Here is a 57,447-nt window from a genome sequence, read left to right on the forward strand (position 1 = left end):
CCTTAATTTGTGCGAAAAACCATGTGAGTTTAAAAAATGCGTTGAGCTGTATATTTGTTGGTAAGGATTTTTATGAAGTTTCGGAATCCAATATAGATATGTTAATTCAAATCCCTTTTGGTTGTTTGGAATATTAAAAATATTCAAACTGACATATGATTTTGAGAAATTCTTTTTTAGAAAGGGAATAATGAGTATAAGTTGGATTGAGAAAACAGTTCGTAATCTCCATAAATTTCATAACTGGAATGATCTTGAAGTATGGGATTAAACCACGTCAGTCAAAACAACTTTCGCTGAAAGGTCGATTTTTACAAACGAAGCCATTACAAATATAAAGACTATAGTATTTGATAACCTATTTTTTTTACTGGAAGATAGCTAAAAAAAACCCGAAGAAATTCACGTTTTAAGTCAATCACCTACTATTTGAACATTATATAAAAAAAAATTAGGTGTAAGTTAATTAGACATTATCGATAATTCCTTTAATGTTCAGTACTTTAAAGGACTTATCGACATATCTAAACGAATTTCTTGATTAAATTTACGGATGATGTTTTGAATAATTTTAACCATGTCACTGAGATACCGAGTGCCTTTAGGTTAATTATTTTTTTTAATTATAGCACCACGGTAATTGAGTGATACCTGGAGAAATGCTTTTGTGAACTAATTTAAAATACGTTTCGACACATTTTGGAAAATATATTGAAACTAAAAAGACACAAACAAAATACAATCATTCGATGTATTTTGCAATTTTATTTTTTTTGTAATATTTATGATTAATAAAATATTTTGAAGTACTAAGTTCCTTCCCTTTTTGAAAGTACTTTCTATGAAATATATGGAGATAGCGAACAATATTCAAGCTCAGAAGTCCTCCAATCAATACAAAATAAGAGCAGAGCAAACAAGGACTTCCAAAAAATTAGAGGTGGAATCAGGTGCCATGGTGAAGTAAGAAACCCCTGTCGACCTCATTTTAAGCTAATTAAAACTTCGGTCAGCTAAGGATACTTACTCCCCTTTGGCATCTGATAAAACCCTAACTTTTGTCTGACTTTTGAATATATTAAAATTCTGTGTTTATTTTTTTGCTCCCCCCCCCCCCCCCCGGCCTGCTCCCTTTTGCTTTAGGCGCTTGGCAAAGGGATTGAAGACATGTGATCTGAATCAATATTACATCCACCACAAATATTTTGTAAATTATTTTTATAACAATTATATTTCATGTGACTTGAATGAAGATCAAACGTATGTAGTTACGTGTCACAAAATATGTTTAATATATTAACATAGAAGATAATTATTTATCTATAAAACATGCAATTTTGACATCGCATTTTGTAATGAATTATCATTAATTTAAAGTTTTCCAATGCACATAAAAATATTTTGAAAATATCTGTGATTATAACTAATCTATAATTTTATATTTTAAATGACAAATGAGGCAACTGTCAAGTAAGGGAAAGACGTTCAAAAGTGATTTTAATAAAGCTTTTATGATTTTAATATTTAGTGCACTGAGTATTAGCATACAAGATATCTAGTAAATGTTAAATAGTAAAACTTAAAGCAATTTTGACAGTCGTCTTCTTAGTGACTTTATTTCTTAAATGATCTATATACATGTATTAGAATAATACTTCTTTACACATTTAGACATAATTCAATTGATCCATAGCAACAGGACAGTCTCCTGTATATGAGTAATGCTAAAAAGTAAGTTGACAGGAAAAAAGTTGGCCACAAACACGCAATGCAAGTAAGTCAAAAAAAAAACTGGCCCCAATTTCAAAAAAGATGCTACATGGCTGCTCCTAATAATATTCATTAAGCATAATTTTTTATTTCCTTCAACCTTTTTTTCAATAAAATACGTGTGTGTGTGTGCCTATTCCCTTGCACGACTTTGGTCTAGGGTTGGTGCCACTTCATTCTCTCACACAAGCTTGCAATATGAAAATGCCAATTTATTTGCAGTGATCATCATACCAAAAATCATCATCAAAGACATTTATAATCGTTTGTTTGTATGTTTATATAATGCCCCCTCGAGATTTTTTTTTTTTGTTTTGTATATTTTTTATGAACTTTTGATCTTGAAGACTGTTCGCTATCTCCATATGTTTCACTTGTATTGGAACACCAGAACTTGCCGGTGGATGGCTGGCAGCAAATTTAGCCCTGTATTCGGTGCTTACAGCTTTTGAGCATTTATAAGGATCGAGTGCTACACGGGCCCTTGGTATATACGGTCTCATTCGAAGGACAGTCTCCATGTAACGCAGGGGATTCGAACACGCAACGCAAGGATCAACTCCTTACATAGTTACTCTATATCTCCAATGAGACATGAGTATACTTATCTCATATTTAAACAGCACAAAAATCTCATAAGAGAGATAACTCTAAATTTAAAGAGGGAAATATCTGCATGCAAAGAGAGCTTTTAGAAAAAAGTTCCGGGCTTTTAAAAAGATTTTTTAGAACTCGTGAGCAGGTGTATCGATGCTAAACATGAAATTTAACTCAACACGCCATCATTTCTCTCTAGATACTGTTAAATTATTTTCGTATATGATTCTCAATTGAAAATGCATTGAGAATATTTGAATAAAAAGGACCCTAATAATTTTTCATAATTTCTTAAAATCCCTTTTTCATATGACAATAGTTTATGTATTAAACATATTATTATTGTATTTTTTTTCAATAACACCTGGAAATTTTGGCTGAAAATGCAAAATAAAAAGATACAATACACAATATATATACAATACATATTTCATTGCATTATTCTTTACTTTGGAGTTACTTCCCTTCGTATCTATTGCACGTGCTTCATTACGTGTATGCTACATTTTGAATCTACAAATTGACAAACACAAGAAAAGTATTTGATATGTAAGTACTTTCAATAATTCAATACATGTATTCATTTTGTACAATTACCAACCAAAATATTAAGCACCTGGACGAAATTTGAAATATTAATCAAACTTTTCTAAATTTGGTCAATTTTTGTAAGGAACCTGACATTTCATGTTCTTAATGATCATCGACTACAAGAGAAAGTTGATTTTTGAAATTTTCATTACCTTGTTGTCACTTTATATTGCCGAGTCGTTCCTCAATGAAAATTTTATGTTCTTTTTCAAACATTTTTTAGTGAAATAGTATGTACAACTAAACGACTGTTCGCAAGGAAAAAGGCCAGAAGATAGAAATTTTCAAAATGCAGGGGTCAAACTTTTTTTTTCCATTTGGGTGTTGCACAATCGAGAATTTTGAAGTTATTATTCCCCACATCATTTCTCAAAGGTCAATATACATGTACTTCCACATTGTTATATTTTAATTTACTGGGGTGTAATGCAAAAGTTACAACATGATAATTTTGTAAATTTTAAATATACTAAAGGATAAATTTTGACTTCATTAGCGTGACGTAAATCAGAAATTTACTACATGGTAATATAAAAATTTTGGATTTACTAGGCCAGGGGGAGCTAAATGCAAAATATACAAGATGACAGTATCCTGAAAATGCTGATATAGCCAGCATGGATTTCTGAAATCATCTTTCTGAGAAATTCGCTATCTATCTATAGAGCCTCCACTTCAACAAGAATATATTTGGACTGTCATGTTGTAAATTTTGAATTTACCAGGTGGCAGTAAATACAAAATTTACAACATGACAACTTTGACTAGTTGTCATGTTGTAAATTTTGTATTTACTGCCACCCGGTAAATTCAAAATTTACAACATGACAGGACCTTGAAGTCCTCAATCTTCCTGGATTATTGTGTCATTTATCGCATAAAGTCCAAACTTGACCACAAGCATCGAAGAAAGTTTCTTTTCTTTTGATTCCTTTTCCTTCATCAATTTCTAATGATTTTTTTTTAAGGGAGCTTATGGGCGTCCGTCCGTCTGTCTGTCTGTCTAGCTGTCTGTCTGTCCGTCTGTCTGTAAACAATTTTTCAAAACGCTACTCCTCCTACAATTTTGGTCTGATTTCAATATTACTTGGCACACAAGTAGACTACACTAAGATACATAAAATAGTGCATCGGTTTTTTATTTCGATGAACGGTGTTGCCATGGTTACTAAAAATAGAATTTTCTGAGAAATTCCTTTAAAACGCTACTCCTTGTACAGTTTTAGTCTGATTTCAATATAACTTGGCACACAAGTAGACTACACTAAGATACATAAAATAGTGCATCGGATTTTGATTTCGGTGAACGGTGATGCCATGGTTACTAAAAATAGAATTTTCTGAGAAATTCCTTTAAAACGCTACTCCTTCTACAATTTTAGTCTCATTTCAGTATCACATGGCACACAAGTAGACTACACTAAGATACATAAAATAATGCATCGGTTTTTGATTTCGATGAATGATGTGGCCATGGTTACTAAAAATAGAATTTTCTGTGAAATTCCTTTAAAATGCTACTCCTTCTACAGTTTTAGTCTCATTTCAATATCACTTGGCACACAAGTAGACTACACTAAGATACATAAAATAATGCATCGGTTTTTGATTTCGATGAGCGGTGTTGCAATGGTTACTAAAAATAGAATTTTCTGAGAAATTCCTTTAAAACGCTACTCCTTCTACAGTTTTGGTCTGATTTCATTATCTGACACTTGGCATACGAGTAAACTACACTAATTTACATATGATAGTGCATCGGTTTTTGATTTCAATGAACGGTGATGCCATGGTTACTAAAAGTAGAATTTTCTGTGGAATTCCTTTAAAATGCTACTCGATCCTTCTACAATTTTGGTTTGATTTCAATATAACTTATCACACAAGTAGACTACACTAAGATACTTAATTCTGTGCATCGGTTTTTGATCAGTACAAACCAGTAGAGCTACAGTCTCGACAGAGACTTCTGGTTTTTAAGGGAATGGGGTGGGTGAGTTCTTACTTTTTAGCAACCAAATTTTATTAATATATTACAACATTAACATGATTAAACTATTCTGCAAAAAAGTTAAGGAGGGAAAACAGTCTTTCTCTGTGAATAATTTCAGCACCTAAAAGTTACGTAACTTACGTTATGAAAAAGGGGGGGGGCAAAGACCACCCCACCCATCCCCATCAAACACATTTTACGTGCCTGTTTTTGTAATCATTATCCTTCCACATTGAAAACTTTTGAAATCAAGCAATCAAATCAATCATGCACACATAAACAAAAAATAAATATACGATTTCCCTATACTCGTGTTTGCTAGCTCGCTGATCTGAAAAAAAAATGGGATGAATGACCTTTCTGGTCTTTCATCCCATTTTTTTATTCTGACCAGCGATCTATACAGATCTGCAGCTACTTGTTGACATTATAGATTCGTTTACTGGTTGAGTGCAGAAATGTGAAATTTTAATACAAGCAAATCCCACGCATATGTAACAGCCACGTAGCATCGTTTTTGAAGGGGGGGGGGGGGGGAGCCAGAGAATTTTTTTTTTACTTACCAGAAAAAGTAGACAAAAAAAAGAGGAAAGTTGGCCAAAGTCGAAAATCCTATTTCGTGGGGGGGAATTTTTTTTCAGTGCCACCTTCTTTCAGTACCAATTTATACAACATTTTCATTATGCCACAAAAAGTTGGAGGGGGTGGCAACCAGCCTTTCAATGAACATTTACTACAGTATAAGTAATGTTGGGAAAAAAGTGGCCTCCCCCCCCCCTGTTGCTACGTGCATGTGTAAACAGCTGCATTTGCCTCTCCTATTTCAAAATTAGAGAACAATTTAAGATTCAAAATAATCAAGTTTTTCCCTTTTTAACTCATCGATTTCAAATATAAAAATTATGTCGATCTTTAGTAAAACATACTTTTTATTTCATAAAAATGTTGTGCACAGCTGTTTCATTTTTTCTGATCTTCCTGAAAAACGATGAAACAGGAAAATCATAAACTGACTTGGAAATAAATCATTAAATTTTTTTTTTTGGATTTTAAAAACGTTTAAAAAAATTAGAATATATCATCTTTTACATTTTGTATGCTTTAATAAAATGTTAATTATTTTTATCTGACTGGGTTAATTACTGAATGACGAGGCATACAGAAGTTTGATTCTGGATCAAATAAAAATTTATTGTTTTCACTACCTAGTTTTACATTTTTAATTAACAAGAAAAAGGAATTTTCATTTACGAAACAATATTACTACGGTCACATGTACTTAGTATATGACTACTACAGAACTGGGGCCTTAATTGTGTGTTGGGGTGGTGTCTTCCCCCAAAAAATTATTAAAATAGAAAATTTGGTGTTATGACACCAAATTTTCTATTTTAATAAAAATTTGTGGGAAGACAGTGGGGTGCGGTGCAAAGGAGAGGGGATGGAGGTACATGTATCTCGCCATTTTTGTCTAAAAAGGATAAGTTATTTAAAACTTATATTGCATTTATTTTTTGAGGAGATATTTACGTACAGTTTTGTCCATTAATTGTTAATAATTACCGGTATGTAGTGTGTCCTTAGGAGAGAGAGAGAGAGAGAGAGAGAGAGAGAGAGAGAGAGAGAGAGAGAGAGAGAGAGAGAGAGAGAGAGAGAGAGAGAGAGAGAGAGAGAGAGAGAGAGAGAGAGAGAGAGAGAGAGAGAGAGAGAGAGAGAGAGAGAGAGAGAGAGAGAGAGAGAGAGAGATTTTTTACAATGATTGATTTTGATTGAGATTTTTTACAATGATTATATTGTCAAGAAAAACGATTTTGCTGCCTTGATGTTGTAATAAAAATATTGAATATTATATTAAATAGTCATAAATTCGAATTCTGGCCCCTCTTGGCCCTTTATATGAAGGCCCAGCACTTTTTTCTTCAAATCATCTTAAAGATCTCAGGTTTTTTAACTCTTTTTGTTCAACAGTTGTTCAGAGATTGATTTTCGTTTTCGAGTTATTGGCAAAAGAAATATTTAGGGACCAACCCTTCAACTCCTTAATGGGGACGTTTAGCGTAAAATAAAAGGTTGCATATTGTTTCGAGCATTATTTTGAACATCTTTTGTTCAAAATTACTTATCCAAATATTTCTAACTTTCGAGATATGAAGCCTCAAAGATTAAGCCTCCTAGCCCCTTGTGTCCCCTAATTATGTACCATACGAAATAAAATTATTATATATAGTTGTAGATTGTTGAGATAAACATTTTTGCTTCAGTAGTGTTTTACAAAATATTAACTCATAAAGAATTATCCATTGAAGAATTTAGGCCCCTCTTGGCCCCTAATTTGAGTGCCCAGCCCCTTTTTCTTGATTTCATTTTAAAGCTCTATGGATTTTGAACACTTTTTGTTCAAAAACTATTCTGAGATTCTTTTTCGTTTTGGAGTTATTTGCAAAAGAAATATTTAGGGATCAACCCTTCAACTCCCTAATGCTTAGCGAAAAATGAAAGGTTGCATATTGTTCAGAACATGATTTTGAACATCTTTTGTTCAATATTACTTATCAAAATTTTTCTTACCTTGGAGATATAAAGCGTCAACGATTTAGCATTCTGGCCCCTTGTGGCCCCGAATTATGACCCATTCGACATAAAAATCATAATATATTGTTGTACATTGTTAAGATTAACATTTTTGCTTCAGTAATGTATAACAAAATATTGACTTTGAAAGAGTTATTGACTAAAAACTGTTGGCCCCTTAGCTTTCAGCCCTTAATTTGGTGAGTCAGCACATTTTTCTTGATATCATATCAAAGATCTTTATATTTTGCACAAATGTTGTTCAGTATGTTCTAACAAAATAATTATATTTTAAAAGATATGATGCAAAATGTCTCAAAAAATCACTCGTAATTCGTGTCCTAAATTTTGACCCCTACAGAGCTTCCATACTAGGCACTTTCGGGAAATATCCTGACCATGTTGCGACATGGCAACATGTCCTCTATCATCACTAAAAATTTCAGCTTTCTAGCTTGAGCCGTTTTTGAGTTCCATCACAGACAAGGAGGTACTCTAAATTTCTATCAAAGGGCGATAACTTCCGACCGGAAGTAAATTTCAAAAACATGATTTGCCGGAATTAACTTCAGATGACATCGCATCGACCGTGAAAATTTGAAGCAAATCGAACGAGCCATCTCCGAGAAATCTTCTGCACAAATTTTGTAAGAAGAAAAAAAGAATAAAAAGAAAAAAGGTAAAAAAGAAACCGAAGAATAATAGAAGAGTCTTCCGCTGAAGACGGAAGACCCTAATAAATAAATAAATAAATAAATAAATAAATAAATAAATAAATAAATAAATGAATGAATGAATGAATGAATGAATGAATGAATGAATGAATGAATAAATAAATAAATAAACAAATAAATTAAATAAATTAAATAAAAGAAAAATGGTCCAAACTCGAAAATTCTATTTTGAGGGGAGGGGATCTTTGAGTAACAATTAAGGAATGTTTTTAAGTTGTGTGTGAGTTATTGGTGTGTGAATCACACAGACTTGTCACGTACAAATGTAGGCATAATTCATGAAGCGCTAAAAATATGCCTACGTGCAAGTCTGTGTGATTCTCACACCATAATTCACACTAAACTTAAAAACATTCATTATATTTACATTTTACATGTTTTGAAGCACCAAAATTATACTCAATATTTAAATTTCTCGCCGTCCTATATCGTTGTACTTTTACTATCGTCGCTGTAGCTTTATTGTGACGTCACGTTAACGTACGTTTCTCCGTGTATATTTCTACTCGTGAGTATAACACGAAAATGGTATTAATTCAAATCAATTTCACAGTTGGCTTAGTAGAAAAACACACAGAATGAAAATATATATAAATATTTATTTGAAAATACATTTTAAATCATTCAATATGCAGATAAAGATCAGCTCATTACTTTCTGACTCTAGAGCAGACGCCAAACAACTGAACACTAGAGTATTGAAGGCTTCGCTAGGTGCTACATTGTATGATTATGACGTGAATTTCATTGTGACGTCATAGTTACTCCGTGACTCTAGAGCAGACGCCAGGTGCTATGATTATGACGTTAAATTCATTGTGACGTCATAATTAACTAAATCCAGATATTTTGCAAAATAAATTACATAAGCACTATGTCTAAGTACATAGGCCTGCCTCTTTTGTTTAAATTTATGCAAATTTGTATAATGTAACTCTACATTAATAAAATTCACGTAACTAACCTAAATATATCAACGATAAATGTTAATGCCATTAAAATAATTTTTTCGATATGACTTATAAGTTAATACAATATATAATAAAATATATCATATAATCAATATTTGAGATATTAAGCAGGAGATTCGTTTAATCAACAGCACACTCGTGCATGCGTCGGTATACCTGCATTATTCATATTTTGTTTATCTGTATAAAATAATGGTTGTTTTCTTTTGCGCTTTTCTATCAATGGTTTATCGATATATCTTATCGTAACGGAATCTTTATCTCGCCCACACGTTTTACACTTCTTACTTTAATATACACAAGGCATTTATTAAAACCGTAGAAATCAATTTTGATATTTTTTGCACAATTTTTCTTTTTTTAACATGAGAGTTGATCCGCGCCAGCTGGTCTGACAAACGTAACTAGAACTTAGTATGGATATTTCCTCTACAAATCCGCTAAAAACTTCTTATCCCCGATAAACTAAAAGAGTTCGGTTCGACGACCGCATTTTCTTGTTTGTGTTCCATTCCAATAACATTGGCGTAGGGGTTGCGGCTTGCAAGGTGTGCTTCGGTTCAATAAATGTATTCATGCCCGGATCCAAACACATTACGTACAAGAGAAGCACGAAGATTCTCCCCAATGTATTTGCTTGAATGGCGTGTATGTATTTATGTAGCCTCGTACTGTACGCGCTAGCGGAAGGATTAACCGCTACCAGGGGTATGTACCATAAAGCATTCACAATTTTTCGTGTAATCGCCATTTTTTATCCAAGCTACATAGGTTGACCTCGCGATCACAAAAAAACCAATATGGCCGATCAGCCTATGGCCAACTAAGTTCACGGGGTCTTTTACCTCGCTCAAAGTGACCAGGGAATTTAATTCCTTGAGAAACCTGACCTTAAACCTACTTTATTTCGTTTTCATATAACGTTGCAGCATGTCTTCGTTTGTTTCTGTTTTGAAACAACGTGCATCGCGGTTTGTTTTGATTTTTTTCGCTCGCATGTTTTTGCTGTGTATTCAATGAATAAAAAAATGTGTTGAGGCCCACGACGGGGGTCAGAATATTTTAAGATTCTTTTTACATTAATGATGTTATGTAATGATTTGGCATTGATTTAAGAATACTCAATTAGTATTATTATCATTCATTTGGCTTATTTTGGTAATAAATATTGAAAAATAATCTCAAGAAAAGACAGCGCGATGGAAGAATCGATGTTGTTTAAAAAAAGTCATTGACCTCGGAGATGAAAAGATAACTCAAGCAACATGCATTGTGTTAATTTACAAGTAGTTCATGAATTGACAGTTTAATACAGTAGCCCTAATGTTGTTTATATAGATGAAATTACAAACTACCTTTTTTTACTGGAATAAATACATTATTAATTCATGTTACGTGAATAATGGCATGGTGACCCGATTATGTATAGGGCCAGGAAAGGGCAGCCATTTTGCGTATTCTTCGTAAACAAATTGTACTGGATATTCTATACTTGTTTTATTTTTCTAACATATTTTTTTTGCAATATTGCATGAAATGTAGGTGTTGTCATTTTCATCTTCATTGTTTTAAATAATAAGGATATGATTTTAAAAAATGTAATCTAATTTTTTTTATCCCAATAATGTTTTTCATTCAAATAATATATTTTTCAGATAACATATCTTCTAATCATAATTTTATGAAGTTAAAATTTTTATTTTGAAGTGGTGTATTTTTTTTTTAAATTCAATTGAATTAACTTTTGATAAAAATGTCACACACATTGTGCCATGTAGATTTTTTTAAATTAGCCTACCTACACATTAAGCTTTATTATGAGCATCTGTGAGTAAAAAAAAGTTAACCATTAAGCATGTTTACTTAGTTATAAATGTTTGCATAAAATTCATGCTATTCAGGTCGATATCCACGACCCAACCCATTACATTCCACCCTCCTTAAATGGTCTTCGCCCTCAAAGACACAACCCAAGTTCTTATTGCCCCTGGCGGGACTTTCACCTGCAATTCCAGGGGTGGTCAACGGCACCAAATCTGTAACAGGAAGGGAGAAAATGTATGGCTGGACCGGGAATCAAACCTGGGACCCCTGCATCTCCAGTCAGGTGCTCTACCAACTGAGTTATCCAGGCCGATATCCACAGCCCAAAACCATTACAATAGTAATGAAAAGTCTATCTTAATTGTTTCTGCCCATTGGGAACATGACAATCTGTTAGGTCTTACATAAGTTTTTTAACATGTTCAAGTAAGGCAATAATAAATATTTTCTTGCACTCTATTGCAATGCATGGAATTTATCATGTAAATGTAGAAAAAGCACAGTATTCAAGTTCAAAAGTCCATTTTTGAAGCAGAGCAAACAAGGACCTCTAAAACATCAGAGGTGGGATCAGGTGCCATAGAGGAATGAGCATCCCCTGCAGACCTGTCACACCCGCCATGTGCACCTTGTCATGATCAGGAAATAACAGAAAAATCTGTTGACAGTATAAATTGATGATACAAACTGTGCATTGAGAGTCCTGCCCAATAATCTGATAATGTATCCCTGTATCATTACATTTTTTTTGTCACAATATTCATATTAAGCTCTTTTTTTGATTTATGGGCAATGCAGTGATCTCTTTACCAATCTTTTGATTAAGTCTCTCTGTGAAAGGGAGGTATGTTGATTTCAGTGGTTTTAATTACAGTCTACAATTTAATTATTTCTGGGTTTTTTTTTTTACTACTTACAAAGTATTTGTTTTCATTTGCAGATTACTATAAAACACAACATCCTTGGTCATTACCATATCTCTCGTAACTATACCCATAAACCTTGGTCTAATTAAAAAAGAAATGTATCTTTGATGAATACTTAATCATATACCTGAAACCAATTAATTATCTGTACCAGGATGGGCAAAAGACTAAAAAGTATGTTTATGGGTTTGTGGAAATCGAAGGAAAGGCTTTCCTCATTGAAGAATTCCTCAGGCCAAGATAAATAAATTGTGTGTTTCCTATTTCCAACCTGTCAGTGAGATAAAAATAGGGTAGGTAGGGAAAATGTTTTATTGGCATGCAGGCTGTCATTTTTTTTTCCAGGAAAATCGCGGTCAAAAGATTTCTGATTAATATTTGATATACATTTTTTCAAAGGAGGAAGGGATCAAGATTAGGATTTCTTATAGTAAAACTAGAAGAGTTTACTCCGGGAAAGATATTAGCAGAAAAATATTACAGGGTCGGCTCCTGTATTTAAAGATGGGTCGGGAAACTGGAAACATGCAATTTATTTACCGAAGCCTTATTGAATGTTGGAGGTTATTGCTCTGGAAGAAGGATGGGGAAGGCGTGGGTAGTGTTGATGATAATAGTGGTTATTCCTAAGGTCAAAGGGGGGTCACAGAAGGTCACAAGAGGGTTACAGAAGGTCAAGTCATAAACAGATGTTTATAGATATAACATGTGAGGAGAGTGCATTAATTAAAAAGGATGGAGCTGAATGATTAAATATATAATATATACTACTGTTATTGTTTGGCTAATTCTGTGAACCACCTTTATTTAATATCACTCAGGTTGATACTAGGTACTGGGGTATTGCAACATCAAGATATAACTAATGTTTTCTGTATTTTTTTCATTGAAATAGTCAGTTCACAAATAATTTTTCAAACAACCCTTGCAGAAATTATTCCTGACTTGAAAATGCTTCTCAGGAATTCCTAAGATGTCCTAAGAATTCCTAAGATTTCCTCACAATCTGATTTGAGGAAATCCTTGGAGTAACAATCCTGGGATTTGATTTCAGGACATCCTAGGATCTCCCAGGACTTTTTGTTAAACATTTCAAATCCAAATCTTGCCAGGACATTTCATTGTAAAGCCAGGAGTTAATCATTTTTAAGATAATCCCATTTCCTAAGACTTTTGACTTAAACTTTTGTAAAATAGACAAATTAAACTTTACAAACTTGTACATGTTAATATATGTTAAAACAGAATGACAGGAAATTTTATTACTTTTAAAGTTTTAATGTATAATATCAAGAAAATCATAAAATGAATAATTTTCAATCATTACATATTATACTTGATACATAGAAAGACACTGACCCTAGAACTATTTTTTAAATTAAATACTTTCTGAAATATTGATGCTGTCAGGGAGGAGTTATACATGTATAAATATGTTTTTAAAAAAAAATTGTTTACAGACAAACAATATTTCACCATTTTCAAATCACACATTTCTGAGTTGATTTTTATCCATTAGAATTAAATTCTACACTTAATCTTTAGATTGCTTCGTTCATGGACACAACTGAGTGCAAGCATAGTTTTTTTTTTGAAAGCACTGGTCATACAAACTTGGCCATCTTGCAATACAACATCAAGTATTAATACAACAGAAGGATGGAGTGGTAAATTTTCTTCATCTGTCAATTTAATTTTTCACTTCGCAGGACAAAATAAAACATATTTTCCTCAAGCACGTATAAGAAATGGCTCTCCTATACCGTCATCACCTGCATACACGTTATATATCTCTCAAGTGGTTACCAAACTATCAGCTTCAAAGTTACATGCCTGGCTAGAAGTATCTTTTTTTTGTATCTTCTTCTTTATCAGTGTCATTTGGTTCATCAAACTGTCTTTGACTTTACTATCTTTAACATCTTCATCCAAATCTGTATGATTTCGGTATATTCACCCATAACTGCCAGAGAGACTATACAAAAGAAAAGTAATTATTGAGTCATTGAAATTGGTAATACACAAATTTAAGTATGCAACAATATTCCATGACTTGGTCTGTGACATCATACTTTATCACTTTATGACTTAAAAAGCTTGGTAAAAATAAAATTTTATCAGAGTTTATTATAATTCCTCACTGTTTTTGATATTGAGTATTGCTTTTATTTAACGAGGAAAATCAAAAAAACGCAGTAAAACTTTTTTTGAAAATTTTATCCACATAAACAAAGATCAAAAAAAACTTTGAAAAGGTTTTGTCATCGTAACATAACTATTTAATACGATAAAAATGCGCTTTTCCTATAGTTTTATAGCCAGATATACTAATTTTCATTCATCACTTAGCAATAAGATACTTACAGACATCGTGACAGGCTTGTAATGTAGAAAAGTCGTTGTTTACAGCACATGTGACAACTTCACGATCCGCCATATTTGTGTTTGGACGGTTTCCATGCAAATTGATCTTGGCCTAAATGTATCATTGTGGTTTCTTCTGTAACACTTTCTGTGAGTAGATTGGTTGATCAAGGATATTTATTTTTTATTTTTCTAATATGCAGGTCGTTTGTCACTGAAAATAAAGACGTGTTTTTTTAAACAAATCCGGGAAAATGTCGGGATATTTCTTAAAGGTTTTTCCCTACACCGTGTTGCGCGCGAACTTCCGAGAGGTGGTAAAAAAAGTGATCTTACAATTGGTACCCGGTGTATAAAATATATTTTACTGTCAACTTAGCTTTGAATATTAATTTGTCAGAAAATTTTGGCTAAAATATATTTTCTTTTTGTAAAAAAAAAAAAACGTAAATTCACATTAATCACAAATTATTTTCAAGAATGAACAAACCGCATTTTCTTGGTGTGGCACGAAATAACTTTACACCGTCCTGTATCATCCTCTCGCGAGACTTCGTCGAGAAGCGCAAAATAGGAGTTCAAGGAGCGGCAATAGAGAGACTGGTTAAGTGTAATGAAATGCACAACTTACGTCCAAGATTGACTCTAATTCTTCACATAAACCATGTTCTCTTTCCCAAAAATCTTGGTTTCGCTAGGAGTGCAGTAAAGGGAACGTTGGAAGAAGTGTAGATATCATGGCCACAGGCCAGTTTAAGTGGCAAGTGGTTCCTGTAATATGTTTTAAACACACAAATATTGTAATAAATGTGTGATGTGTTGTATAATATTTCAATATTGAAACAGAAGAAACGATTTGAATATGTGTAAAAGGTTTTTGGGCATACTGTGATTCAATCGATCCATGAAGATCAAACGTACATTATTTTTTTTTTAACACAGTGAAATATTTCCAGGTTTTACATGTTAAAATTTAAACAGAAGACTTATAAACAAATATTTATTATCAGTTAAGTACTGTTAAATTTGCATTGAATGTTTTGACATGGTGTAAATTTTATTATACTGTTAAATAAAGCCTTCATTGCATTGATATCCACAGAACCTTGAAGCCTGGCAAGGATTTACTGGAAACTCCCATTGAGACTACCAAATGAAGAGAAAGTTTCAGGTATCTTGTAATTTTTAAAAAAAAAATTTTTCTAAACTTGAAAGAATATGACACATTTGTTATCTCCGGTCTGTACATAAATTTTTAACATGTCCTTTGTAAGGCAATAATGGAAATATTTTTATTTTGCACTCTATTGCAATGCATGAAATTTATCATGTAAAAACATAATGAACAAAGGTACACTATATTTCTGAGATAGACGTTACATAAAGTCCATTTTTAAAGAGAGGAAACAGGACGCCGGTTGACCCTGGATTGACCTCGCAAAGGGGAATAACTTTTGTAAATGTGAAAGTCCATGAAAGTTTATGGTACATTTCAATCTCTGTAACTTGTATTAAGTTGGGAAAACTGACACCATGTGCACCTTGTCAAAATGATCAGAAAAATAACAGAAAAATATCAATGACAGCCATCATTAAAATTAATTTGCATTACAAAAGAACAAATATTATATACAAACTTATAAAAAATTTTATTGATAACTTTGCAATATAACTCTGTATCATTACATCTAATTGACACAATATTCAAAAGTTATTTTTTTTTTATTTATGGGCATTGCAGAGATTTAATTCACAGTATTTTAATGCCAAGTAAATCTCTCTATACGACAGCTGTGGTAAACTGGTTGATTAACTATTGTGAATTAAAATTTTATTTTTACAAAAAGGCTATTCAGTAAGATTATTATGACATCATTTGTAAATCATGTCATGTATGCAATTGATTAACATACCTTATTTTATGCAAGTGTGAATAAAATAAATCTTTTGAGAAAAATGGTTCATTTGCAAATTTAACACATATTTTTATGGACTGGTAGAATTGAAAGCTTGATAAAACACAACATCTTTGGCTACTAAATTTTACAAGTTTGATTTTCTCCCTTAGAAATAATTACATATTTAGACTAAACAATGGAATACATTAAGTAAAATTTTATTTTAGCAAAGACAAGTGAAAAGTTGAGTGAAGAAAAAGCAAACAAGGCTTAATCAATAGGCCACTGGCGATGAAGAAAAAAATGTACATCTAAAGAAGATACATCAGTGATCAACAAAAGACTTATAAAAGTAGGGGGGATATTAATTTGGTCTGTTTATCTTTCTGTTTGTCAATCTGTCTGTCTGTAACAGGCTTTCTCTTAACATTTCCAAAAAGCCATCAGATATTGCAATGACATTTTATATTATAACTGTGTGTTTGACGATCCCACTGCAGAACATGATTAAAAATACAAATTTAATATTGTTTATAAATTAAAACATATATATTTTGAAATGAAATGGTCAGAGGTCAAGGCCTCTTTCGGGGGCACATTTTTTTTTTATCTGGAATTGCCAATTTACCTTTTGCCATAACTTTTGAATTATGAGAGATATAGATACTTAATATTTGATATACATTTTTTCAAATGGAGGAAGATCAATGACCTTGACTGTCATCGTTATGCTAAAATAAAACTTATTGAATCTTTTACTTTTGAACCATAAAAAATATTTTATATTGAGTATCATACTCCACTAATTAAGTTCTTTCAAATTACATCAAGGTTAATGACCTTGTGACTTTGACCTATATGTTTTTGTTTTTGTTATATGTTTTTTCAGGGAACTTTGTTGAACCAGGTGCATACTGTTTTTTATTTTTTTATGGGGGGGGGCCTTATTGAATAGTTCTGTTTGGTAGGTGAATCTTTTATTGTACAGAAAGAAGGATGGGGAAGGGCCTCACCCCTACTCTCTACACTAGGTTGTTGATTTAAATATTTTTTTATTATTATTAATATTTGTCATTGTACATGTATATCATAAATATTCTATGAGAGCTGGTTATTCCATAGTTTGAAAATAAGGTCTGTTTCCCCCCTTGTGTGTAAATCATGACAGAAGGTCATAACTGCACTATAATGTTACAGCAGTAAAATTGTAAAGAATTTGTTTATCAGATAATCAGCATTCTTTAAAAATTATTTTATGTATTATTTTTTCTGTGTGGCCATGAATTTTTATAATGCATACATTCATTAAAAAGGATCTTATAATTCTGCTTTGTTGCTATGTATGATTTTTTTTATAATATATGTCCGTTATTGTTTGGAAATTCTGGAATTCCTGATTTATCATTTTAAGGTTGATTTTCCTGGGATATCCTGGGAAGTCTTGGTGTTTTGATTCCTGGGATTTTTCTAGAACCCCTATGGGACTGCAACATCAAGGTCCAAAAACATTCAGGAAATTTATGAATTTTCAGATTTATTTTTTTCATTGAAATAGTCAGTTCACAAATAATTTTTCAACTCCTCTGTGACCAGAAAGTGTTGCAGCAGGATCTATGGACTTAGAGAACTTAATATTTTGGTATCATGTACTTGACCAGAAATCTTTTAAAGTTTTCAACTGTTTACTCTTGGGTTGAGTATGGTAACAAGACTTCTACAAGGTAAATTCGGACTTCAGTGCTTTGGGAACACAGTTGAACCTCTTTGTCTTGAAATTTGATATATCAAACCTGTAAAATACTGGTGCTTTAAAAATATTGATGGGACCTGAAAGTTTCAACCCTTTTTCATAAGTTGTCTTTTTCACTTCCAAAATACTCCTTTATTTGAGTGTGTTTGCTGGATGCTGAAAGTAAAGGGACTATATACATGATATATGAAATGTTTTTCCCAAGTCTAATTCTGTAGTAACCTGGAAAAAAGTGATTGGCTGCAAATTTATATATCCTTCAAACAGCAAGTTTTGAAGTGTAATTTTGTATGTTTATATATTCAAACATTTAGTTTGAACAAATGAATATAAATAATCAAAAATTACACCCTTTAACCCCCTACCCCCTCCAAATAATAAATGAATGAAATATGAATTAAGACATATTTTCAAAATCCTGGCTTCTGAAGAAATTTTTAAAAGCAAATTCTACTATGCATTATTCTGCAAATGTAGAGTGTAGCTCTAGGCAGTTTTGCAGCATGTGTAGTGGGGGTAATACCACTCTATGAAAAAAGGCTAATTGTTTCTATTAATCTGACAATTATCTGCGGACCTTTGAAATGACCTTTACATTAAATACCAGGGGAAATAGAATTTTGAGAATAGGATAGGTTATGATAAAGAGTCAAATTTTTTTTGGAGAAAAAGGTGTATGTTTCAAGCTTATAGTCACCCTTTTGAATGAGAAAACATGCATAGGAAAGGAAAAAAGTTGTTTCATACATTGTGTTTATTTTTGACATTTCTTTTGGGAGGAGAAGGTTTAGATAAAAAGGAAAATGAATAAAAAAGTCTCTGGAAATGCATTTCCCCCCCCCCCCCCCTTCCATCTTGCCATGATTTCATTCTCAATCCTAAATTTTATTGGACAAATTAAATTATGTAATTTAAACTGTGAGAATTAGCTATGATTTAGTTACTGCAACATTGCAAACAACTGATTGGCCGAAGTTGAATTAAAAAATATTGAAATTGATGAAAAGAATTTTAAGAAAAAAAAAATTTGAACTTAAGTTTTGTCCTTCACTAATATTTTAAAAATATAAATATATTAATACATTTTCATAGTAGACAAAATATGTCTTTTGCATAAACAACCAAAGACGCATACCACCAACACATTTGTCAAATATTTGGTATTGTTATAAAAGCTTATACGGACACAGCATTACTCTGTCTAAATAATGTTAGTACAAGAAGTAGCCTGACTGCATGTTCTTAAACCATGTGTGGAATTTAATTTTAAATCAGGGCATATTGGAGAAGTCCGATATTATAGGCCTGTGTTTTGTGTGTGTATAAAGTCGTAACAAAAGCCCGGGGTATATAAACCTCTTACACAACTTTTTGTTGGGCGGTGCTTACGTCAATGGTGGCGTAGTGTTAACGGGGGTCCTATAGTCAACACTAGCTAATCCCCTACAACAATGACCAGCTTATTGTCAGATACGCACACAAGCTGCACAAAAGGTTCAAAAATTTTTTTAACCTGACTAGAAATAATTTTAAAAAAGAAAGAAAAAGAACTTTTTCTCCATCAGTCACCAGCTTTTTTATCAAAAACTAACACAAGCTGCACAAAAAGTTAAAAAATAATTATGTTTTTGTTTGAGCTATGGTATATGAAATTATAAAAATAGAAAAATGAATTGCATAAGTGGACAAAATTAAACTGGACCATTGGCAGTCCAAAAAAAAAAAAGAAGTGCATTTAAAAACTGGATTTTTATTTTGTAAAACAATGTCATTGGTAAAAGTTTTCGTTTGAGAAAATTGGGATATGAATTTGAAAAAAGACACACAGAATATTTGCTTTGATCATGTTGAGGAGCAGTGATGGACATCCTTATGTGAATTGTGAACTTTAAGAGGTCAGTGAAATCAAGTTTGGGATTGGCTAATCCCTGGCTTACTGAATTTCAATGACGCTATTATGCAATATCTAAACTGACCTCTCACATGGTCAAAGGTCAAGAATTGATTGAGCTGGGGGGAGATTTAATAGTTAGGAGTAGTGCCAAAATTCTGTAGTAGTATTTGTTTCGGACACAAGAAAACAAAAGAAAAACAAAACAGTACTACATATTGTTGAAACAGTTTTTCAATGTTTTCATGTCTATAGGTAGAAAAAAAGTAAAGAAAAAATTAAACATTTTCAAAAAAAAATAATTGTAAACTTTTCACATTTAAAAAAATACTTTTTGTTAAAAAGTTTTTCAATGTTTTTCATAAAGGTAGAAAAAAAAGGAAAGAAAAAATTAAAACATTACAAAAAAAAAAAAATTCTTAACTTTATACATTGGAAAAAGAATTTTGGGATCATAATCCTTGCATTCTGACCAAAAATCCATGCTTTCATAGCCATATTGAAATTCTGTGTTTCTATGTAGTTACTAGTTACTACGTGAATAATTGAAATCCCTAGAAATTTTCTGAAGAGATCCTGTAGATTTCCTGGCATTGTTTTCCAGGGAGGATCTAAAAATTTTTTTACCTTTCACTATTTTTTACAGGGGAGGATCTAAAAATTTTCACAAAGCTTTCATTGTTTTTTTTTTTCAGGGGAGGATCTCACATCTACGGGTATTTCATTAACACGACCGGACAGCTACAATGTAGTGGCGCAGAAGGGGAACCCCCTGCTTCTGAATTGTACCGTGGAGTCCAACAGCTCCACGAAATTCACGTGGTACAAGAATGGGCAGCGGCTACAGCTGGAGAATCAGCGGCGGGTACAGGTCATAAACGGGTCACTTTCTTTCAAGCGGGTCCTGTACCGCCGCAAGAAGAACATCACCGATGAGGGCGTGTACGAGTGCCACGTCCGGAACAACATTGGCAGCATTATCGCAAAACGGGTCAAAGTCAACATTGCGGGTAAGTCACGTAAATTAGGATTGCGGAAAAGTTCTGTAATTCAGATTGCGGGTAATTTGTGAATTCATGATTGCGGGTTATTCGTGTAATTAAGGGTTGTGGTTATTCATGTAAATAAATTAAGATTGTCTTATAAAGATTGCTGGTAATTCGTGTAATAAGGATTGTGGGTAATTCATGTAATTAGAATTGTGGGTAATTTCTTGTGATTAGGATTATGGATAATTCGTTTAATGAGAATTGTGGGTAATTTGTGTAATTAAAATTACGAGAATTTCTTATAATAAGGATTGTGGGTAAGTGATCACAGGTTGCGGATGTATTGTGAAATTAAGGTTTCAGATGTCAGCTTTTCTCCATTTGGGGATTCCAGTATGTTTAATTTTTGAGTGAACTGTAAATTTTGGAGAGTGTTAAATGCCCAGAATACAATTCCCCAAAAAGATATTAAAATCGTGTTTATTTTAATTTTTTTTTTGACAACATTGAATAATAGGATATTGGTATAATAAAATAAGCAACACTTGTTAAACATTTGTGAGTAATGATCTATCATAAAAAAAATTCATTGAAATCTAATGATAGCATATAATTGTACTAGGTAACATATTGCTTAGCCTCTAGGCAAAAGATTGGCAAGTAAAATACATGTTTACCCAAATAATTATTACTGTAATAGTATCGCATTCTTATAACAAAGTGCCAGGGGTAGACAATTTTCTTTGTTTTATATATAAATTGCAATATCCATTAATTTTACATTATAATTTAAAGTCATTTGAAGGGAATGAAAAATACTTTGCTCTAAGTGTCATCATTCAAGTATACTCACTTAGGCCAAAAAAAAAATACTCTTGTTTCCTGTCCCCTGACAAAAAAAAAATTAAGGTAGGTAGGTAGGGAAAAAAAATTCATTTTGAGAAAAAATTTTATTTTCAAAACTCAATGAATGCAGAACATATAGCATGTAATAAGAACAAGAAAATGGTATATTAACAGTTTACAAAGCAAATTTGTTAATAAAGATTAATAAAGTAAAGGTATCCTGTACACTTATGATGTATTAGTTCTGTAAATTAATGTTGGTCGACTTTAGTATTACAGGAAAATAGTCCCCCCCCCCCAAAAAAAAAATGAAAATGTAATAAAAACTTTTAGCGTCAGAGGGTAAAATGTAGGTCGGGTGATAGGAAACAAAAGTATTTTTTATTTTGGCCTTACAAGGTTTTTACTGTAGTAATTAATAATCTCCATAATGATTTAATGAATTGTATTGTAAGAATCCAGGGTTATGCGTTAGAATTGAATTTTCAAGTGAAATGAAGAAATGAAAAAAAAAAAGTAAAAGTGATACTGCAAGGGGATTCTTCACTTACAAAAGGTTGAAGGGGGATACAGTGTATCAGAATAGTAGAGGGATTTTGACATTAAGTGCAGGAAATTTCACCCTGTTTAAGGGACAATCTTGTGACTCGTAAGTGAAGAGATGGTATATCTAGAGCATGGCGTTTTCCCGAATTTTTCTGTAAACGAGAGACTGCATGACAACATTTCTATATCTGGCTGCTGTTATCGTAACACATATATAGGTATCAAATAACTCGCCAGGCTTTTAAGTAATTCTATTTATTACCTGATGACAGAATATTACCTGAAAATGTCAGGTAAAAATATCACCAGACCTATATATATATACTATTATGAGGGTTCTATATTTGTCGTACCAGTTTTCATATCCTAGGTAGGGATTACGAAAATTACTTTTCAAAGTTACTGCAATCTGGATATATATGCTGTTTGAATGTTTTTAAATTAGCAAAAAATGACGATTCACTCATTACAATGACTTAAAAGATTCTGCAAGCAATCTCTTGTACAAAGTTGTGGACCGTACCTCTACGACGTGTACAATTTGCTAACATCAGAATGGGGGTCAGATTAAAAAGTATAGGACTGGAGGTATCATAACAATGGAAAATCATATTTTGAAATCACAGAACTGTGTACTATTGCAGAAATTCCGTATTTATCCAAAGAGTTTATGTTCAAACACAGGATTTAGAACCACCTCCAAAAATTATACATTAGAACAGGGGTGTGATAAGAATTTTATTTGTGTATTGTCGTATTAATGGTTTGGTAGTGATCAGGAATTCACATAAAGACCTCGAAGACACCTTCTTTATATTTTTTGTTATTTATGTACAACATGTATAAGCTGAACAAAGAAGATAAAATTATTCAATCAAAAATCATATCCAGCATGCCCATGCATCTAAAATAAGTCGAGTTAAGCCATTATGAAAAAAGAAAACCTATAAAAATCATCAACAGAAACCATTTACATTACTGAAAACTGCTCAAATGTTATCTACATATACATGTAAAGAAATAGCAAATATGATAATGTCATCATAGAATTATGCATCTTGAATTAAAAGCTGATTTTGCTGACAAAAATCTAATTGTTTTGTTCAGTAGCAAAGTTATTGTTAATAAACAGGTCATCATGGCCTAAAAAAAATATTTTGTCACCAGAATTATATCAGTCATAGTAATATATAAACATCCTTTTACATGTACAGTCTGTTTATTGTCTTTGATTGTTTACATAACAGAGAATTCCAAGTATGTGTATCGGTGTAGAAACCTTCGTATCATAATATGATATAAATCATTTCTAAGTGATTTATTCACACACACACAAAAAAAATGGCGAACCAATCAATAGGCCTCCGATTATCCTCTTAGAGATTATTCACCCCGCTGGGGGCCCCAGCCATGTTTTGAAGAAAAATAGTTCCATCATTTTTTGTGGGGGTTAGCGATTACTGTGAGAGTTTTCACTAAGTATTTTAGATGGATATATGTTAGGATATATGACAAACCTGTGTGTGATTTTGTACTTCCCTGAAGAGGAGGTGAATTAGTTGATTGATTTCACTGGGGAGGTTGTATACAGCGCCAGAGTTTGTTGTTTTTTGATGGGATTTGGAATCGGGCGGCTTTCTGCATCATTTTCTCCGTTTGACCTGCCTAGGCCAGGTCACTCTTCCCACAACAAGGATCATGGGAGGCCCCCTCAAGGGGACAAAGGAATGTGTTTATATCGATAACAGGGTTTGTGTGGTATTTTTAGATATTGCTTCACTGGGGAAAAAATAACACAAAGTTAAGGAAGAGAGAGACCAACACCAAAAAAAAAAATACATAAAAAAAAAAAGTTAGCAGAAAAAAATCTGTTAGATTTAATGCTTGGACTTCTGTGAAGTTTTATTTTTATTTTCAATAATACATCAATATGAGAATGTAAATACAAATTTTTCCTTTTCATGACATTTAAATCACCCAACAAATGCTCTATGAGAATGTAAATACAAATTTTTCCTTTTCATGACATTTAAATCACCCAACAAATGCTCTCTGAATGGAAGAGAGAAAAATATAGGCGAGGATAAAAATAGGTAAATATGTACAAGTGTATCATGTAACATGTTAATTTAGGTCAAGTTGTTAGCAGATAAGGGCTCTGACATATTATAGCACTTGTTGACATTGCGGGGAAAAAATTTTTTTCTTTAAAGGACACCGGCAGGTTTTTATGTTTAAATTAGGAACACGATCTGTCGGGTCGATAAAGTTAACTCATGAATGGAAAAACAAGTTGGACTGACAGATCGGGGCAGAAACTCATTCACTACCGGGATTAGTGTTAAATATGTAGCATAAAAAAAGCTACCGAGTGATTTATCTCCGGTTGTTGTGACATCAGGGGTCGAGCGAGTCTCGTTCACGAAAAGCACATATTAAATTACGCTTTAACCTTGGCAACTAACCATGTAATGCAATGGGTGTATAGAAATATTTGGTATATATCTGAGTATCATGCACTTGGAATAATAAATTTTGATGGCTGGGGAAGTGTTTATATTTTAATTGTATTTTTTGCATTTGATAAAATATGAACTTTTCTTGAAATTCTGATGGGTGTCTTATTGATACTTTAGAATAGGATCATGTTATAAATGAACATGAGTTAAGCACTGCAAGCCTCTTTCTTTTTTTTTACCATTTTTGGCTAATAAAATTATACACGATATTGATATTTTTAAAGCAGAATTAACTTGTCCAGAGGTGCTTTCTTTGCTAGATTTCATCAGATAAAATCATGTAGGATCATGAAGAATATTTCTGATTAAAAATGAATTTCATTAATCTTATCTAACCCGAAATCCTTTAGTTTTGAATTTAGATTTTAATTATTATAATGCAATTATAGTATTGTTATGCCCTTGTGTATCTTATTGTCCTCAGCAATTTCTCTGGCAAACATCTAGTCAGGACTCGACATTAACACTTGTCCGCTTGTCCGGCACCAGTGAAAAGAAAATACGGACAAGTGAATATTGCTGGGCACTTGTCCGATTGGACCAGTGCATTTTAATGTAAAGGAGTCTATAATAAATAAAAAGAACGACTATTGACAGCTAACCGGTAGTTTCAAGATGGAAGCTGTACATAAGACCCAGACTTCGATCCCAATTTGTATCACTATATTAATATTGATACACATTTTAAGCACAATTTTATAATCTCTCATCTTTTGAAAAATTTTCCCTGCAATGTAACTAAGTAAAAAAAATTGGTATATCACTTTGATTAATCGTAACGAAAGTTATTTCGTCGATTTTATGACGCATAGAAATTGACAGTAATCTTTAATGCAGAATAAATTGTTAGCTACAAAATTCTTCTGATCTCAACACCCTCACCAAAAACAAAACAATTGAATCCCTTCTAAATTTTCTGCTTAGTATCGACTCCACAGAAAAGCATATTGACCTCGCACAATATACTATATAAATCACCTATCTATCTAAAAGTGCCCTGCAATGAGAGAAGAAGGGGGTACAGATTAGAGTGCCCTGAACGGGACCAAGGTCCCGGAGTTCACTGAACTCCGCACACTCCAGTCTTTTCAGTTATTTATCGAGGATTGATAACAGTATGTTGACAGAACGTCAGGTCTTGCCTTGTTTACCTTCATGATATTATGTCAGGTGTATTGAAGTGGTTCACATCTCGAGTTCCCAATATTTAGAGTTAGGACTTTTATAGAGTTTTAGGATTTGGTTATTTTACAGAGTGGGGATGAGGTTTACCATATTAAGCCATGCATTGCCTCTACCCCCCCCCCCCCTCATCTCCAGCCCCAACCCACCCCCTGCCAAATATATATATATATATAGTTAAAATTTAGAGTTTTAGGATTTGGTTATTGTTAAGGGTAGGGATGAGGTTTATGTATGCAATGCCTCCACCCCTACCCTCCAACCACTTCCCCACCCCTGCCAAATATTTATAGTTTAAAGTTTTAGAGTTTCAGGATTCAATTATTTTTCAGGGTGGGGATGAGGTTTACCTAGACATGTATTGACTCCATCCTCCATCCAAATCCCCTGTCAACCTCCCCCACCACCACCACCCCCACCCCCCATTTCCTTTTCAACTTCCCATTGGTATAAGACAAGGTTTCTTCCTGTTAGAATAACTAGCTTACTTTAGATTCTTAATTGGCACTGAATATATTTCTAAATTGTGTAGGATGTTAATACCTCAAATATCAAGCCATCACAAATTCTGATGATTATAGTAATAAGTAAGTCACAAACAATGACAGGCCCATGCTGTGAACATGCATCTTAACCTTGGAGGATTTTATAGCCTGGACCTTGAAGACAGATGTACACAACACCTGAGTACTGTGTTCAGAATCCCTATTTATCATGTTTATTTGTTATGCCTGTCATCAATAGAGCAGAGAGAAGATTAGAATCTTAAGTCAGGATCAAAGTTATTATTCATCAGATGAACAGCGAAAAAAAAAAAATAATAGGAGGGCTTATGGAAGCGTTTTGTTCCCCGTTATTGACTGTTTTCTTATGAGTCAGTGATCCTCAGAAATATACAGCTGTTCCGAACCAGGAAATGGAAATATATCATTCCGACACCATTATATAAAAAATAAAAACGAGATGATTCGTGGTATTATTTGTGTCCCCTGCTTTTTAGGAGATATTAATTGGGTGGATGATCCAATGAAAACAGTAATAAAAACACTTCAAACGAAATAGCAGGGTCAGATGATTTTGTGTTGTTGCATAATATTTGATAAGTTCGCAATATTTTAGCATCATGGGGAATGAAAATCACTTCAGTGTTTAACTGTTAATTCATTATCATGAGTATAACCATGTTTACTATAAGGCCTAAGCATAATGTTTTACAATAAGTAGATAAAAAAAAACAGCGAAAGGTTGACCCTGATCTTTTAGTTTTGGGACACAGAAAGCCAATGCAATAGATAACTTTGTAGGCATTAAAAAATGTTGCCCTCAAAGTAATCTAATAAAATCTTTAATATCATATTAATAAAATAGTATCCATTTCATTGCAAAATTTCAAAGAGAACTGGTGAGAGATGTTAGGCCAAATCAAATTGCTATTAAAATTTTTAAAAATCAATATGTTCATGTACATATTCTTTGTTATTGGAACTTATTCTTCATGGAACAAGATGTACTACTACATTTGGAATTTTTTTTGTTGAAAATAAAAAAAAAAAAATGTTTAATTGAAAAGTGGAATAAAATATTTTGAGTCGGGCTAATTTTCGTGGGTCGGTCGGCTAAGGGCAAACAAACAATATTTTAATTTAGGCCTTGCACTAAGATACCATTTTATGCGAAAGGTGATCTTTATTGTCAATTTTTGACCTTGATCTCTTGAGCTTGGAAACAAAAAATGTCTTTTTTTAGCTCACCTGAGCCAAAGGCTCAAGTGAGCTTTTCTGATCACAATCTGTCCGTTGTCTGTCGTCGTCGTCGTTGTTGTCATTGTCGTCGTTGTCGTTGTAAACTTTTCACATTTTCATCTTCTTCTCAAGAAGTTTTGGGCCAATTTCAATATAACTTGGCACACAAGTAGACTCCTTGGGTAAAGGGGATTAATTTGTATATTGAATTTTTGCCCTTTTCAAGGGGATGATAACATGAATTTGTTAAAAATTAATGGCATTTTAAAAAAATCTTCTTCTCTGTGAAATGGGCCAGGAAATGCTCACTGGAAGCATCCTAAGGTAGTTAGATTCAAGATTTTAATCATAACCCCCAGGGCAACAAAAGCAGACAAGTTTTACATAGAATATACAAAAATCTTTAAAATATCGATTTTTCAAGAACCACTTTCAGGAAAGTGAAAATGCATGTGGAATACTGAGGTAGTAGAAATTTCTGTGACCCCCGGGGCAAGGGTGGGGCCAAAATGCTACTCCAAGTTTTACAGGAATATATAGGAAAAATCTTTAAAAATCTTCTAGCACACAAGAACAGGAAAAATACACTCATGTGGAATCATGAGGTCTGTGTAAATTCGAGTTTGTTCAAATTTCGATGAAGGTGTTGCCGTGGTTATTAAAAATAGAAAGTTTTACATAGGAATATATAGGAAAAATCTTTAAAAATCTTCTCAAGAACCACTGGGTTAGGAAAGACGAAACTCATGTGGAATCATTTATAGTGTAGACTGAGTTTTTAATATAACTTAGCACACAGGGTGGGGCCACAATACCCTAGTTTTACAAAGGAATTCTGAAAAATCTTTAAAAATCTTCTTCGATGAAGGTGGGCCAGGTTATTAAAAATAAAATTTCATGTGAAATACTTTCCAAAATGTAGTACTAGATCCTCAAATTTTTCTGATTTTAATATAACTTAGCACACAAGTAATGGCCGACCCAAGTTTTACATAGGAAGATATAGGAAAAATCTTTGAAAATCTTCTTCTCAAGAACCATTGAGACAGGAAAGATAAAACTCATGTGAAATTATCCTCAAAGTGAAGATTCAGTTTTGTTCAAATCATACAACATGGGGCATGGTGGGGACTACAAAATGGCCAATTCTGTGTAAGTTTTACATAGGGATATATTGGGAAACCAATATATTTAAAATCTTCTAAGTACTTCAAAGCCATTATTAGTTTATTTATATGGAATCATCCTAAGGTAGTGTAGATTCTTATTCAAGTCATGAACCCCTGGGGGGTTAAAGATTCAATCAAGCTCCACCATCACCTAGTAATTGCTTTCAGTTCTGATCTGATATGTGCTTTTTCCTAGCCGATGTGCTCAGGTGAGCGCTGTGGCCCCTGGGCCTCTTGTTTAAAGTCAAATTGGGAATTATGATTTATAATTAAAAAATGTCACTGAAAGACCTCAAGAAAAGATCATCTGGAAACCAACTTTTTTACAGTATGAATATCTGACCATGAACGGTTAACCTTCTGGCTAAAAAAATCATGTAAAGGTTTTCTTTCATTCTTCTTTCTATTGATAAGGTTAAGTAAGAGTTTAACCCATTCACTGCAGTTCTTTACTGTATGTATTGTATATACAAGTACTTGTGAGCCCCTTGAGAATGACTTACATCTTTTTTTATGCTTCTGTATGAAACCCTAAGCTGAAATCGATACAGATCATGTTTTAGAATTAATGAAGTAAGGATCTTAGTGGGTTGTAAATGTTAATTGCACAAAATATGTGTTAGGAATAGGCATATATATAATATATGAATACACTGTTACAGTGAAACTTGTCTGATCCAGATGGTGAATAATCCAAATTCTTGCCTTATACCGTATAAGTGGAAATTTTAGCGATTGAGACACAAAAAAAGCGATTTGTCCATAAAAATTGGTATTTTATTTTTAGTGAGATGTAATTTTAGCAATTTTAAAAATCTCACTAAAAATACCATTACAAATAAAGAGCAATTAATTTTTATCGATATTCAATTTTAGCTTTCTTGACACCCTTGCCAATAATGCCAGAATTAAATCCTCACTAAAAACTCTGCTTATACTGTACAATGTTTACTTTAAGTCCATTTTAGTATATTCATTTGTTGAAAATGTTGTGTATTTTGGGAATGTCTTATGCAGAATGTTGTTCTAATTCAGAAATTCCAACTTGTCTAATTTACCATTTCCTTTTAACTTTTAAGGAAAGATATTCTTATCTATGCTATTTCAGGCAGATAACCTATCAATTTTTTGGGCCTTGCTTTCGTATGGATTTAACAGCTGAAATTTGAAATAGTTTAGTTAATTTGTTTGTTTATTGTCCCTTCCAGAATTTTTTTTTCACAAATATTGAGACTCCTCTCATAGCTATAAGTGTAGAGATATTTGAGTTGATAAAATGGAGTCTGCATGATTTGATTGATTTCTTAATAAAATAAAACTGCATTGTAGAATATTTCTATTGAAATATAATATTTCAAACCATTTATATTAGCACATATACAGAGTTCTATGATTCAGAAGCAAAATTGTTATTAATTAAAGATAAATTAATTAGGGGACATTGATATTTGACAGTCATATAATTCCCACTAATTCTGCTCCATACGAAAATGTTTTCTTTCTCGATAATTATATTGATTCAGCGATAAACTAAATTAACGGTTTATAGTAGATAAATCGTATGACATATTTATTGTAATGGATTAAGGCCATATTTCCCATTTATTTAAGGAGAATGCATAGTATCTGTACATTGACTCAATTTTCTCTTTACCGCTGAACTTATGTAGATCATAAAATTTTTGCGACACCTTATTTTCGGAGATATGTATGTGGTGTTTATCCAGCAGGGCAAAATTCTTACGAATTCTTGGTATCGTTATATATCAGAAATATGAAAGAAATATTCTTGAGGAGACTGTTTCATGTAATTACAAGTACATGAGGTTTTCACAAATAAAAAGTAATTTAACAGTATTTAATCTATGAAACACTTTATGCAAGGTTATTTTCACCCTGCTTTATTTTCGGCCTTTCACACTTGCAAACCTTTTGCCCCTTTTAAATTCGCCCAGTCACAGTTTTGTCTTAAAAATTATACTGTATACATTGAATTTGCCTGCTTTTAAATTCGCCCAAAAGGCTAGAGCGAAAGAGGCAAAATTGAAACAGAGGCAAAAATTTCCCTGTATACAGTACATCCACATATATACTAAATTCAGTTACTCCCCCGTATCTCTCTCTCTTTGGTTAAAATCTGTTGTAAACTTAAAGTACTGATTTAAAAAAAAAGCCTCATTAAAAAAAAATTTCCCTGTATACAGTACATCCACATATATACTAAATTCAGTTATTCCCCCGTATCTCTCTCTCTTTGGTTAAAATCTGTTGTAAACTTAAAGTACTGATTTAAAAAAAAAAGCCTCATTAAAAAAAAAAAAACACTTTTGTTTTTAGCTCTACTGGTCAGAGACCAGAAGAGCTTATGCGATAGTAATGCGTCCGGCGTCCGTCCGTCTGTCTGTCTGTCTGTCTGTCTGTAAACAATTTTTCAAAATGCTACTCCTCCTACAGTTTTGATCTGATTTCAATATAACTTGGCATATAAGTAGACTACACTAAGATACATAATTCTGTGTATCGGTTAATGATTTCGACAAACGGTGTTGACGTTGTTACTAAAAATAGAAATTTCTGTGAAATTCTTTCAAAATGCTACTCCTCCTACAGTTTTGGTTTGACTTCAATATAACTTGGCACACAAGTAGACTACACTAAGATACATAATTCTGTGTATCGGTTTTTGATTTCGACGAACGGTGTTGGCGTTGTTACTAAAAATAGAAATTTCTGTGAAATTCTTTCAAAATGCTACTCCTCCTACAGTTTTGGTCTGATTTCAAAAAAGCTTGGCACACAAGTAGACTACACTAAGATACATAATTCTGTGTATCTGTTTTTGATTTCAATGAACGGTGTTTCCGTTGTTACTAAAAATAGAAATTTCTGTGAAATTCTTTCAAAATGCTATTCCTCCTACAGTTTTGGTCTGATTTCAATATATCTTGGCACACAAGTAGACTACACTAAGATACATAATTCTGTTTATCGGTTTTTGATTTCGACGAACGGTGTTGGCGTTGTTACTAAGAATAGAAATTTCTGTGAAATTCTTTCAAAATGCTACTCCTCCTACAGTTTTGGTCTGATTTCAATATAACTTGGCACACAAGTAGACTACACTAAGATACATAATTCTGTGTATCGGTTTTTGATTTTGACGAACGGTGTTGGCATTGTTACTAAAAATAGAAATTTCTGTAAAATTCTTTCAAAATGCTACTCCTCCTACAGTTTTGGTCTGATTTCAGTATAACTTGGCATATAAGTAGACTACACAAAGATACATAATTCTGTGTATCGGTTTTTGATTTCGATGAACGGTGTTGGCATTGTTACTAAAAATAGAAATTGCTGTAAAATTCTTTCAAAATGCTACTCCTCCTACAGTTTTGGTCTGATTTCAATATAACTTGGCATATAAGTAGACTACACGAAGATACATAATTCTGTGTATCAGTTTTTGATTTCGACGAACGATGTTGGCGTTGTTACTAAAAATAGAAATTTCTGTGAAATTCTTTCAAAATGCTACTCCTCCGACGGTTTTGGTATGATTTCAATATAACTTGGCACACAAGTAGACTACACTAAGGTACATAATTCTTTATATCCGTTTTTGACTTCAATGAACATTATTACCTTGCTTAATAAAGATAGCAATTTCTGTTACTCTCAAAATGCTACTTCAGTTTTAGTCTGATTATAATATAATGTGGCATGCAAGTAGACTACACTAAGAACATAAAGAGACTTATTCACGGATCATAATTCTCTTTTTTGCTAGTGTAAAGTTTCAATTCCCAACTGCTTAAGTACTTTCCTATTCCTTTGCTATAAGTACAAACCAGTAGAGCTTCAGTCTCGAAAGAGACTTCTGGTTGTCTTTTCAGGCCCTGTTTTCAATACTTTCAGTACTTTGATTTATCTTTTCAGGTATAGCTAAATCTTTCTCAGAGGAACCTCAGTCTCAGGATGTTCCATTAGGAGGGGTGGCCAGGTTCCACTGCCAGATCAACTCCACCCCTCCACCTATTTACATGTGGCAGAAGGATGATTGGAAACAAATTCGTCCGGGTCCCAGGTAAAGTTTATGAAAAATCCCATATTTTCATTGGGTTAATTTTATTCCCCCCTTTCGAAGAAGTGAGGGCATATTGCTTTGCTGCTGTCTGTCTGTAGGTCCAGGATTAGTTTCTGTTCATTTTCTTTGCAGAAGTTGCACATATTTAAATGAAATTAGATATACAGATTTATCATAAGAATATCTAGGTCAAAGTCTGTTTTGGGTATTTTAGGAGAAAATAATGGGTTTGAGGAGATTTGATTTTGGGGATATAAGTCGTGTTTGAGTAGGGATGTATAATGAAATTTTCCCTTTTATGGTAGACATAAGTCTCTTCATACTCGAGAAACAAGAAAAAAATGATGAAACAGTTTCAATATCCTGAAAAAAAAAATATTCAAATTGTCAAAAAAAAGTTTGGGGGTGGGTGCAATTTCTGTGGGTCCGAAGGCATTATAGTAGGCCAAAGATAAATATTTGGATCTAAACTTTGCCTTTAGATATCATTGAAACACACAGAATTTTGCTGGACTTATTACCAAGATTTTTTTTCAAAATAGTCATGAGTTAAAAATAGTATAAAAAAGACATTTTTAGGGTGTGTGTAAGGCTTCAAGTAAAATATAAATTCTGTACTGTTAGTCTGTTGAAGCTTTGGCAAGATAGCAGTCATAAGGTTTATATTGGTAATTAAATTGTTCTTACAGATTTCTCTTGCAAAAATGTTTAGCCGATTAAGCAAAGACTTTTTTTCATTACTTTGGGGGGATGAATCCTAAAATCAAACAGTTATGGTTTCTCTGAATTATTTTCTTTTATGCACAAAAGAAGAAAAAAACGGGGCTATTTTTTATTTTAAAAAATCTTTTTTTCCCAATGATCATAGCACAGTTAAGATGACCTTTGTCTAGAGTCAGCTTAGACTGTTACTTAAAATTAATTTCCTGAATGACAAGTAGGACATGGTTTTTGTGTTGTTCAGCATTACTTCATTCCTAATGTATATCCTAATTTGATGATTTCTTGTTGTTCAACAGCTGTTTAGAACTGGGATTTTTGAATTAAACCAAAAAAAAAAAAAAAAAAAAAAAAATTCCCATCTTCCAGAACTTGAATAACTTATGGATAAATTTAATGTCTCTCACATCAGAAGTGGTATCTGTTTAGCTGAACAACTTTATACTTGTCCATTTGCTAACCACAGAATTTGGTGAAATTTGGAAAATACAACCTTATACAGTTATTTTACATTCTTGAAAAGTTTTAGGAATATGAACATGACGAAGTTTATAGTTACAGTTTCAAGAGTCTATTTTTACATTTTACAATTCTTGTAATTAAAAATTTGTAATTAAAAAAGTAAATATGTAACTCTTCTGTTTTGGAGATATGTAAATTTGCCTGCATGCCCAGGAATACGTTTTCTGAAAATTTTGTCCTTCTAATCTGGAAAAAATATGCTATTAAATTGATATTTTGTGAGATTCCTGTGACACTGGGAAAAATGGATATGTGGGTCATAAAAAAAAATAAATGAATGCTTTGCTAAAGAGTAAAGATGTTCTTCAGTTAAATTTTAATCATAATTTTTTTTCTAATAACATTTTTTTGACTAATAAACTGCATAAAAAAAATCAGGTTACTTTTTAATTAAACCTCAGATGTAAATCGGGTATGATTTTGCTCCTATAAGTGACATTTATTGATGTGTTTCCCTTAAGGCAGCAGATTCTTTTTTCTAACCAAGATGAATTGGCCTAGCTATTAATTATTTTAATTAATTGTTTTTTATTCGTTGGAGGTCAAATAAATATGGGACACTGAAGAGTTTATGGGGTTTTTTTATTGTATAAAAAGAGAAAAAAAACTTATTAAACATTTGTTAAAGGTAAATTGCAGATAATTAAAGGATACATTTCATTCCAATGTCATTCATTAAATCTGACACAGGATGTCCTAGAAAAAGATTTTGGTTGTTCATGGTATCACAGCTTACCCTTGCTTGTTGATCCTAATTTTTATGCCCTTGTTGAAATTGAGCCCAAAAGTCCAAGCAAACAACAATGTTTTTGCATATTTCTTGGAAAAAGTGCTGACATTTACAACTACAAATATTCTTTCATTTTATTTATGAAAAGAAAGGTAAAGATCGAGGGTGGAGATTTCTTTTTTGGAAACGGCTTCAAATGAGAGAAAATGAGCAACTTGAATAAATCTTCTGTACCATCTTTACATTGCTTTATCACGTTTATAGAAGAATGACAATACGATACTGAAATTTAGGTCAAGGGCATAAGTATGGAAATTTATAGGCACCGAGGATGAAGAAAAAAAGATCATTAAAGCAAAGTCTGTAATTATTATTTTTTAAAAAAACCCACACACACAGTCTATAATTATCAACAGAAATTGGAAACCCGGGCAACATGAATCAGTGATTGGGAGAGAGAGATTTCAAATTAAAGTTAATGAAATATTAATTACTGTTGGGTATAGCTCCCAGAATAGTGGAGATGACACAGATTATGTGTATATATATTGATTCGATGTCCTCTTTGTTTCTCCTTTGTTATATCGGCTCTGTATGTACCAAGAGTTAATAAAGGGAAATATTATAGCGTTTCTTTGCCATTGATTTTGAAGACTGTTTTTTGGGTCCATGGGGGAATAATTATTATAATAATGACAGCCCCCCTCTTGCTTTCTTTCATGTGTTTTCCATACATAGTAAAGAGAACAGAGTAGTTATTGTTTTTGAGGTTTAATAAGGGAGATATTTTATATCATCATTTTCCTAGAATCTATTTTGTTTATGTGAATAAAGTTGCTTATTATAGCTTTTATCCAGATGTTGCAGTAACATTTATTGCAATCATAGAGTAACGATGAATTTCGTTCTATTGTTATTGCCATAGAAATATGTATTATTTATTAATTTATTACAGTAAAACACTGACATAAAATGGTTTTGAAGAATGTCATTTACTTCACTATTTCAGTATTTTATTTTCAGAGACATTTTTCTTATTTAGATATCCTGATTTTTTTTTTTTTTTTAGAGAATTGTTTTTCCCTTCCCAGTGAAAAAATTTGAATTCCTATTTTTATAATGCTTATATTCTTAAAATGAGTATATATTGACCATTTTTGCTAACTGAAAATTGATCTCCTTAGAATAAGGCAATTTTTAAAGTAGCAATACTAGAAATAGTAGGCACTCTGCATTTACTCTAAATCTCTTTCTAATATTCTTCTGACATCTTGTAATTTAGTATGTTACATTGGGGAGTCTATTGTTTTTGTTTTGTTAGACATATGAAATTAAAAAATCTTGATATTCTTAAGTCAAGAATAGAATATATAGTTCTTCAAAAATATATTGTGAAAGCATTAAAATCTCGAGTTTTGTTGGTTAATATTTCGTTGCTATGTTTTAACGCAAATCTAAAAACTGTTGGGAACTCTTTGACTAAAAGTTTATGTTGCTATTTTTAGACACATCATGTTGCCGTCGGGGACCCTCCAGATTCTGGATGTGACATCTGACGACGCCGGGGAGTACAGATGTACTGCTACCCAGGGGGAGCTCCACAAACTGCCAGATCAGGTGGAAAGTCTGCCCTGGAAGGGGAGCAGTGCCGCTACTCTCAGGGTCATGCCAGGTAGGTCAAGGTGGGGTTGTGTCAGGTGGGTCAAGGTGGGGTCATGCCTGGTAGGTCAAGGTAGGTCAGGTAGGTTAATGCCATGAAGGTTAAGGATGGATTATTTCAGAAAGGTCAAGATGGGTTCATGCCAGATAGGTCAAGGTGGGGGTCACTAGAGGTAAGTCAGGGTGGGGTACCACCAGATAGGCCAAGGTAGGGTCACACAGGGAAGGTCAAGTTGGGGTCATATCAGGAAGGTCAAGTGAGGTCATGTCAGGAAGGTCAAGGTGGGGTCACTAGAGGTAGATCAGGGTGGAGATATGGCAGATAGCTCAGGGTGAAATAGAGAAAATGAAAGATATGCAGCAGTCTCAGGGTTATGCCAGGTAAGTCAAGGATTATAAAGATGAAGAAATGCCAAGGTGTGAATGCATTCATGAACTCTGTGTTCAGATGGCAAGATAAGATACGTGCTGCAGCATATTTAGGGTAAAGGTTATGGTGGGTAACCTACTCCAGGGAAAAAGGTCATGATTGTATCATTGTATCTATTGTCTTAAGTGGAAGGCAAAGATGAAAATAATAGAGGAGAGAAATATTTTTAGAATTAGAGGATGTTTCAGAAAGAAATTTTGAGTGTAGCATGTAAGTGAACATTTTTAATGGCTAAAAAGATTGACTATCAAGTGAAAATCAGAAAGTTTTAAGAGATTGCATCAATTACAGACTACTTAGTTGTCAAAGGAGTTGGGAGTAAAACAAAAATTTAAGAAGTTGCTGAAGATGGGCCATTGATATACTGTAAAATTATTGGTTCATGGGGATTTACTTTGTGACTGAACAAGTATATGATTAAAATTTTAACATTTGGTGGAAGACATTAAAATGTGGGTCTCTTAATACACGTTATATGGACCCCCCATTTTAAGGACAGATGATATCAACAAATTTTTTCCCCCAAAATTCTTGACTCAAAACTGTATAGATTTTAATTTTTCATTCAAAGTTTCGCAATTTTAAATATCACATAAAGAGATAAAAAGTTGTAATCCAATTTGATAACATTTTAGAAATTTGCAGTATTTACAGCCAAAATATAAAAATATACAACTAAGACATCATTTTTTAAATCCATTATATTTATGGAGATATCTTTCCTTAAACTTCCTCAAATAACGATGATTTCATAATGTATTTTTCAACTAACACATTCATATGTTATACTTTATACATGTATATTCTATTAATAACCTGGAGACAATGTAATATAGCTTATTAAAATGTTAATGGAATTGTTATAGGAAGCAATGACCACAATTCGTGAAAATTTTGTCATACGCTAATACCACAGGTCACATGGTCACGCAAAGGTGACTATCTAACCCCCCCCCCCCCTTTCACATAACCCCATGGCAATATGACTAAAAAATTCAAAACATTTAATGATCTATCACTGCCTAAACTACAAGTTAAATGTTGTTAAAGAATGAGATAAATATTTTTATTATGTTTAACTCTAAACAAGTTACATATTTTCCCTTTAAAACTTCATTCATATGCTAATAAGAATATCTTTTAGGGCCCTTAGAGTCACCCAGAGAAATTTTCAAGATTTTTTCAAATACACGATTTTTGATTTCATGAATGTATTTTTCCATCGTGTGTTAACACATTCATCTTGTTATACTTTATACATGTATATTCTATGGGGCCAAAACCACTAAAATTAATAATAACCTGGACATCAAGCAGTCAAACTGTGTGCATGATTGTAACCACTACCAAAATAGTGAAATTCAGCTTATTAAAATGTATGTGAAAATGCATTATTTCTTTGAAAATCTTTTTTTCCTGGGTATTAAATAAACTAACCAAGTACATATTTATAGCCTCAGCCAAAATTGTGAATTTTACAGGTCAAGGATTCTGGTGTTGGAGGGGGGGGCTCTATTGATTATAAAGTGAAAATACATGAATTCTTTGAAAATCTTCTTCTCTGCTCCTAGGTATTAAATAAACTAACTAAGTGTATAGTTATGATGAAAGGGCCTCAACCAAAATTATGAATTTTATGGCCCCAGGGTGTTCTGGTGTTGAGGGGGGGGGGGAGCTCTATTGATTATATAGTGAAAACATGAATTCTTTGAAAACCTTCTTCTCTGCTCCTAGGTCACATGGTCACCAAAATTGTAAATTTTATGGTCCCAAGGTTCTGGTGTTAAGAGAAGGATTATATAGTAAAAATACATGAATTCTTTGAAAATCTTCTTCTCTGCTCCTAGGTATTAAATAAACCTAAGTGTATAGTTATGATGAGCAAGAGCCTTTCACATAACCCCAGGGGTTCTGGTGTTAAGGCAGGGCTAGTTTGATTATATATTATCATCTTCTTCTCTGCTCCTAAAAAATTCAACACATTATGATGGAAAGGAATGGCCCCAGTTCTGATGACTGATTATATTGTACATTAAATCTTTGAAAATTTTCTTCTCTGTCCAAAATATCACTGCCTAAACTACAAGTTAAATGTTGAAAATGAATTAATTGAATGAAATCTGCTCCTTTGTATTTATAAAACATTATTTTTTTTTGATGCAATTTTAACTTTTTAAAATTTGTGCAATGTGTGGACCTATAGGGGTTTATGTCACAGTGTTAGGGGCACTATTGATTATTGCTGAATATTACTGATTAGTTGGAATGCTTCCCCTACCCTGCGTATGGGTATTTGTAACCAAGCTAAGCAACTGCTAAGTGTCTGTTATGATGATCAATGGGCCTCTTTCAGAATTGTGAATGCCATATATCATCTGGCTTAAGTTAGAAATTTTCAATAACTGGAAAGTTGTTCATAATGCTCAGGTGACCTTTGTTGCATTTTTAATGGACCCTGGCCTGGGCATTCATGTCCAATGGACATATTTCTAGTTCTTTTTAAGCTTCCAAAAATTGAACAATATGTTTCAAAATCCTCAGAATTCCATTGTTTTCAAGACAAAAAAAATTGTTCTACTAAGTCTCCATATCTTGTACTCTTCTACATGCATTGATGTAGTTTATACTTTGGATGTTTATTTTTAGATGGGAAACCCCTTCGTGACCGTCACTCAGAGTTAGTGGGAGACAACCTAAAGCTGTTTGACGTAGATGTGGATGATGCAGGGGTATATGTGTGCTCTGCTTCCAGTGCAGGTTACCCCACCAAGTCAGTGGAGTCAGGGCTCGAAGTCATGAGTAAGTCTCAATCTACAACTCATTTGTCTAATACAGTAAAAACTTGTCTAATTCAGTAAAAACTTGTCTAATACTGTAAAATGTGTCTAATACAGTAAAAATATGTCTAATACAGCAAAAACTTGTCTAATACAGCAAAAACTTGTAAAAACATGTCTAACACAGGAGAAGCTTTTCTAATACATGAATAAAAAATTATTTTTTTTGAACATGCCATGTCCATATTAGACAAGTTTCACTGTACAGTGACAGTAAATCACAGGTTTTAATGTGAATTTGAGTCCAACTTGATTAAATTGTGACTCTTCTGCAGTTAGACATAAAGTACTTTCTGTATGAATGTTTTATAATTTTAATTTTTTTTTTAAAGCAAAACCAGTATCTTTGACAAAACCAAGTAATTTCAAATATCCAGAGACCCGAACATCTCGTTTTTCTTGTGAGTTTGGTGGATATCCCAAGCCAAATGTTACGTGGTATTTCAATGGTCAGCGAATCCGAGAAGGGGGAAAGTATAGTGTAAGTAAACATGAGGGGAAATTTTATTTTTACGAAGTCTGTTAATGTGCTTTTAAGGATACACCAAAGGTTTTCAAGGGGCAAAAAAGTATAGTGTAAGTAAACATGTATATATCATCTGAAAGCTTGTTAAATTTACTATTTAATGATTTTTAATTAAAAGTTATTAATATTTTAATGTAAATATTAGTCATTTATATTTTATAAATCAACTTTTTTGTTCAAATGTGCTTTTAATGTTTCAAAATTGTTTTACTATTTAATGTTAATTTTTTTATGCAAATATAAGTGTACGTTTCTGTGTGTTTTAAAAAATTGATAGAAATTTAAGCTGCTTGCATGAAAATCATACCTTCCTGCAAGCTAAAATTAATAATGAAATAAGCCAGAGAAGATGATGTAGTATAAAAAAGGTTGCACTGTAGAAAACTGTTATTGGACTTATTATAAAATCACATAATTTCATGAGGTCAAATTATAATGGATTGGTGAAAAAAATATGGGTTTGTGGGGATTTAATTTCATGGATGAAGAATTATTGAATAGTAATATCTGAGAAAAATAACATTTGATGGAGGACATAAATTCTGAATCTCTAAAATCACGAAAATTAAACCACGAAAATTAACTTTGCATGGCCATGAAAAATTATGTGCTTTATTTTTTTAGGTGGTGCTTTTTATTGCTAAATCAATAAAATAAAACAACAAATCACCGAGCATCAACATGTTGTGGTGAATCCCTCATCATATTTCTCAAAAAAGGCCTGAGAACCAAGGAATTAACTTTGCATGGCCTTATGTGCTTTATACACCCAGTGTGTGGGGGAGAACAGCCTGGGATACGACACGGCCGTTGCCAGACTGGACATCCACTCTGTGGGTCAGTACTTATATTTAAAATATTTATAAAATACATGGTTACTGTCTTGAAATATAAGCCATATTTGGTTGAGGGTAAGAAAATGTGACCGAGGAAGATTTTTTCCAAGCCCCTTTATCATGTTTTCAGTCAGAGGCCAGATATTGCTTATAGTACAATTCTCAGTAAACCTTGGACTTTCAGGAAGGCGTGACTTTCTCGACACTACGTAATTAGTGTCTCTCAAATGGCGAATAGATTCTCATTGGTTAAGAAATAAATAACAATAGCAACTTTAAATGGTTGTTGACAACAACAATATGAGTTAAGCTCCACCTCTTTGCATACACAACTATCATAGGATCATTTCTACACTCCCTGACGTTTACCTGAATATATATTTTAACCGTTAATGAAAATCTGTGTAAATATCAGATGCTTATTAGGTAATGTCGAGAATACCATGCTTTACTGAAAATCCAAGGTGGACTGAGGATTGTACTATTTCAAGACTCATAATATGGATTTCTTTTTATCCTGCAACACATTTTTGCATCTGACCTCCAAAACAATCTAATTTTACGCAATTTAGACACATCTATGCAGTTGAAATAAGAAGCCATGGTGTATAGATGGCAATATATATATGTCATAATGCTTTTAGAGTGATTGAATACATGCATGAGGCTTTATTAGGACATTGACCGAATACAGCTTTGGTTTATTTGGTTACCTTTATTAGGTCAATGCAAGGGGTATTGCAGAAAAAAAAGTGTTGGTCAGTACATATAATATAGACAGTCCATTAAATGAAGGATTAAAAAAAAAGGTGTGAAAGAATTTGTTAGATGTGATCAAACTCACTGAAAGATTTAATGGAAAAATGAATTTTTATTAAGTGTAGAAAAAAAATATCCATGATTTATTGCTTTTATAATGTTTCCAAAAAAAAAAAAGAAAAATATATATATGTTTCAAAAAATGAAAAGTAAATGTGCATGATTTAATGACTTTTCCAAAAAAAAAAAAAAGAAAAATATATGATATATGCAAGACTTTTTAAAGAGAGATAACTCTTACTCTCTACTGTTGGATAGAATAAAATTTCAAGTCAACATCTTTCGGATGCAAGAAATCAATTGGCACATGTGATGATGGCATCATGGGGAATAATTTTAATTTCTTTTTTTGTCACGTTCGGAAAACAATAAGTACATGTTGTGATGAATAATTTTAATTTATTCCTTCTCCTTTTCCCCTCAGTTGGAGCCCCAGACCTGCCTAGGAATGTGTCGGCCTTTGCGATGGACAAGAACACTGTCAATGTTTACTGGAACCACTCCCGCTCCCTGACAGAACCCATCCTGGCCTACACTGTAGAGATAGCAGAGTCCAATAATCCTAGTAAGGCAGACACTGTGTTGTGGAAATTTGAGGATAAAATGCTCTTTTCATAAAAAAAAAAAAATGAGCAAACTGAAAAAAAAATTAAATTAAAAAAATTTAATTGTTTGAATAGGAAAACTGCACTTTTGTTAAGTATTTCTTTCTTAAGATTTTTTTCCTTCCTCTTTATCATTCGAAATAAGCAGGAGAATCCATTTTGAAAGATCATCTAAAAATTTAGCATGTTTTGGTCTAAAACTTTTGCAGCTCTCATGATCATTTAGGACTTAACTTATCATTAAGGTTTGTTGCATGAGAATGAAGCAACATTTACACTAAGAAACATTCTTTATTTAGATAAACAGATACAAAGTATAGTGGTGAACAGTGGAACATCAGCCAAGATAGAGGGACTGAAGCCATACACCAACTACTCCATATACATCAGGGGGTACAGCAACACGGGGCCCGGTCCCAAGTCACAAGTTGTCACGGTTACAACCCACGCAGACAGTAAGTATACCAAGTCATAAGTCGTCATGACAGTATATATACCAAGTCATAACTCAACCAGACAACAACAACTAGGCATCACTTTTAAAAATTATCAAGATCGTAGATATAGAAAGTTACAATTTGTCATAATTGACTTTAAAAAAAATTTCCCAGACTAAGATATATATATTCTGGTAAAGCTCACAGAATTTAATCACATTTTTTCCAGAGCCCAGTAGAGCGCCGGTGATCTCAGTAGCTAGCACCACCCCTAACAGCATCAACATCAAGTGGGACGAGCTGCCCCCAGAGGACAGGAAGGGGGTCATCACCAGCCACCTCATAGAGTACATGAGGGCCGCCGACCAGCGCACCATCACCAAGGTGGTGTCTGGCACATCCAGGTCCTACCTCATCTCAGGTAAATAGTCACCCCATCTCAGGTAAATATTGGCACCACCAATCTGATGTTATATGAAAATTTTTATTTTGTTTGTGTGTAATTTCTAATATTGACTTACATTTCTGTTTCATGTGAATTTTTTTTTTTTATTTAATTCCATTTCTATTTGATGAGAAAATTGTTATTAATTATTTCAGTTTAATTCATGAAATTTCTAATATTTAATTCCATTTTCTGTTTTGTAAGAAATATTTAACATTTAATTCCATTTAATATCTCTTTGTATGAAAATTCTTACGTCCAATGTCAATCTTATTCTATAAACCCTGTATTTAGGTATGTATAAATATATCTGTTGTAGGACTAAAACCCAACACCTTGTACAAGATCCGAGTGAAGGCAGGGACAGAGATGGGGTACCCTGATCTCCCTAGTGACAGCCAGTGGGTGGAGTACAGAACAGCTGGCCACACTAATGGTAAGGATGTTACAAGGGAGGTCAAGGGAATGTCCTGTTGAGAGAGTCCATTTTAAAATGTTTCTGAGAATTTCAGAGAATTACGATCGGAGAAAAATCATTTGGTTTTAATTTTTGAATAAATATAATTATGTATTACTTATCATATTGGAAACACAATTGTGTTAGAAAGGAGTTTCTTTGAGGTGTGTAAATTATGAAAAAATTCAAATTGCATCACTTTCAATTTGTAGTTTCAAAGTGAGGCTAAAATTACTCGTTAACATTGTATTTTCCAAAATTGCCTACAACATTCCTAATCTATTTTTAGCCTCTGTGAATGACACAGTACCAAGCCCACCCTCAAACATCTTGGTGACCAAGATCTCGGCGAGCTCAGTCAATGTCACTTGGCAGCACTCGACAGGGGAGGAGGCAGTCACGGGGTACACGCTGACGGTCACCAGTTTGTCAGGGACCAGTACGGGGCCCCAGACACACCATATTACTGACCCGGCCCTGTCCTGGGTCCAAGTCAAAAACCTGGGTAAGATTTTACATGTACTGCCAGCAACTTCGTCTAGTGTGAGATGGATGTACAAGTATTACAGTTTTGATTTAATTCAGACTCTGGACAATACTGTATGTGTACTTTAAAAAGCGGCTTCATATTTTAGCGGCTTTGGCGCAGACAACAATGCACTAATTCATGAACAACACCAAGAAATCATTTACATATACAAAGAAAACGCTGAGCGGACATGTGTAGCGCTAATTTATGAATACGCCAACAACTCCATACCCAGTGATTATGCTAAATTTTGAATACACTAAATTATGTAGACGTACAGTATTTAGGGGAACAAAACATCACAATGTTGCGCAATTATAATATTTCTTTGATTTTCTTGTATTATAGAGAACAAAACCACTTACCAGTTCTCCTTGGTGGCGGACAGCAAACACGGCTCCTCAGACCCAATCATCAAGGAGTACGCCACCTCACAGGAGCCGCTGGAGGAACCACCTCAGAACCTGAGGGTCGCCAATCGGACCTCCACCGCCCTCCTGCTGACGTGGTCCCCTCACCCAGGGGACCAGGCCCGAGGGGTGGAATATGAAGTGGGTTGCCGCCCAGTCATGTTTGTGACGGACCAGGCGTATAATAAAGTGGCCATTGTCAAGACGTAAGATAAAAAGATTGATGACTTATTCCACTGTGTTAATCGTTAAGGTTCAGTGATAGTCAGATAAGGAAGATAACTCTTAATGATATAAATGTCTTGTATTTCTTTATAAGTCTGACAAGTTTAAGTATCTTTTATCCTCAGATTTTGCATTGAAAAGCTATGCTTTGATTGTTTCTTTTTTTTATTTCTAATACATATTTCTCATGGAAAATCATTAGAATTAAAGCAGATTTCATATGTGATAGCAGAGGGTTTATAAACTAAAGTTAGCTAAATTTTTACTTGAGATTTGCGTAAGCTTGCAGATTATAACTCTCTTCCATAAACATACTTGTTACATTTTTGCAACACATACAAAGAAATTTGTGTTAGCCTGCATATTATAACTTTCTTCTGTAGACATACTTGTTTCTTTTTTCCAATGCGTAAAAACACTTATTCCCATTTCTAAGGTCTCATAGCTTTGTGTGGATCTCCCATCTAAAGCCCTACACCTCGTACCAGTGTGTGGTCAGGAAAATTGTGGGCGGAGTCATAGGGAGGTGGAGCCAACCAACTGTCAATCTTACTCTGGAGGGAGGTAAAAGCTCTATCATAGAAGTTCTATTAAGGGGCTGGCAACAATTGTTTTTGAATGAAAGGAAAAAATTTATAGAGGTGGGATGAATTCACTTTTGAAAATTTCGATTTTCTCTTGGGGAGGAATTGAAGTTAGGAGTACACAGAAAATTTTTTTTTAGCGTGTTGAATGAGATCAGCAGATTGTATTGCTTGGTAATAGTCACACATTGCAAATATTTAATGTAAACTATGTATCAGGACTTCTTTTGTTTTTTGAAACTGAAAAGACATTTCATATTTCTTATTTTCTTTACTTAATGAAAACAGTTTTCAGAGCATTGAAATGAAACATTCTAGAATGCTGGAAGTATCCCTTAAAATGAAAGGATAGATCATAAAACTGGATAAATCTGCAGAGCATTTGAATGAGAATTCTGTATGCAGTGTTTAGAGCTTTCTCAATACAAGATATCAAATGCTGAAAGTAGTCTCCTTTCACGAAGTCTTTGCCATTCCTGTTCAAAAGTTATTGTAAACATGTAACATTTGGCTATATATTCTATTAAGGGCCTTTTGCAGAAAGCACCCTCCTCTAATTAAGTACAAGTACATGTCTACATGCCTTGTGTATATATACATTCATATAAAGTACATTCTTAAAGTGCTTAATCAAAACTACACTAACTTGCTGAAAAATCAATTTCTGCCAAATATAATGCACAGAACACAACAATAAGTAATTAAACAAGAACTAAATGAACAATAATTTTAACATGAACTGTTATAATAATTTTGTTTTATGTTTAATAAAATTCATTTAGTCACGGCTTTGCCATGAAAGTGGTCGTTGTTAAACTACGCCGATAACTATATTATTTAGATGATCTATGCTTTAAACAATGCAAAGATTGCTGAAAAAATAATTATACGGTATAAATTGTGAATGTTTAATTAACAATGTTGCCATAAACAATACATTATGCCAATATATACAATAATTAATGAAATGACCCATACTGCACAATTTTCAGTACATTAAAAAAATTCCCAGAAATACATGTATGTTTTTATATACAGCCACGTGAGCTGCAGGGTCAGGTGAAGGATTCAGCCAAATTCGTTATACCGCCAGCCGCCCGCTAACTGTACCTTAAAGTGCTTAATCAAAACTACACTAACTTGCTGAAAAATCAATTTCTGCCAAATATAATGCACAGAACACAACAATAGTATGGGGGAGATGAAATATTTTCCACATTATGCCATACAATAATTAATGAAATGACCCTATAATTTTCAGTTCCCTCGGAGCCGCGTGAGCTGCAGGGTCAGGTGAAGGAGAGCCGCATCTTGATCACCTGGAAGCCGCCCGCTCAGCCTAACGGGAACATCACCACCTACCTCGTCATGTACCAGATACTGACCGCTCACGACATGTCCAGTCCCTGGGAAATCAAGAGTGTTAACGGTGAGTTCTTGTGTTGATGGAAGTTTTCATTGGTAGGATGTTTTAAATTGTCCACTGAGGGTCCATCTGTCTGTGTATAATCTTTTCTTGTGTAGAATTACAGAGATCACTTGATTTTTGAAGGAATTGATGCTTTTCAATATTTATTTGGAATTAGATTGCACTTTTGGATAGGGAAGAAGTATTGCTTATGCAATATTATCAGAATGCTTGTTGATATACTGTATACAGGGTTATTTTTGCCTGTGTTATTTTCAACCTTATGCAACTGAGCACAATTTTGCCTCATTTAAAAATTGCCCAGTCAACATGTACTGCTAAAGTAATTAATATGTTGTTTTCTTTGATTTCGCCCTATTTTAATTTTACCTGGCCATGAAGAGGGCGAAAGGGGCGAAAATACAATAGGGGCAAAAATTTCCATGTATACATTATTTACACATGTTTCTATGTATAAAATGAACCTGGTTACTTTGTAGGATCCTTAACTTCAGCCACTATTGAACAACTCCAGAATGGATTGTACAGGATCAAACTGAAGGCGTGTACAAATGCTGGTCCAGGCCCGCCCACTGATCCAATGGAAATCTCCGAAATACAAACAAAAGGTAAGCTAAACCAATCAGAAACCATCATAAAAAAAAATACCCATGATAATCATTTGATTGGATCCATTTTGAAAAAAAAAATCTTTCTTGGAACATTTCTTGTTGAAAAGTCACACACGCTTATTCTGAAACACACTTTAAGTCAATTAATGAATATAGTGAAATGATTCTGTTTTTCCTTAGCTGTAACTAAAATACAAAAATATGAAGTAAACAGACATATTGGTATTTAACAAAGTACATATATTACGAAGCAAAATAGTCTGTCTCTTGCACTTATTTGTGTATGTGTTATACTGTATATATGGTAAAAAAAAATAAATATATATTTTGTTGGGGTGGGACGATACACAGATCTTGCGATACAAAACATATCTCAAAAATTTAACACGATACGATACATATCTCCATATTATGATAAATAATAAAACTTAGACTATTTTGAAAAAAAAACTTTGTATTTTATTAATTTTCTGTTTTGACTTAAAATCAACAAATATTCTATATATCAAATCATGTGCTTTGAAATTAATATTTGAAGTTCATCAATTTCTTTGACTAGAAATTTACAAAAGCAATAATTTGTACCTATTCATTTGACAAATGTCTATAAACAAGTTGATTACAACAACACTGACTAAAAAATTTATTTTAAAAAGCTGAAAATTTGTAATCAAGTTAATTTTATAAAAAAAAATAATAAAGCAAAATTGTTTTAAAATTTAAAATTCTTGAAATTAGAGAGTCTGTGCTTCGATACGAGCTGTTGATTCCAGATGGACGAACAATAATATTAATATACTATCATGTAAATTAGTTGAATCTGATTGGTCGAGAAGCATTAGTTTAAAAACACTATTACAATCTGAAAAATGAAGCCACGCCCTCCAGCGTATCAACAGTCAACAGTGCTTGACGACGGGTGATAGTCCAAAAAATAGCGATTGCGCAGAATTTATGCGCGCACGGTTCACTGTTATATGTATTTGTATATAACATTCAATATAATATAATAAATATTGCATGTAGTTGAGTGTAACATTGAAAATTTTCACCCCTTGAAAACCATTGTCAACCTCGGCTTTGCCTCGGTTGACAATGGTTTTCGAGGGGTTAAAATTTTCAACTACATGCAATATTTATATAACATCAACTGTTGTGGAAATGATACTTTCTGTGTTTAACATGCTTTACATGCTGAACTTTTCTTATCCTATCTTCCAAGGATGCTTAAAAATAAATATGAGTTACCCCTTATCTATGACTTATTAGTTCTAAAGTGTGTTTTCAATATCAATATCATCTCTTTGTTTCGTACAAGCAGCCATTTTCCAAGGACAACTACTTTCATTTTCTTTTTTTTGGTAGGTCGTTTGTATATAGTTTCATTCCGATATTTTATTGCACGTATCGTAAAGCGTATCATAGAAGAAAATATCGGTGTATCGGTATATCGTCCGACCCCTAATATTTTGTGAAAATATTTTTTGTCTGATTAATAAAATAGGTTTATCCCAGAAGTAGTTCTGCTAATTAATTCATTTAATTAATTACAGAGCCCCGTGAAGCGGCGCCCCAGGAGGATCAGAAATTGGGGATAATTCTGGGGATCAGTATAGGTGTGGCCTGTGTCATCATCTGTATCCTCATCATACTGTGTAGGAACAGGTAAGTCAAATTGGGACCGTACTGTAGATCATAGTAAGTCAATTAAGGACTGTACTGTAGATCAATATCAGTCAACTTAGGACTGTACTGTAGATCTGTATCCTAATCATACTGTGTAGGAACAAGTAAGTCAACTTAGGACTGTACTGTAGATCTCTATCATCATACCGTAAATCTGGAAATTTTTACGTTGATTTTATTTTGCGAACTCGTGTCAAAATGGTGTTGATTAATTTTTACGTTTTAAAATTTTGCGAATAACCACTGCTTTGTTGACATTTTCTTATTGGTAATTTATTTTTAAGAAAAATATTTTTGCGAATGCAATGAACTCGCAAATTTGCTGAAATTTATCTACAGGAAAAATTTTCAGATTTACGGTACTGTGTAGGAACAGGTACTGTAGATCAGTATCCTCATCATACTGTGTAGAAACAAGTTAGTCAACTTAGAACTGTACTGTACATCATAGTCAATTTAGGACTGTACTGTAGATCTCAATCAGTCAACTTAGGACTGTACTGTAGAACACAATAATTCAACTTAGGATTGACTGTAGAACACAATAATTCAACTTAGGACTGCACTGTAGAACACAATAATTCACCTTAGGACTGTACTGTAGAACACAATAACTCAACTTGGGACTGTACTGTAGATCTTTAATCAGTCTACTCTGATGAAAATCAAATTTTCAGTTGTGAGTACTTTTCTGTTGTAGATGTTTTGCCTCCCCACAGTCCCATATAACCCAGCCTGTATATCTTCACAGTAACGGACACGCAGGTGGGCGGGGCAACGGACATGTGATAGGGGCGGGGCTGAACGAGTATCAGCTCGAGACGTGTACGCCAATGTTGAGCTCATTACCCGGTGAAAACGAGCACTCAGATTCCAAGGTTTGTGTGTACTGTAATGCAAATTTGTTGGGGGGGGGGGGGGACCGGTGATAGGGGTAGGGCTAAATGAATTGAAATGTATGCCAATGATGAGCTTTTTTCTTGGTGAAAACAAGCAGTTAAACCTCCAGTTTGAGATTTCCTAGTACGAAAATTCCTTGTTTCTTACACTGAAGTTTAGAATGTAAACTATAAAATGAAAAAAATCTTGCCAAAATAGTAATGAATAATGCTGTTTCTTTGTAGGGATGTGGCAGTGGGAACATCATCGTGACCCCGAATGGGTCACGGGTCAACGGATATGTGCCATTTAAGAATGGCATGAAGAATGGGCATATCCCTAATGGACACATGTCCACGTTTGTGGGGTATGCTAACTCGGGGAACATGGAGGTATGTGTTCTTTGTATTAAATTTGCATTCTGATAAAAATTCCACTCATGTATGTTTTTAGATATTTAAAAAATATATAAGTAATTTCTAAAACTAATATCATGTAAATTGGTTTGTATGATATTCCCATATTTTTTTTAGCACTGTCAAGTAAATTTTTCTTTGACCAATATTTATGCGATGTGCTCTTCCTGTACAATTAATATGATAATTATGGCAAAATGGCATGAACTTTTCACATAAATTTTACCTGTCTTATTTTAATCTCTTTCTCATGGAAGGAATTCACATGAAATTCGTGTGATTTTGATACAAAAATTTATGCAAGTCACTTTTGCCTTTGTACCATGACACATTTTCTGACCTTCCTGTTACTTCTGTGTATCCCATAACTTAGAACCAATGCTCATTTTTTGGCAGGGGTGATAACAGGTTCTTAAATGATAAACTATTGCATCTTTTTAAAAGAGACCCCAAACCAGGGGCCAAAAAAGGATCTTAGCCCATCTTGTCCTTTTAACTCTCCTGTTTTTGTCTCTTTCTCATGCAAAGAATTCACATGAAATTAATGTGAATTTGATACTAAATTTTTGTATCGTGCCTAAATTGAACGTTTGTTTTCCGTAGGAGAGGCGGGGTCTGATAGCCGCCATGTTGTCAGGAAGTGACGTCAGCCACCTGTCAGAGGAGGCCACGCCCCTTGACAAAGCCCCGGACCGAGACTCCCTGCTGGACGGAATAGACAAGAGTCTAGAGGACACAGAAGAAAGCAACAAGAGTTTAAATGACCAAGATGGTTCCATACCAAATCTACCTCCAAACACAGCAGATGCGGTCTGCAGTGAAGTCAGCCCACAGTCAATGGACAGTTTTACTAAAAATACCTCGAACCGATCAGCCGCAGCTAAAACGGGTCACAGGGAGGAGGGCGTGTCTCCTCCCACACTCAGGGGAGTACACAGTAAGCCAGCTACCTCACGGGATGGAGTGGAGAGGGTGGGGAAGAGTCCCTCCCACTCATCAAAACCTCACAAGCTACATCAGGGAAGACAGCAGCAGGGGAGAAAGGCTGAAGAGGGCCCAAACCAACGGCAGTCCTTTCCAGAGAGTGACTGTGGCAGTGACCCCTCGTACACCAACCTCCAAAGTCCCCACGTGAAGTGTCATACAAAACCAAGCTCATCTCAGGAACGGAATCTTACCGGTCAGGGAAAGGGTCGGAATCGGAGACAGCCCTCCAGAGAGAGTCGGGGGGTGGGGAGTTATCCCAGCGACAAGGGTCATCATCGCCGTACTGTGGATGTGAGTGTATAGAAATTTTGTTTTCTACTTCTCATTGAAAAAAAAAACGGGCTCAGAAAAAATGAGCTGAACTTTCAGGCAGGATATTTGCAGCTAAATGATATTGACATTTCATGAAGAAGTGAAATTATGTATTTGTTTTTAATTGTTTATGTTCATACTATACGGGTGTAATTATGGGGCTCTGAAGGGGGAAAAAGCTGGAGGATTTTTTTTTTGTTGCTTTATTTTCTACATGTGAAATACAGGTCAGGAATATTATGATTTTTATTTGTTTCAAACCCCCCTTTGGTGGCCCCTGGCTAGCTAGCATTTTCTTTTTGTTCTTTTTGTAAGTTTATATTGGTGTGTTTGCCTGTACTATTTTTTGAAGAAAAAAAAAACAGATGGATTTATCTTACAAGTTTACCTCACTGATCTGCTAAATTATTACATTGATATATCTCCCCCCCTTACACCGGTTTTATGGGACAATCTCAAACTACGACCCCCCTCCTATTTTTATCATAAGTTTCTTGGTCATGCATATTCATGACTGATTATGCATATTCATGATTCTTGGTCATGCATATTCATTATGTTTATGTTTAGGAATTGTTATCTAGAGGAGTTCTTTGTTGTTAATTTACATTATACAGTTATTGACTGGGTATGAGGGCAACATATGATTTGTTGGACCTGAAGGTGAAAATGTTGCCCGAGGCCGCAGGCCAAGGGCAACATTTTCACCTTCAGGTCCAACAAATCATATGTTGCCCGAATCCCAGTCTATAACTGTTTTGTTATACCCTTCACTGCTCACTTAAGAGTGATCAATTTAATAAATACACGCTATATTATCAATTATTTTGTATGGAAAATTATGGCTTCTTCAGTAAATATAAAACATCAAGCTGAGAAAGAAAAAATCAATTATATATCTATTGTATCACAAAAATTATTTATCACAAAATAAACTCTTCACTTCTTCCTTATCTAGCTGTTAGCAACAACTCTTGTAGCTCTTAACTTCGGTTATTTTCGCGTCGCCGATATTTCACGATGATTAATTAATTGTGACGTAACAGACGAGAACGTTGTCTAACAATTCTTATGTAAGACCGGTCAATAGTGAAATTGTTAGACCGACGTAATAAACAGTTCTTTTGTTGGACTTTTTATAAGTAATAAATATATAGAATGATATTTATAAGGGTATAACAAAAGTGAATATCTCTGTTTTGGCCAAAGTCAGTTTTAATGTAAATGGTAGGAAATAGTTTATTTCTTTATGCCAAAAATAGTTATAAATTTTTTCAGAGTATTTAATTTTTTGGCTTTTGTCAAAAGAAACAGAAGTTGGATGTATAAAGGACAGATCTGCCAGTTTTCAGTCTCAAAAAAAAAATGTTGACCAAGACAAATTTTTATTGGCAGTTATTGGGGAAAACAGACCCAAGACAATTTAAAAGAGAGATTGGGTCCCAGTTTTGTTAGAGGCATTGATATTTTAACCTATGAGTTGTGAGAAATTTTTATAATTTTTTTCCCTTCTTTCCTTTAAGCAGAAAATTGTTTGTGTTACATGAAATATTATGAAACAAGCATTGCTTTTTAAATTCCAATGTAGATAAGAAAAAACTTATTAATTTTTTTTCAGATGAGATGGTTTTAATTTTCTGTATGAAATGTTTTTTTTTTTGATTCATGGAATTAGAAAGAAAGTTGTTTCTTTTTTTGAATACATAGATCTGTTTTGATGTCTGCCTAAGGCAAGATGAATTAGTGCTAATTTTAAATGCATATAAGTGCTATTTAAACATATTATATATGAATTCTAAACTTATTACTTTATTGTATTTTATTGAATATTTTTTTTAATGAGATCTGATGATTTTTTCATTGTAAGCCTTTTTTTTTTTTACATTTTGTATTGTGTGATACATGTATCCCTATTCTGGGTGCAAAATTTGATTTTACAAAGTTTTGCTATTGGTAGATTTGGGGTGAAATTTATTATCAAACCTTCTTATAAGATATTCTTTTTTTGGTGTTTTTTGGACCAACTCTTTTCAATCTTTCAAAATCAAACCATTTTCAAAACTGAATACTCTAATCCAGTTATTAGTTAGTTGCAGTAAAAATCTCCCCCCAAAACCCGTAAAGGTTCCTTGGATCATAATCGTCAGATTTGAATTTTTTTCTTTTTTTGCTTGGAAATTTCCATCAGCGTTAGGCAAAATGGTTTCCATCCTGAGTGATGGTTGGTTCAGATAGGAAATGAAATCGAGGCTTAAGTTGGTGCAGGGTACTAGTGGTGCAGATCCAGCTACAGATTGGGTCCAGATTTGAGGGTCAGTTCCAGGTGTTTACAACTGGGTCCGGATTTGAAGAATCTGGTCCTGATTTTGTGGGCTGAGTCCAGATTTGAAAAGATCTGCGATGAATACATCCGGTGTATTAAAATATTGTTTTTCTTTTCTTTTTTTCTGACCCTTTTAGAGTAGGCAACTGTATTTTTACTGTTATTTTTTTTGCTTTCTTGAAGAATTTTTTCTGCTCTTCAAAAAATTGGAGTGGAGGGGAAAATGGGAAATTTCATTAAATGTTTAATTAGTGATAGAAAACTTCATTAAGTGGTAAAATTAAGCTAATAACAAAACGAAATTTTTCCTTGGTCAAGAAAGATGAGATGGCTTACAACTGACTCCTCCTATAAATAATTACTGTTGATACATGTTGATTGGCGATTAATTCGGTTCTACAGGTTGTGACTATATACAGATATATATAAATATAGGGTGAGCCGAGCTATTCATGGAAGGGAATCCTCTCATTTGTATAAATATTCATTGTAACATGTTTCAGTGTCATGTCCCAAAAAACCAACATTTTTTTTAACCCCTCACAAAATGTTCTTATATTTTAAATGACTGTTTCTCTCTCTCTTTAATGTACCTAGTTATTACCGATGTGTCCTCTGGTTATCAATGCTATTGTGTGTTCTGACCTCAAATATTGTTGGAACAAAAGAAAACTGTTCTGTGAAAAGGGAAGGAAAAAAAATCAAGCCCTGTGAATTTCATTGTACGACATTTATATAATGATATTGCTTTTTTTCCCCCTGCACTGTTAATACACAGACCATGTTGTAACCATAGTGACCTCCTAACATGTTACCATGGTAACCTCTAAACGACTACCTCAAGATGCCTTTTGCTCGACACAGATTTCTCAGGGAGCGTTCATTATTTCTTACTGCGAGCAAGAGGGATCTAGACAACTTCACTAAATTTTAAACAAACAAACAAAATATTGGAGAGGATACAAACATAAAAGTATGGATTTTTTTGTGTGTGTTAATAATTTTTTTTTCCTTTTAAAGAGCCATTTGCACCAAAAAAAAAACAAAACCGTCTTGTCTTGGCCATGTTTCAAGATTTAAAAGAATTTTCTTCTTTCCCGGTTGTGTGAAGAAACAAGTGCGATTATGCAAAATTTTTGTATAGACAAGCACATGTACAATCTTTGAAATCATTTATATTTTGGAATGGTGGTCATGCATTCTGAACATGTGAAGGGGGCCCTGGAACCAAGGGGAATAACCACGTTCATCTTGGATTATAAAATCTCTTATACAATTTATGTTCAAATCACTAATCAACACATTTTCATTTATGAAGGTTCCATGATTATTTTCTCCTTTGGGTGTAAAGTTTCCTTGAGAATTAAGCATTATGGGTTCCTCTTGAAAATTTATTTTAATTTTTCTTACAGATTTATTTTTGGAATGATTTGACCATTCAGTACTTTTAGTACTTTGATTTCAGAAAGAATTTCTCGAGTGTTTTGACAATTTCCAACATGTTTCTAATTAATCGTTTTTTTTTTCAAAGAGAATTTTTAATGATATAGGTTATTATATTCCAGTTTGTACAGAAGTATCAATTTAATTAGCTCAGGTTACAAAAAATATCAGGGAGACACAATATGAACACAACCAATGACTTGAAACCACATTAACTGAAGTATAAGTTAGAAATAACATTTGGGTAAAGCTAAAACCTGGTTTTTTTTTTTTTTTTTGAGGGAAAAGAGGCTTTACTGATATTTTGCCAAAAATTTAAGTAAAATAAACAAGGAAAATTTTCAAGAAAGAAAATTCTATTTAATTTGCATAAGAGAAAAAAAAAATCATGGGCATTTACTGTCTTTTTTTCTTTTCTTTTTTTTTTTGAAAAAAGTCATTTGACAATTAATCCATTAATTTTGTCATGGTTTTGATTTGGAAGCCGACAACCAAAGAGCGTTAGATGTTGTAAATAGTCTGAAGGAATCAATGCTGACAGTGTAAACACGTGTTGTCACTTTTAATCATGGTGTATCCGAGTGACCTTTTCGAGATCTGTTTCAGGAACCTGTTTATATAGAGTTGCTTGCCTTGAAAATTGACTTTGTTAGTGGTTTATATGAAATCTAAGCCGCGCGGGCGGGCAAGGGAATAAAATGTTTACATTTAAAAAATCACGGTGACCTTTGACCTGCCTCGCGGTGGTGATTCTTTTTTATCCCGGTGAATAAACATTTTTTTGAGATGATTAATTATTATTGATAGATATTTTACAGGACAGTGCTCAACTCGTGGAAGAATCATTTCTGGGGTCTTGTGTGCGTTTTATGTCATGTTATCCTCACGTTTTAATAATAGCAACAAAGAAATTAAGCTAGTTGATTAGCTTTTGTTTCTGATTTTTTTTGTCCCCCTTTTTTTCTTTTTTTTTGGGCATGAATTTATATCAGAATGATGAAATATTTTTCGTTGATTTTTTAGTGACTTATTGTAAGTTTTAATGTAAATTTAAGCTGGTTTTGTTGTACTTTTTTCCTTCTGAATTTTAGACAAAAATTTGATGTAAATGCATCATGAAATTTTTAATATACAAACTGAATGCAGTGTTTTCAGTGAAGGGGCTGCAAATGAAATTTTAAAATATGCCTTTTGTTTTAGGTAACTTTATTTTATGCGACTTTGAATTTTATTTTCTTTACAAACATTATTAAGATTTTATGATTTTTGGAGCTGTTTATGATAAAGAAAACACTGCTGAAGCAGTTTATTTATTATTATTCTTAAAATTTGCAATGGTTTTGATTTTTTTCTTAGTGATTAAGAACAGTAAATCTTGTTGTACCGATACTTGTGAGCTTTAGTGCATATCCAATGTTAATTTGTCATGAAATCTGTTTTTTATTTCTGTGTGTTGACCTCAAAACACGTACTGGCTGTATCATCACCATGGCACCATCAGAATTATGACGTCATAAATGACGTCATAGTTTTCTAAGAAAGATTTTTTTTCGGAAAAAAATTCCTAGATGGGCAGAAATTGACTGCCTACGTGATGAAAACTAATTTGGTCATTAATAATTATGAATTGTCA

General features: G+C 33.2%; 1 protein-coding gene across 1 annotated transcript; it reads left to right on the forward strand.

Moving 5' to 3' along the window:
- Window positions 1–9,798: 9,798 nt before the first annotated feature.
- On the forward strand, window positions 9,799–52,652 carry LOC134261063 (protogenin B-like). The gene is made up of 22 exons (XM_062743540.1): window positions 9,799–9,935; window positions 20,576–20,890; window positions 32,810–32,957; window positions 36,435–36,601; window positions 36,715–36,761; window positions 37,935–37,953; window positions 39,665–39,817; window positions 40,188–40,372; window positions 41,155–41,218; window positions 42,461–42,601; window positions 42,941–43,096; window positions 43,308–43,499; window positions 43,843–43,959; window positions 44,270–44,485; window positions 44,858–45,125; window positions 45,581–45,708; window positions 46,990–47,157; window positions 47,637–47,765; window positions 49,322–49,433; window positions 50,155–50,332; window positions 50,579–50,725; window positions 51,353–52,652. The coding sequence occupies exons 1-22, from the start codon at window positions 9,869–9,871 to the stop codon at window positions 52,037–52,039; spliced, it is 3,804 nt and encodes a 1,267-aa protein (XP_062599524.1). The 5' UTR covers window positions 9,799–9,868; the 3' UTR covers window positions 52,040–52,652.
- Window positions 52,653–57,447: the final 4,795 nt, after the last annotated feature.

This window comes from Saccostrea cucullata, unplaced genomic scaffold, assembly GCF_032062105.1.
Source record: "Saccostrea cucullata isolate Sc308-1 unplaced genomic scaffold, CSIRO_AGI_Scuc_v1 ctg421, whole genome shotgun sequence".
NCBI classification, from domain to species: Eukaryota; Metazoa; Mollusca; class Bivalvia; order Ostreida; family Ostreidae; genus Saccostrea; species Saccostrea cuccullata.

Coding starts and splice junctions, on each gene's coding strand:
- LOC134261063 (XM_062743540.1), top strand. CDS start 9,869: ATGGCGTGTATGTATTTATGTAGCCTCGTACTGTACGCGCTAGCGGAA. Junction 50,333..50,578: donor ACGAGCACTCAGATTCCAAG/GTTTGTGTGTAC, acceptor GTTTCTTTGTAG/GGATGTGGCAGTGGGAACAT. Junction 50,726..51,352: donor CTAACTCGGGGAACATGGAG/GTATGTGTTCTT, acceptor TGTTTTCCGTAG/GAGAGGCGGGGTCTGATAGC.